Source organism: Danio rerio, chromosome 16 (assembly GCF_049306965.1).
Source record: "Danio rerio strain Tuebingen ecotype United States chromosome 16, GRCz12tu, whole genome shotgun sequence".
NCBI classification, from domain to species: domain Eukaryota; kingdom Metazoa; phylum Chordata; class Actinopteri; order Cypriniformes; family Danionidae; genus Danio; species Danio rerio.
Window position 1 is genome coordinate 4388461 of NC_133191.1, and position 72089 is coordinate 4460549.

At 37.5% G+C, this 72089-nt stretch overlaps 2 protein-coding genes and 2 long non-coding RNA genes across 34 annotated transcripts; 1 reads left to right on the forward strand and 3 right to left on the reverse strand.

Annotated features, from left to right (window-relative positions):
- Positions 1-8901: 8901 nt before the first annotated feature.
- LOC100535213 (uncharacterized) lies at positions 8902-9452 on the reverse strand. Of its 2 annotated transcripts, NR_170099.1 has the most exons (4): positions 9400-9452; positions 9295-9329; positions 9105-9221; positions 8902-9013 (listed from the first exon to the last, which is right to left on the reverse strand). It is a non-coding gene; the product is annotated as an uncharacterized lncRNA (long non-coding RNA). The 2 variants fall into 2 exon arrangements; NR_170100.1 differs by lacking the exon at positions 9295-9329.
- Positions 9453-9629: 177 nt separating this feature from the next.
- yrdc (yrdC N(6)-threonylcarbamoyltransferase domain containing) lies at positions 9630-22056 on the forward strand. Of its 30 annotated transcripts, none has more exons than XR_012391589.1 (11): positions 9630-10063; positions 11663-11746; positions 12013-12111; positions 12187-12392; positions 12806-12954; positions 15272-15467; positions 16240-16354; positions 17628-17747; positions 17841-17971; positions 19648-20794; positions 21111-22056. XR_012391589.1 is itself a non-coding variant. In XM_073925378.1 (11 exons), exons 6-11 carry the CDS (start codon positions 12879-12881, stop codon positions 19715-19717), a joined length of 708 nt encoding a protein of 235 aa, XP_073781479.1. In that variant the 5' UTR covers positions 9630-9720; positions 11460-11486; positions 11663-11746; positions 12013-12111; positions 12187-12392; positions 12806-12878; the 3' UTR covers positions 19718-22056. The 30 variants fall into 30 exon arrangements, 17 of the variants coding, with proteins under 17 accessions (XP_073781479.1, XP_073781473.1, XP_073781477.1 ...); XR_012391590.1 differs by adding an exon at positions 11460-11486 and having other exon boundaries at positions 9630-9720; positions 12013-12392; XR_012391591.1 differs by having other exon boundaries at positions 9630-9720.
- Positions 22057-26797: 4741 nt separating this feature from the next.
- On the reverse strand, positions 26798-32887 carry rrp15 (ribosomal RNA processing 15 homolog). The gene is given in 5 exon segments (NM_199762.1): positions 26798-27181; positions 30318-30492; positions 30577-30674; positions 31728-31999; positions 32810-32887. Coding segments are annotated over 5 exon segments (750 nt in total). The 5' UTR covers positions 32859-32887; the 3' UTR covers positions 26798-27025.
- Positions 32888-63992: 31105 nt separating this feature from the next.
- On the reverse strand, positions 63993-71898 carry LOC101886145 (uncharacterized). Its single transcript, XR_222330.6, has 3 exons — positions 71782-71898; positions 67722-67921; positions 63993-65593 (listed from the first exon to the last, which is right to left on the reverse strand). It is a non-coding gene; the product is annotated as an uncharacterized lncRNA (long non-coding RNA).
- Positions 71899-72089: the final 191 nt, after the last annotated feature.

Consider the following 72089-nt stretch of genomic DNA (forward strand, 5'->3'; position numbering starts at 1 on the left):
TTCCATTCTCCATCAGTTTTGGTACACAATGTACCTACAAATGAATCACAGCTGATCTCTGGGTTTGGTGCTTTTAGCTTAGCTTAGCATAGATCATTGAATCGGATTAGATCATTAGCATCTCACTCAAAGATAAGCAAAGAGTTTGGAAGATTTTTGTTTTAAAGCTTGACCTCTTATACAAAGACTGATGGAAAATGAAAGTATTGAAGGAGCTTTGCTGCCATACCTTGATTCGGCAGTGAAATTCAAAATTATTATGCCAGAATGAGTATAGTTAGCCATATCGGCCTAGAAAATATCATCTATACATTTTCCACCTACAAAAAAGTTGAGCTTTTAAAAAAGAAAATTGTCAATTTTGGTAATTTTTGAGTGAGATGCTAACGGTCTAATCCGATTTAATGGTTTATGCTAAGCTAAAAGTGCCAGACACAGAGATCAACTGAATGGATTTCTCAGTTGATTCGGCAGTGAAGTTTTTAATTACTACGCCAGTTAAAGTATAGTTAGCCATATATTAGCCTAGAAAATAGAAACTTTCTATTCTCCATCAGTCTTAGTACACAATGTACCTACAAAAGAGTCACAGCTGATTTTTTTGGTCTGGCACTTTTAGCTTAGCTCAGCATAGATCATTGAGTCGGATTAGACCAATAGCATCTCACTCAAAGATGAGCAAAGAGTAATAATCTTATATCTTATTTTTTAAAGCTGGACTCTTCTGTAGTTCCATTGTGTACGAAGACTGAAAATGAAAGTAATTAAGGAACTTTGCTGCTATAGCTTGAGTTCTTAATTATTACTCCAGAATTAAAGTATAGTTAGCCATATTAGCTGAGAAAGTAGCAACTTTTCATTTTCCATCACTCTTAATACACAATGTAACAACAGAAGAGTCAAGCTTTAAAAAGGAAAATTGTCAAAGTTTTGGTCATTTTGCTAATGGTCTAATCCGATTCAATTATCTATGCTAAGCTAAGCTAAAAGTGCGAGACGCAGAGATCAGCTGAATAGATTCAAAACAGCTTCATAACTCTAGAGGAGCTGTAAAATGAGCCTATTTCCAAAAATATTGCGTTTTATTTAAACTAATGAAACCTTATTATAAAGTATGACTGAAATTGCTGAACTGACCAAACAACATTCATGTCAATTCTCACAATAGCAAAGTCAAATACGTTTAGCATTAAGATTTACGGATGACACATGAACAAACACTGTCATCTTTCCCCTAGTTTGGACATCTTTTCTCTTCTCAGATCTGTGTATGCGTGTTTCCACATCCCTGCATTTATTATTATTATTATTATTCTTTTATTTTTGGGTGAAACCCCGCATTAGTGACTGTGGTGACCCGCTCAGGGATACAGAAAAACAAGCAGCGGTTTTATTCTAAGATGATGTGTGTGTTGTGTGTGTGTGTGTGTGTGTAGATTACCATACAGCCCGTCTGACCCGTGGTTGTTGCTATTTTTTGTTTAAACCTGCTTGTTAGTGCACTACCCAGCCACGGTTCAGCCGAGCCGGCGTTCAATTGCCCCTCATTTATACACCACTGCTGTATAGAGGATTTAAAGAGCTGACCGTACTGTAAATATATAAATATAGTACATTTGAAAAAGATAAATGTTTAAGCCTTTAGATTGTATTTGTATTTTTGTATAGAACTATGAGAAATCAGACTTTTGGGTGCGAGACGAGAGAGAAAGAGAAAGAGAGAGAGAGAGAGAGAGACGTGACGCTGCACTGCCTTTACTGTCACCTGTGCTTCTCTTATGCAGTTTATCCTTCATCGCAGATTCCCTCTCGTAGGACAACAATTGCCTTACAGCTCCTGATATTTCATTTCACACATATCAGCCATAGACCCGAGGTGGATGGATATTACTTACTGAGCCTTTTCCTGTGCAGTGCCAAATTAAACTGACAGTGAAGCCCTCGGTTATGCTATATTACACTATGTTTTGTTGTTTGTCGAAGTTATTTATTCACTATATTTTCCTTTTAGAGCTCCATTAATGGGACCTGTGCAAATGTAGTACTGGATCATAAGAGTGCGATCTGTTTAAGATTGTTTCTTCAATCAAATGAAAATGGTTTGTACACTGTAGAAAAAGTGAGTAAACCTGTTGCTTTTAAAGTGATTAGTTGACCTAAAGTGAGTAAACTGGATGCTTTTAAAGCAATTAGTTGACTTAAAATGAATAAACCGGTTTCGTTTAAAGCGATTAGTTGACTTAAAGTGAGTAAACTGGATGCTTTTAAAGCGATTAGTTGACTTAAAGTGAGTAAACTGGATGCTTTTAAAGCGATTAGTTGACTTAAAGTGAGTAAACTGGATGCTTTCAAAGCGATTAGTTGACTGAAAATGAATAAACCTGTTGTGTTTAAAGCGATTAGTTGACTTTACTTAAGAACATTAGTAAACTTGTTGCTGTTAAAACGATTAGTTGACTTAAAGTGAGTAAACTGGATGCTTTTAAAGTGATTAGTTGACTTAAAATGATTAAAACTGTTGTGTTTAAAGCGATTAGTTGACTTAAAGTGAGTAAACTGGTTGCTTTTAAAGTGATTAGTTGACTTAAATTGAGTAAACTGGATGCTTTTAAAGCGATTAGTTGACTTAAAATGAATAAACCTGTTGTGTTTAAAGCGATTAGTTGACCTAAAGTGAGTAAACTGGATGCTTTTAAAGCTATTAGTTGACTTAAAATGAATAAACCGGTTTCGTTTAAAGCGATTAGTTGACTTAAAGTGAGTAAACTGAATGCTTTTAAAGCGATTAGTTGACTGAAATGAATAAACCTGTTGTGTTTAAAGCGATTAGTTGACTTAAAGTGAGTTAACTGGATGCTTTTAAAGCGATTAGTTGACTTAAAGTGAGTTAACTGGATGCTTTTAAAGCGATTAGTTGACTTAAAGTGAGTAAACTGGTTGCTTTTAAAGCGATTACTTGACTTAAAATGAATAAACCTGTTGTGTTTAAAGCGATTAGTTGACTTAAAGTGAGTAAACATGTTGCTTTTAAAGTGATTAGTTGACTTTAACAGCAACAAGTTTACTAATGTTCTTAAGTAAAGTCAACTAATCACTTTAAAAGCAACATGTTTACTCACTTTAAGTCAACTAATCGCTTTAAACACAACAGGTTTATTCATTTTAAGTCAAGTAATCGCTTTAAAAGCATCCAGTTTACTCACTTTAAGTCAACTAATCTACTAAATGTTCTTAAGTAAAGCGATTAGTTGACTTAAAGTGAGTAAACTGGATACTTTTAAAGCGATTACTTGACTTAAAATGAATAAACCTGTTGTGTTTAAAGCGATTAGTTGACCTAAAGTGAGTAAACTGGGTGCTTTTAAAGCAATTAGTTGACTTAAAGTGAGTAAACTGGATGCTTTTAAAGCGATTAGTTGACTTAAATTGAATAAACTGGTTGCATTTAAAGTGATAAGTTGACTTAAAATTAGTAAACCTGTTGCTTTTAAAGTGGTTAGTTGACTTAAAATGAGCAAACTGGTTGCGTTTAAAATGATTAGTTGACTTAAATTGAATAAATTGGTTGTGTTTAAAGTGATTAGTTGACTTAAAATGAATAAACCGGGCCTTTTTAAGCAATAACTTGACTTAAAGCAAGTAAAAAGGTTGTTTTTAAAGTGATTAGTTGACAAAGTAAGTAAACTTGTTGCTTTTAAAGCGATTAGTTGTCTTTACATTTACAAGTGAGTAATCCTGTTACTGTTGCTGGGATTTGCTCACTTAAATAGTCAACTAATTGCTTTAAAAACAATGGTTTTACTTATGGTTTAAATGAAGTCAACTACTCGCCTTTAAAGGCAACTAATTACTTTAAAAGCAATGGTTTTAATCAGCTTTTTAAAGTAAACGAATCCCTTTTTTACAGTGTACCTGTAATAATAATAATAATAACAATATTATTAATAATAATAATAATGCTTTTTTCACAAGTTACCTTCTCATGATGAACATTTCATTTTTGATTGCAGCCCGTTTTCACCACCTAACAAAAAACTATGCAATGTGTTGTCGAGAATCTAGAAATGATCAATCGCACCACTCCATCTGTACATGTCCATGCAAAGCATCTCGCGTCTTGTCATTTTCAGCATACGCCGCTCATTATATACAGTCGTGTTCTGTTGCGATGTTTAAAAGCCTTCCTTGAGTCTCGTTTGTGTTGTGTACAGTTATGTTTGATGTGACTTAAACCTGTTGTATTGTTTTGTATCTGGGCATTGCAATGTTTATATATATATTATATATATTTTTTTCCTGTTGAAAATGATTGCTGCTTCAATGTAACTTCTTTTTTCCTTTAAATAATGAATCAATCAACCCCCATATGAAATGAAAAGCTGACATCTGTTTTAATGTTTAGCAAAATGCTGATGTAAGAAGGCTGTTGGCTCACGATCGTTTTTTTTTTCTCCCCTCCCATGTTCTAGTAATGCTATCATTCCTCCTTTTGTCCGGTGCCATCTTCACGATTACATTTTCATTCACACCTGGGTGTTTTTCGGAGGCATTAACTCACGATTTGGTCTTTGCAACTAGCTTGCTAATCAACAAAACATTTGCTTTTCATAGACGTTCATTCAGAAACTCTGATTTTCTGGTTCAAAGGCGAGTAGAAATGTTCATCGGGCGTGTTAGCGCAGTCTCAAAAGCTAAAAAGAGGAAACAAATGCTTCCATAAGGACTGCTTTTGATACCCAAAGTGTGAGGAAACTGTAAAGATGTGTATTTTTTAAGAATGTACAATGTGAAATTTTTCTCATATGCTTGTTTTGTATAAAGTATTATGTATTATGGCAAGGTAATAACTTTTTGAATCAAAAAGCAATACAATACCAGTTTAAAACAAACAGAGAAACACGTCTCGTTGCATTTTTTCACAATGCTCAGCTAGTGCTTTTCAACAAATGCTGGAAGATTAATGTGGCTATTTTCAATTTCACGAGGTTGCTTTTACATTATTGATGTTGTAATGTCATTACAATACATTTAGTTAAATAGATTTAAGCATTCATTTAGCTGTTAAGTGTAAAACCATAGATGTTTACATTAGATGTCGCCTATGCTATTGTTGTCTATTGGAAGGAATGAGTCAATGGAGCCGCCATTTTGGTACAGGGTAGCGCTTCTTTGAAAATAATGTGAGAGTAAGGTGCAGTGGAGGACTGTGGCCATCTAGAGCCAGAGATATATACACATATATCTATGATCAGGAGTTTTCCCGATGGTCAGTTTGCAAATATGTTTCTTAATCACTTTTCTACATCGGTGAATAAGTGACCGCACGTAGAGCTAATGTTTACGTGCATTCCCTCTCTGTTAAATTTGGTCTAATTTGTGTCCTGAAACACCCCCCTCTCCTGCTTTCACTTCTCATTGTAACGGAGGGAGCGATTAATTTATAAATGCATCTCCATTATGAACGACTCGGGTGAAGCATCGATATCCCTGCGTCTCAATGTGTACATCCACCTTTATGTTCTATATCAGGGGTGGCCAACCCTGTTCCTGGAGAGCCACCTTCCTGCAGATCTCAGTTGCTACCCATATCAAACACACCTGCCTGTAATTATCACGTAGTGTTCAGGTCCTAATTAATTGATTCAGGTGTGTTTGATATGGGTAGCAACTGAAATCTGCAGGAATGGGGCTCTCCAGTAACAGGGTTGGCCACCCCTGTTCTATATGGTATATAACAGAGGTCGCCAATCTTATTCCTGGAGGTCTGGTGCCCTGCAGGGTTTAGCTCCAACTTGCCTCAACACACCTGCCTGAGTGTTTCAAGTATACCTAGTAAGACCTTGATTAGCTCACTCAGGTGTGTTTGATTAGGATTGGAGCTAAAATCTGCAGGACACCAGACCTCCGGGAACAAGTTTGGTGACCCCTGGTATACAACATTTGTAATATTCTATCATTTTTGGTGGACGGTATGAACACTGAGGCGCAGGCACTGTTATGGTATCAGGCACCCTTATAAGTTACTTCAAGAACTAGCCATTACTTCTCTTAGCTCACAATAATACCAGTTTTTAGCACCGCAGCATCTTGTCGTATTTAGTTAGCATTGTTTGCTTATTTTATTCAACAAAACTAGCGTAAGCCTAGAATTTAGAGCGAGTTGGTGCTGTTTTGCCTTATATTCAGTGCGGTAAGAGACTGTATTATCATCATTAACGTTACTTGTTGTGCACAAAAGTTTGTAACATACAAAATCATCAAAAACGAAATCTCACCCATGAAATGTTCTGCTTTTGTACTCTGTTTGCTCGTCACTACACCTGTACGCAGCGCAAAAGCTCATCCTCTTCACATTGGCTATTGATTAAGTGCGGTTGAATGATTTTTGTCCTGGCAGCACTGTACAAATATGGAGAAGGTATTGATGCATGTTAATGGCCTGTATGCCATATCTAGTGTATATATATCTATGGTGTAAAAAAAAAAAGATGAAAGTACCAGCAATGCCAGCAGGCTAGTGCCGAAACTCAGTTGAAAATACTGAGGAAAAATATATTGTATATCTGTCAGGCAGTGATAGGGTGGAAAGTACACACATTGAGTCGCAGGCACTGTGTTTTCAGGCACCCTTATAAGTTACTTCAAAACCTAGCCGTTACTTCACTTAGCTGACAATAATACTAATATTTCTGGCATCGGTGTCTTGTTGTCATATTTAATTTGCATTGTTTGCTTATTTTATTCAACAAAACTAGCATACGCCTATATAGAATTGAATGCGAGTTGGTGCTGTTTTGCCTTATGGTCAGTGCAGTAAGAGACTGTATTATCATCATTAACGTTACTTGTTGAGCACAAAAGTTTGTAAATCATCTAAAACTAAATCTCACCCATGAAATGTTCTGCCTTTGTGCTCTGTTTGCTCGTTACTACACCTGTACGCAGCGCAAAAGCCCATCATCTTCACATTGGCTTTTGATTAAGTGCGGTTGAATGATTTTTCAGCACTGTACAAATATGGCGGCGGTATTGATGCATGTTGATGGACCGTATGCCATATCTAGTGTATATATATCTATGGTGTAAAAAAAAGATGAAAGTACCAGCAATACCAACAGGCTAGTGCCGAAACTCAGTTGAAAATACTGAGGAAATATATCGTACATCTGTCAGGCAGTGAAAGGGTGGAAAGTACACACATTGAGTCGCAGGCACTGTGTTTTCAGGCACCCTTATAAGTTACTTCAAAACCTAGCCGTTACTTCACTTAGCTGACAATAATACTAATATTTCTGGCATCAGTGTCTTGTTGTCATATTTAATTTGCATTGTTTGCTTATTTTATTCAACAAAACTAGCATACGCCTATATAGAATTGAATGCGAGTTGGTGCTGTTTTGCCTTATGGTCAGTGCAGTAAGAGACTGTATTATCATCATTAACGTTACTTGTTGAGCACAAAAGTTTGTAAATCATCAAAAACTAAATCTCACCTATGAAATGTTCTGCCTTTGTGCTCTGTTTCCTCGTTACTACACCTGTACGCAGCGCAAAAGCCCATCATCTTCACATTGGCTATTGATTAAGTGCGGTTGAATGATTTTTGAGCACTGTACAAATATGGCGGCGGTATTGATGCATGTTCATGGACTGTATGCCATATCTAGTGTATATATATCTATGGTGTAAAAAAAAGATGAAAGTACCAGCAATACCAACAGGCTAGTGCCGAAACTCAGTTGAAAATACTGAGGAAATATATCGTACATCTGTCAGGCAGTGATAGGGTGGAAAGTACACACATTGAGTCGCAGGCACTGTGTTTTCAGGCACCCTTATAAGTTACTTCAAAACCTAGCCGTTACTTCACTTAGCTGACAATAATGCTAATATTTCTGGCATCGGTGTCTTGTTGTCATAATTAATTTGCATAGTTTGCTTATGTTATTAAACAAAACTAGCATAAGCCTAGAAGTGAGTGCGAGTTGGTGCTGTTTTGCCTTATGGTCAGTGCAGTAAGAGACTGTATTATCATCATTAACGTTACCTGTTTAGCACAAAGGTTTGTAACATATAAAATCATCAAAAACGAAATCTCACCTATGAAATGTTCTGCCTTTGTGCTTTGTTTGCTTGTTACTACACATGTACGCAGCGCAAAAGTCTGACTAAGTGCAGTTGAATTACTTTTGAGCACTGTACAAATATGGCGGCGGTGTTGCTGCATGTTCATGGTCCATGTGCCATATATATATATATATATATATATATATATATATAGAGAGAGAGAGAGAGAGAGAGAGAGAGAGAGAGAGAGAGAGAGAGAAGGAGAGAGAGAGAGAGAGAGAGACACATGGCGGCGGAAATTTAATTTAATGCAATGGGTGGAAAGTACATTGAGTCGCAGGAACTGTTATCAGGCACCATTATAAGTTACTTAAAAAGCTAGCCGTTTCTTCACTTAGCCGACAATAATAAACATTTCCGGCCTCAGCGTCTTATCATATTGAATTTACATAGTTTGCTTATTTTGTTACACAAAAATAGCATAAGCCTAGTATTTAGTGCGAGTTGGTGCTGTTTTGCCTTATGATCAGTGCAGTAAGAGACTGTATTATCATCACTAACCGTTGAGCACAAAAGTTTGTAACATACAAAACTATTTGCATACTGACCACCGTGGGAAAACTCGGTGATATAAATCTGTATATATCTCTGGTACTAGATGACCAGTCCTCCACTGCACCTTGGTCACACATTCATTCAAATGAGCACTACCCTGTACTAAAATGGCGGCTGCCAGCAGGCTAGCATAGAAACTTAATTGAAACTAAGAAGGTGAAATAGTCATATTTTAAAAGACATGGGGGTTTCAAAAAGAAACGATTCAATACAAACACATTAATATCAAGAATTCATTTCAAGACTTTATTCATACGCAGAAGTTTCAGATCATAATTTAACAAGCAGCTCAGTTATCTGGTTTAAATGTTGTATTTTCAAGTCCTCTTTTCTACAAGAATGAATATTTAAATTAGTCACGTTGCAAACACCAAATATACATTTTAAAATCATCAAATAAATGTATAAAATGAACAACATACAGCAACTATTTTCTGAATTTCCAGCAGGTCGTTCAGGATCATAGTGCAGAGCTCCATCTGCTCTTCTCTTTCGGAGATCCGCCCATCAAGATCCTCCAGATGACTCACAGAAGGACTCTGTTAAAAGTTACATTTATTATTGCATTTAATAAACTATTTTAATAGTCAAGACAAAAAAAATACGGTTTACTTGAGTTGAAGACTCCGTTGTACCACCAGTGTTTTCTGAGTGCGAACATTTATGAGAAATATTAACGTTATTCATTAACCACACACACAAATACACAAATCTTACCTCCAGCTGACGCCATTTTAGTTTTACTTGTAAAGAAGAACGGTCTAAAATATATCGGTTATCATTAGTCCTAATTGCGTGATTAATAGGTGTTAACATGATACACCTGGATGATTCACTCTTAATTTTGTTGATCCTGCGAGACTAAAATATCTCCGTGAATTTTAGTTTATTTGTTTAAGCTGCAGTTTTGAAGGAGCTTTTATTTTGAAGTGCTGTCAACATGCTTTGATAGCGAGAGCGCGTCGAGAGAAGACGACGGGTAGACAGCATAGACAACGCTTTCAGCCTTGCGATAAAAAATAAAGTCTCGGATAACAAGTTAAGTTTTAATACTAAAAATTCAAACAATTAATCTCATTTAAGCGCATTTAATATGGGAAATAGCTTCGGTTAAAGCGAGTCAAACCTGTTTGATCTCGCCGGCGTCACAGCCCATACGGTCACGTGATCCTCGAAGCGCTACATATTAAATCTTGTTTTTTTTTATTTTATTTTTTTTATTATTGTAAGTATTTGAATATTACACATAACATGAAGATAAATTTACACACAAAAATTATCCATTGAGCTTTACAACGTTAAATACAGCATGCTTTGGTTATTGCGTCAATTTAGTGGCAGAGGCGACATTAATGTGGTTTTCTTATATTTAAGCATAGAGGTAAAGTTGGTTTTATATTCGCACATTCGTTTATTTAGCAGTCTCTATATTGTTTATCATGTTTCTTAGAATAGTCGATCGGATTAGCATGCAAGTATGACTTTAAAGCAACATTAACACTATCTAATTCACTGTGAACACTGTTGTACTTTAATAGTCATTTCCCGCTAATATGATTTCCCTATTTACAATTTGCACAGAAGACTTTTCTAAAATGATATTATTAAGGAGAATGTCTGAATATCCAAATATAAAACCAATTTTATATTATTATACAATTTTAATATTTACCTCTATTATTTAAGCCTCGGGTTTTGCTTGCTTACACTGTGATCATGCAGCTTTTTCAACTAATTTACAATTAAATTACTATATACTTTAGTTGCATTTAATATTGTTAGAGGATCTTTTTGGTGCTAAATATTTGTCATGCAATAATTCTAGTTTATTAATATTCTTTCAAATATTTACATTGCTTATTAAAATGTGTGTAGTATTTAAGGTTAAAACAGAAAAAATACAATTTTTGTATTTTAGAAAAGCAGCATTTATTTGATGGAAAATACAGTAACAATTGCTGAAATATTATTAAAATTGTACACAATTGTTTTCTTATTGGATGCAGTTTCAAATGTAATTTATTCCTGTGATTTAAAGCTGAATTGTCCTCATCATTACATCAGTGTCAAATGATCCTTCGGTAATCTTTATAATATGATGATTTGCTGTTCTATTATGATCAGTTATAATTAGTGCAACATCATTAACTATTTCCTACAACTATCTGCTGAATTTTTGTCTTCCAGCATAGTATCATGGAAACTGTGATACATTTGCTTTTAGAATTATTTGATCATTCATTCATTCATTTTCTTTTCTGCTTAGTCCCTTAATAATCTGATAGAGGAAAAGTTGGTTTTATATTGGGATATTCAGATATTCTCTTTAATAATATAATTTCAAAAAAGTATTTGCAAATTCTAAATTGGGAAATCATATTAGCAGCAAATGACGATCAAAGTACAACAGTGTTCACAGTGAATTAGATAGTGTTAATGTTGTTTAGAAGTCATACCTGCATGCTAATTCCGATCGAATATTCAAAGTAGCATGATAAACAAACAATATAGAGACTGCTAAATGAACAAATGTGCGAATATAAAACCAACTTTACCCCTATATTAATCTGGGGTCGCCACAGCAGAATAAAACCGCCTATTTGATAATAAGCCAGTTCAAAATAATAGCTTTTATTTGCAATCTTTTTCACATTATAAATGTATTGCAATGTGTTTTAAATGTTCCTTATTTCTAATGGAAAAAAAGACAGCAAATCACATTTTAAATTAGTTAAAATTGTAAAAAGTATTTCACAATTTAATTATTTTTGCTGCAGATTTTTCATCAAATGAATGCAGTCTTGGTGAGCAGAATTGGCTTTACTGTTTCCAAACTTTCAAGTGTGTATGTAAAATCTCACATCCTTTTTTTAATGAAAGACCACACAATGAATGCAAGCAAATACTGAATTTAAGATTAAAGTTTAAAAATTGTGCTCAAATGTACATATTAAGTAACATGTACAATATATATCCACAGAGACGAATTAACCAATTGGCATTATGGGCACAGGGGACCGTGCACACTTGGAGTCCCTACGCAGATTTATAGATATTAGGCAAGGCAAGTTTATTTATATAGCACATTTCATACACAGTGGCAATTCAAAGTGTTTTACATAAACAAGAATAAAAAAGACAAGTTTAAGAACATAAAAAACAGACAATAAAAATGATTAAAAACAGATTAAAATGAGTTAAAACAGGCTATAAAAGAATGAAAAAGAAAAACATACTAATGCAATCTGTCCGACCTATAGTGCAATATTATTTTTATAGATTTTATCCATGTGAATTGAATCTGAACTGAAAGTTTCTTCCTCCATACAGCATAGTCAGAAGAGGAAAACAATCAAGGGGACTCTGGAATATATGAAATCAAGATATAATATGCGCATTTTCACAAATGCTGCTTCTTAAAGAAGACACGTATGTTCAGCATTTATCATTTTTACAAAGTAAAAATGGATATCAGGCCATCTTTCAGATTGTAAATTGTGTCAGTAAGGTTTATTGGTGAAGATAGATGGCAGTAGTGCATCTAGAACTCTGCGTAAAACAAGAAGTAGATTTAGAAGAAGAAGAGGAGGAGCTGTCAGATAGGAGCGTTCGATTCCTGTTTTTAAGGAGTCGACTCTGATTCACTACTGTTACCGTTGGAAGTGATTCTTCCACATTATTTGCACCAAAACACAGGATCTGGAAAATAGGTGATGTCTCTAAACATATACTGTAATATGATAAAACAGTGTTAAAGATGAAAAATAACATAAAAAGACATAATAACAAACATAACCTATCTACATGTATTGATGTTCATATGAACATATCTAGTCTAATGAAAAATAAAGCGCTAATACATTTACATTAATATCAACCTTTATAGTTTTACTTGCAGGTAAAAAGTTATGTATGATAAAAAAGTCTAAAATATGCATCCTGAAAGAGAAAAGTGTGAGACATAGGGAAAGAGTCGATTCCTGTACCGGAATCGACTCTGATTCTAGAACTATTAGAATCGACTCTTTGGAATCGACTCCCATTTCTGCCAAACGTGGCTTCCGGCAGCTGTCTGAAAGCATGTTGTGTACCGCTCTTGAGCCGAGCTGTTTATGTTTTTCAGGTGTTTTCGTGCTGCCAGCCTTCGTTTAGGAGTTTGTTCGAGCACCAGATACAAGTCGTTTAAACGCGATATAATGTGTAAAGAGCTGAAGACGAGAGTCCTGCGGATTTCATCTAATTTCTCTGATGACCTGACGTTACATCAGCCGGGTAAGACACATCCAGTGATGCTTGTTAAATAAGACTTACAACATGAAGATAAAGTTTTACATATAAGACTTTCCCCTGGCTTTTTTTTCGAAAACTTAACGACGTCTTAAGAAATCTACTGAAAAACCATGTCACGTAAATACGCGCCAGACCAGTATGTGGCGCTGTGTGCTCATTAAAAAAGATGCGTTAGAAAAATGTCGATATTAATGTGTTTTATTAACGTTTTTAATGTAACTATAGAAATTACGAGAAGTACAGTACGTTGCAAAAGATGAAAATTGAATTGTATTGAGGTAAAGGTGGTTTATATTCGCACATTTGTTCATTTTTGAACAGTGAACACCCGTTACACCGTATTGTTTACCATGGTACTTTGAGCATTTGGTCAGAAATCACATTGAGGTAAAGTTGCTTTTATTATTATTCATTATTTTTCTGACTTTATCCTAAATAATATAATTTAAAAAAATAATTATTTGCAAATTTAAAATAGGGGAATCATATTAGCAGCCGATGACTAAAAAAAAAGTACACTGTAAATTAACGTTAAGTCAATTAAATAGTGGTAATGTTGTTTTGCGAATTTCAGAGCCAATAGTCAAATTAGCAAGATAAACAATATTGAAAATGTTAAAAGTAATGAATGTTCAAATATTAAACCAACTTTGCCTCAATAGAAATCAACTGTAAATTTGACTTTAATAGACATACAACGTTAGGAGTAAAGTTGGTTTTACATTCGCACATTCGTTCATTGAGCAGTCTCTATATTGTTTGTTTATCATGTTATTTTGAATATTCTAACGGAATTAGCATGCAAGTATGACTTCTAAACAACATTAACTCTATGTATTACACTATGTTGTAGTTTGATAGTCATTTGCTGCTAATATGATTTTTCTATTTAGAATTCGCACAGAAGACTTTTCTGAAATTATATTTTTAAGGAGAATGTCTGAATACCCCTATATAAAACCAACTTTACCAATATAATAGATGTTGGCTGCCATAGAGGTAAAGTTGGTTTTTAATTCGGATATTTTAACTGAAATTAAACACACATTGCCTAAAATGCGCTTTGCAACAGGGTTGTTTGTTTGAATATTTTATTATATATTATGGTTTCCGCTACATGCATTCTTTCATGGCGAGGCGCCACACCAAAATGCATCCCTCCACAGCTACATTACAGCTTCCCATTCAAAACATTCAGTCATTGTTGTTGTTGCTGTTATTAGCGGATTATAATCGCACCAAAACTTATTAAAAGGTAAGTGAATTATAACAACGCAAACTTTTCTGTAACTGCAGTAGTGATGTGCGCTATTTGTTAAACCCCTTGAGGTTGACTGACTGACTGGTGCGTGATGCTTGAGGCCCGCACAGTTTCCATAATTATACTTTATTTATATATAAAGGTCTATGGCTCTGCATATAATCACTCTTTTATTGCCGTTTCACTTTACTTCAGGACGCATTAATGCCGCTCTGTAGGTCTATTGGAGACATTCATAAATATTCCTAGCAAATCTAATAAATGTTGGAGACATGCTTGTTACATAAACGCACTAAAATCGCACTTCATCAGCGTTTATTTGAGAGCGCACAAGAAGATCTGCGCTTGAGCAGCGAATATTTGAGGGGTGTGCAAGAGGTTTTATGCACAAGCAGAGGAAATCGGCGTGCAAGCAAAAAGTATTGCACGTAAATACGATCTCGACTTGTAATATTGCGCTAACCACATTTCTCCATTTGTCATTGAAATAACGGCATAGGTAATTAAAGTAATCAACCTGGAAAAATTAGATTGATTATTGTTTCTGAATGTCGATTTCGATTAATTGCCCAGCCCTAGTTGGGAAGATCAAGTCTTTTTTTATGCAGTGCATTTGCATAAATTATAAGAAATTACAAGCATATATAAATACGACAGAGCAAAGATAAAAGTGAAATAAACCTTCTCAAACGATCCGGGAAACGGGCCTGGGCACGGTACGGATGGCATAGTGTGAGTAGGCCCTTACTTTATGATTTTCTGAAGAGTCTGACAGTATCCAGGAACAGAAATCGAAAAAAGCTTAACATGATAATCATTGTCTAGATTATTTAATAACATCTTGTATATATTTATTAATCTTTTAATCTTTAATAGACAATCTAATTCTACGATTTGACTTCTGCGAATTCACATTGTAATATCGATGCGCAAATGATATATTGTGCAGCCCTATTAATAAGTAACTAATTTGCCACATTTCAGCCTCAAGGCGTGAAAAGGCCCGTAGTTTCACAGCTGTGCTTGCTGTGTTCACAGAGTGGACGGAGATCCTGAGCTGTACAGTGAATGCTCTGAAGGCGGGTCAGGTGGTGGCAGTGCCCACCGACACCATCTACGGCCTGGCCTGTGTGGCGCAAAACTCTGAGGCCATTAGAAGAGTCTACGACATCAAGGGCAGGAATGGAGACAAACCCCTGGCCATCTGTGTCGGAGAAATCCACGACATATACAAGTGTGTGTTCATTCACAGCTTTTTCATTGACTCTTACTAAAGTGTCTGTTCGGTAGTCTGTAACATTAAAAAAGTGCACTCTAGTCTGTTGAATCATTAGAAATAATGATGATGTATAAATTTTGCAAGATGCTAGTATTCAGCTTAAAGTGTGATTTAAAGGTTAATTAGGTTAACTGGGCAAGTCATTGGATGACAGTGGTTTATTCTGTAGCCAGTCGGGGAAAAAATAACTTCTTAAAGAGAGAGTTCACTCCAAAATGAACATTTACTATTTATTTACTCAACCTCAAGAGGTTCCAAACCTTTATGAGTTTCTTTCTACTGTTGAACACACAAGAAGATATTTTGAAGAATGCTGAAAACCTGTAACCATCGACTTCCATAGTAGGAAAAACAAATACTATGGAAGTCAATAGTTACAGGTTTCCAGCTTTCTTTAAAATATCTTTGTGTTCAAGAGGACAAAACTCCCAACTGGTGAAGTTTTTGGGTGAACTATCTCTTTAAGGGAGATGATATTGTTTTATTAATATGATAATATTACATTATTTATTTAAAAAAAAAATACATTTTGGTCACTTAAATATATTTAAAAAAATATTCCAGCAAATACTGTAATAAAAAAGTATTCTATTGCTATTTTTACCCTTATTTGGGAAGTATCTGAAAAATAATCACGAGTAGGATAATAAGTTTGTCTTTAACTGTATGTAAGTTTCTTTATTTTTATAATGCTGTGACATTAAGGGTGCGTTCTGAATGTTTTCAGGTACTGTAAAGTGTCTGTGAAGGACAGGCTGCTCAGAGATCTGCTTCCCGGACCTGTTACACTCGTTCTAGAAAGATCCGCCACGCTAAACGGAGATCTCAATCCTTTTACCAAGGTTAGTTTCAATCATTGTCTGTTTATTTAAATGACGAGCAATTATGGTAAACTTGAAAACTGTCTATTAAAATGTGCATGTCATAGTTAAAAAAATATCGATTGATGATAGTTTTGTACATTTTCGCATTTTAAATTTGTCATCAACACCTGAAGTCATTTAGTATGTGGGTCAGCACATTGAAAATAAGTCTGCTTTAAAACTATGGCTGCACGATCCTGGGAGAAATCTGTGATAATGATAATTCTTATGATACAGTGGATACGGAAAGTATTCAGACCCACTTTAATCTTTCCCTCGTTGTTTTATTACAGCCTTTTGCTAAAGCCATTTAAGTTCATTTGTTTCCCTTGTTAATGTACACACAGCAACCCATATTGACAGGAAAAACAGAATTGTTGACATTTTTACAGATTTATTAAAAATAAAAAACTTAAATGTCACATAGTCCTAAATATTTAGACTCTTTGCTCAGTATTTAGTAGAAGCCCCCTTTTAACCTAATGCAGCCATCAGTCTTTTTGGGAAAGATGCAACACATTTTTCATACAAAAACAACAACTTAAAAACATTTTTAGCTATTTTATCAGCTATAAGAAAACATTTGTGATTTGTAAAAGTCATTCATTTAGATTTGTCTACATTTAGATCCTGATGCCGAGCAACAATATTAAAAGCAGACTGTAAAAATTTGAAGAGCAACAATAAATCACTCGATCATCGGCGTACAGATGATAAGAGGCATTTGGAAGGTTGTTACACAAGTTATCAATGTAAATGGAAAATATTTCTAATACTGATCTCTGCGGCACTCCTTTGGGCACCTCTAAAGATAAAGAAGTCAGGCCGGCCATATGGACGCACTGAGTTCTGTTGGACATAATTAGCAAACCAAGTGGTAGCTTGGTTTGACATACCAATCTATGTTAAGTAGTTCATTAAAAGTGTGATCAACCATATCAAATGCCTTTTGAAGATCAAGAAAAAGAGCAGTGCAATAATTCTAAAAATGGCTAATTTGATAGTAAGTTATGTGTGTCAAGTAACGGGTTAAGTTGATTGCTGATTAGTTTTTCAAAAATATTTGCAAAGATGCATAATTTGGAAATTGGATAAAAATACTATAATTAAAATTAGAGACCAAGTAGTATTTTATTGCATCAAAGTAACTGTTCAGTATGAGGTGATCTAATGCTTTTTTTATTGTGCTCATGGTAATTGTCCTCAGTTGCTGTTTGTTAGCATGTATCATTTATTAATGTGTGTGTTGTAGCTCATAGGGGTCCGTATTCCAGACCACCCGTTCATGAGGCGTCTCTGTCAGATGTGCGACACACCGCTAGCTCTCACCAGCGCTAACGTCAGCACTCAATCCAGCACTGTCGCCGCTAACGTGAGTAACACACACCATACCGCACAATAGCCATGTTTGCATCCAGCTATTTTTATGTGTATTCTGTTTGACGTGGTCATTTGTTTTCTGCAGGAGTTTGAGGATTTGTGGCCCCGTCTGGCCGTTGTTGTGGACGGGGGCCCGATTGAAGATAAGAGCCGCTTGGGATCAACAGTTGTGGATCTGTCTGTGTGTGGCAGATACCGAATCATCAGACCGGGATGGTGAGTAACTGCTCATGGATTAGTTTATTTCCAGAAGTTTAGGGAAATATTGCAGGACTTTTCTCCATTTCAGTGGTGCTTTCCAACTTTTATAAATGCAGTTTAAAGGGACAGTTCACCCAAAACAAAAACAGTTGAACACAAAGGAAGATAGTTTGAAGAAAGCTGAAAACCTGTAACTATAGTACAGCGCTCCCTCACTATAACGCGGTTCACTTTTCGCCTCGCAGTTTAGCGGATTTTTTTCTGTGCAATTTCAGATGCTCATTTCTACAACGCCCACTGTGTTCTGCATCATGATTAGCATATTGAATTCTGAGTCCTGATTGGCTGAAGGTTGTTGTCAATCAAAGTCCTCCGTGATTCCTGGGGTCCGTTCTTCGTACGTGGATTACTCAGTTAGCTGGATTTGGATATTGACGATTTGACACGATCCAGGATCGTTTCGTTCTTCAAAGCTGATCCGAGAGTTGTTGTCATAGCAACAGTTCTGTTAGCTCAAACCTGATCGGGAGCAGGTTCAATTCATATAAACAGGATTAGATCGGGTCAGTTCAAGCAAAGATATACAGAAAGTGTTCCGAATTCTGATATTTTCTTACAGTAGTAGTTATATACACTTGGGAAAAGAGTAAATATTTTTTAAACTATATATATATATATATATATATATATATATATATATATATATATATATATATATATATATACACACAAGTTATAGTTATTAATAAAATAAATAAAGTTATACATATTAATAAAACGAATGCAATCTGCACCCTCGAAATGAAAGTACAAAGACTGCCACCTGGTGGTGCAAAGAGAAAACTTATTGATATGAACTTTTTAGATCGCTTAGTACAAATTGTGTATTATAGAAATGCAGAATATGTGACTTTTTTTAAAGCAATAATACATTTATGCAGTCATGAACATGTTTTGATAGTTAATATGCCAGTGATTTGATGCTTCACAATAGTTGCAGACGCCTTTACCAATATGAAAATGCTTTTGTAAACATCCAGTTATTCTTTACACCGATTAAAAAAAACGGCTACAATAATAAAGAAAATCTTTTCTAAATGTAGAACTAAATACATTGATTCGCATTTGAAATACATGATGAATACTCTTGACACATGAAAGTGTAAAGCCTGCAGCTCACAACAAATGTGGAAGGTTATTGCGTGTCATATTTAACAAACAGTTTACTGCTAATTTGATGTAATTTTGCTCACATGGATAATTGAATATTAATCAGATGATGTCATTACGCTGCTGTGCCGTCAGCCAATCGTTGCATTGCTGATCATGATTTCGAGGATTGATAGATCTGTCCTTCAATACACACGCAGCGATCTCAGATCAGTTTATCCAGACATTCTAATCTGATTCGCGAACTTGTTTGAAGAACCAAATTAGCGAGAGATCAGTTATCAAGATTAAAAGATCCTTGATCTGCCAAATCATCTTAGATCATTTAAGCGAGGTACGAAGAACGGACCCCTGTACAGTACAGAATGTGTCCAGCTTGCCAAACTTGCATAATCTTCAATCGCTAGCAGTGTGACTGAGTGCTGAACTGTATGTTTAAGTTAAATATCATGCGGCCCTACTTATAATCTAGCTGTTGGTCAGCCATCTTGGTTAATCTATTGTGTTTCTCTCTCCTGCAGCGCTCTCTCTGCTACAGTTCAAATACTTGAAGGCAGATATGGACTGCTGGAGGATCCTGACCATCGCTGAGCTCAACACACACACGCTGCACCAAAGAGACACTCGTATAGAGTGTGTGTGTGAGAGAGATTCTCAGTAGTGGGAAATTGGGAGTTTGACAGTTTCTGAATATTTTCCACACATTTTTTTTCCTTTGAGAGGACATGTTGGGTTTGCTGGTTCTGATGTGATCAGTCTTTTGGATACACATTTGTATTCTCAACCGTATAAGACGCACATTTCCAATCAGTTACAGGTTTTGTTGTCGTTTACGGTGAGATATTTCTCAATGAGCGTGACCTCACACCATGCAGATGCCTTTGAGAGTTACACTGCATATTACAGGGAAAGTTGACTCAGGATTTTTTACTCGTCCCCCATTTATTCTAAACCTGCAGTTTCTACTGTTAAACACAAAGGAATTCTGGGAGAAAAGATCAGCTTTTGACTTCCATAGTATTTTTGTTTCTGTTATGCATGCCATTGGCTGCTTTTCCCCAACATTCTTCAGAATATCTTCCTTTTGTCCTCAACGGAAGAAGGAATTTCATGAAGGTTTTAGAAAATGTTCAATTTTGGCTGAACTATCCCCTTAGATTGAGTCGATTGCTTTATTTTCAGAACTCTTACAGCTTTGACTGATTTTATTTTTTGTTCATTGTGTTTTATTTAGATCAGTGATGTCCAAACTCGGTCCTGGAGGGCCGGTGTCCTGCATAGTTAAGCTTCAACCACTCAACACACTTGCCTGGAAGTTTCAGTATACCTTTAATCTGGGTTGGAACTAAAACATGCAGCTCTCCAGGACTGAGTTTGGACACTTCTGGTCAAGAGTATATTTATTTAGTATAATGTGTCGAGGGGTCAGTTGCTCTCTGGCAGGGCAACGTTCATCTTTTCTTTATAAATATATATAAAAAATGAATCTGAAGTGAAGAACTTTTATTTATTATTGTGCTGTTTTGCATTGTGGGCCAAAGCAAAGTGATCTCAATATTATTGGTGCCACTGCAGTCCTTGTCGACTATTTAGTTGTATCTTCTACAATGCTGATGGATGGTGGAGGTTTTAGTGTCTTGTGAAGCAATTGTGAATGTGAAGCCTTATGTATTGGCCTTATTCTCCGCCGACGAGTGGGCGCTGCCATTTGAATCTTTTTGGCACGAGACTTCCGGTCTCATTCACTTCCATTCATTTTTAGACATTAAAAACTGCTCGTTTCGCTGTTTGATGTTGCAAACTGATATTTCCTTGTTGTATTATTCTACTTGGTCTGTATGGTCATGCAAACATTTGTTTGTAGAGCAAATAGTTTGACCGTTATTTGCCGTTTATTATTCCTAGTCATTTCTCCCATATGCGACTGAAACGGAAGTTCTAAGACAATCGCGAAAACAGGTGCACTTCCGCATTTTACAATAAGGTCAATACCTTTGATACTGGTCTGAGCAGAGGGGGTGTGTGTGTGAGTGTGTGAGTGTGTGTGTGTGTGTGTGTGTGTGTGTGTGTGTGTGTGTGTGTTCCAGTCATCTGTGGCTGTAGTTAAAAGAGATGGAGAACATCATAAGGTTCTATTATGCGAGAAATGAATCTCCAGCTTTTAAAGGGGACCTATTATGCACACACACTTTTATAAGCGGATTTAATACAGTTTTGTGGCAACAGTGTGAATGTAGTCAGCCTCTAATGTGGAAAATGTGTTTCATTTTTTATAAGGACACTTGATAAACAGTGTGCAGAAACACTCTTGATTGACATTCTCCCTTGTGAAAAAGCCCCGCCCATTAGTGACGATTTCTCCCTCAATAGCAGAAACAGCCCTGAGTGAGAAGCAGCCGTCCCCATTGGAGTTTAGTCAATGACTAAAAGGATAATAAACAGTTTTAGGACGCACAAATGATCACTGTAGACTGTCGCCCTTAGAGATAATAGTAGTCCCATTTTGAATCTGCCACTATGCTGACACACAGGCATTTGTAGCTCCACCCTCTTTTGTAAAGAGCACAGTCTCATTTGCATTTAAAGTAAGTCACCAAAATTACACAATACGGATCAAAGCCTAAAATGGGGCAGTTTTAGAGTTTTATAACATTTGTGTGGTATTTTGGGCTGAAACTTGTATAAAGAAGCATAATAGGTCCTCAATGTTGGAATATCTGGATCAATTTACCAACTCATGATCACTGATCCCAATCCGGTGGTCAATTATCAAGGATTTTTTTTACATTTCTATCGAGGGAAATGATATTCTTTCCTGCATCAATTATGGAATATTAGTTTTATAATGGGATAAGTCATTTTGTAATAATATTCAGTGTACTGAATGCATCTTTTCAGACTGTGCAATAAATGCTCCTTTATTTCCTGAACACATTTGCTTTTAAATTATTATTTACATCTTAAAATAAAAACTCATTACAGCAATTAGTCAAAATTATTAGCCCTCCTGTGACAATTTTACTTCCGCTAGAATAAAAGTTAGTGGTGTAACGGATCACACTATGGTTTGAGTCATCGAACGGACCATTTTTCGGATCAGCAAAAAAAAAAAAGACACATGTTTGCTTTTTCATTTATGCAGACATATTACAGCAAAACGCATCAGTTTAACAAACAGAACTGAGAACCTGTAATTTTATTAAAAATCAAGAACCTGGAAAAAAAAAAAAAAAAGGAAAATAGTCAATATGAAAAAAAATTTTAGCAACTGTTGCTGATAATGCTAAACAGAGAAATCCTACAGCAATTATTTTCAATTATTAATTCAACAATTCACACAAAACTTCATGTTTTATTATTGGTGGATTATTGAAAACCTATTCAGTGACATCTTTTTGTTGGTGGTTTGTCGCCACACACTGTTTACACAATATAATTGCTACAACATTAACCAAGTTCCATTAAACGCTGATTTTAATCTTTACCGTGCATTCACACAGGGCTTCAGCATCAACGCTTGACAGAGGGCGTGTCTGAAGTTCATAGCAGCGTCAGCCAATAAAACTAGTCTGCAATCAGCTACTGTCTGAGCTAGGGTATTTGCATAAAACCATCTTATTGGCTGACGCATCCGTTGGCGCTTGAAAAATTGAGAAATCCCAACTTCTGCAGTTCGGCAAAGCCTGACGTCACGTCACCCATTCAAAGTGAACAGGAAGAGTTGACGCTGACACCCTGTGTGAATAGGGCGTTACTGTTAACATCAGTGTTTATATCAGAACTATAAACGGTTCTCCAAATACTTCTGTGTTATTTGATTATTCGTAACTAAATGGAAAAAGTCTCAAAACAATCTCTCGATCAAACGCAGATTTGAATGCAGCACTTTGACGGATTAATAATCATGCAAATCACCATCATTCATGTTGCGCAGGTTTGATTTGAGATCACGATCCTTTAATGTTTAATTGTGCAGCTTTACACTGAATGCATTAATGCAGGCGAAACAATCAGTCACAGAAAACACTACCTAACGCAATAATCTAAATGAGCATTTAGGTCCCGCCACAACTTTTTCTGTCATCACTGTATTTTACAGCGAAGCCAAAATGCTTTCATATGTGATTTGAATGACGCGGGAGGCGATCTCTCTCTGCAATGGTTATAAATGTTAGATTAACCTACAAGTTCAAAAAAAGTTATTAAAGGGTCATAACACCCCCACTTTTGGTTCAGGTCTACCACAGAATAATAAAAAAATTAAAAATTAAAAAAGCATCCTAATGGACGTGGAGCTCCACGATCAGGCAGGAGTGGCCGTGGCCAGCAGAGCAGGGGAGAAGGAGGGGAGAGGACAACTGTTGTCAGTTAGCGCACAAAATGAGACACAAACCGTGAGACGACGCATTAGTTTATAGTTTACAAAGTTCAAAAGCAAAGAAATGCAGTAATTTAATGCCCTGCTACATTTGTTATTCCTTATTTCATACACAGATAACCACAATTTATATCATTATAAAGATAATCGTGTTCATATAAACACTTTAAACTAGGACTTCCTCAATCCCCGGGTCTGAATCATAGGTCTGAATGCAGACTCAGTGCAGCAGGTCTCTTGCCCTGTCTGTTTTAACTATCAGCCCTGCTGGTAATCTGGAGGATTTAGGCGAACACAGCAGCACGGCGATGTGTCTGAATGTGAACGAACTCCTGATAAAAGACAGCGTCCGCCATTCTCCAATTCTCATACTGCTCTCCCGACAAAAATGCTTGCTGGACACAAACAGCTTTGCTGTACCGGCCCTGACAGCATCTCGGAGAAGAACATGCAACAAACCCCGTGGATCATGGAACACATACGAGCCTTCATGAACAGCTAAATACTGCATGCTGTGGGTCCATGGACACGGTTTCACCCAGTGATCAAGGTAGGATCTCACAGCTTGGCACTGGCAGGTCTGCCTTGCCTTCGGAAAGCACGTGCAGTCGTGAATAATTAAGAAGCCGGCTCTTCTCATTGGATAAGAAAACTCCACTATGAATAATAATGAGAAACTGAAGCGTCATCACTCCACCAATAGTTTTGCGCTCCCGACGCTGATTTTGATCCCGCCCCAAAAATCATTTTAAACCCGGAAGATGAAATTAGCTGACAAAAGCTCAAAATTATCCAGTTTACCTAACAGTTAAAGCTAATAGCTGCTAATGTTGTCTTCAGTGATGCTCAACACACACAAATCTGTTAAAACCTCAAAAATAGTACTCGCGGGTCACATGCTTTCCGAACTGTGTTGTGATCTGTACAAAACACAGATCAACCGTGATTCGTTATACCTCTAATAATGCAGTTAAAAATATAATAATAAAATAATTTAAGGCCATAACTATAAGGCACTTTAGGCTATATTTTCTTCAATTATCTACAGAACAAACTCTTCTGTTGAGAAATGCATTAATCTCTTCGTTAAACAGAAATTGGGGGAAAAATCTACAGGGGGGCTGATAATTCTGATGCGTTTTCTAGATAAATAGACACACAGACAAATACTTTTTTCATATACCCACCCTTAAACAGATCTTAAAGGGACAGTTCAGCCAAAAATATAAATTCCATCACCTTCACTTGATCCAAACCTAAATTTTTTTCTTCTGTTGAACAAAAGGAGTGTTAAAAGACTGAAGAGCGTTAAGCCTGGTTTATACTTCTGCGTCAAGTGATCGGCGTAACCCAAGGTGCATGCAACGCGCCTGGCTGTGCATTTATACTTCTGTGCGCTGTCTCTGTCGGTCTGCATTAACACTTCTGAAACGCTAGTGGGCAGTGAGGTGTAAATGTTCCTCTGTGTCGAGTTTCTCCGCAGCCGTTTTGCTTTTCCTGAACACTTCCGGGATGTACAAGTGGCTCAAACTCGCTCATTTTGAGGCAGGAACCGGCGGACGTGCAACAACTTTAACTATGAGGTAAACACAAAACAAAACTTTCCATCCGGAGCTCCTTCACGGGACTCCACACTTGTAAACAATCTCTCCATTGGGCTACCGCTGCTCGCGCGGCTCTCGGTCCCGCCCAGACTCATCAGCGCTACCAAACAGACCAATCACAGAGCTTGCGCTACGTGTTGCTGCAACGTGTAGTTACATTTTTTGATGCCGACGGCCACGGCAAAGGGCTATGCATCAGCGCCGTAGCACACACCAGCGTTTGACGCAGAAGTATAAATCAGCCTTTAGAAAGCAACTTGAGTAAACTAATGTAAAACAACTGTAAAACAAAGCAAAACAACTAAAAAAACTAATCCAGAACTCAAATAAAGAATTAAATGAGTGACTGGTGAATGATTGGTGACAAGTTTGGTGACCAGTGGTCACCAAACTTGTTCCTGGAGGGCCGTTGTCCAGCAGATTTTAGCTCCAACCCTAACCAAATGCACCTGAACAAGCTAATCAAGCTCTTACTAGGTATACTTGAAACACCCAGGCAGGTGTGTTGAGGCAATTTGGAGCTAAACCCTGCAGGGACACCGGCCCTCCAGGAACAAGATTGGTGACCTCAGCTGTGGACCATTTCAATGTGGTAATATCATTGGCCCATGAACATTTCCTGCTTATCAAACTATTTCATAACAGTAAAAAGAGGCAATTCAATCACAACTTAATGTTAAAACAGCTCTCATAAATTTATTTATCAATATGCGTCTCTGTTTGGATTCTCGGATGCTATAGACCAGGGGTTTTCAAAGTGTGAGGCGCGCCTCCCCTGGGGGGCGCCAGAGCATGTCAAGGGAGGCGCGGGGAAAAATATTATATAATAAAAATATAATTATTAAGTTTAATTATTATATGTATTTTTATTATATTTAAACGTTTTAATTAAACAAAGCTAAAAAAAATAATATGTCAATAATAAGAAAACCTTTTTTACCCAGAAGGCCATAGCTGTGAATTCGCTTCTGTTTGGCAAGCCTGCCAATACAGGTATATGCCTGCTAATACAATGGGTCGGTTTCTGAGACCCCCGATTCAAAGCCTTCAAGTTCAGGGCTTAAACCCAAAAGACGACGATATGATGATCAGTATTTGAGTTTAGGATTTACGTGGACAGGACCAGCTGATGATCCACGACCTTTATGTGTGGTTTGTCAAGATATTTTGGCTAATGACAGCATGAGACCCGCTAAACTTCAACTGTTTTGACTGGGATGGACAGTTCTTGGATCTGTTCTATTCATATTGAACCATCATCCTAGTTTTAAAAACGTTATATTAAAATACTTGTTATTACTCTGTAAATAATTCATGCAAATGATGATAAAAGTGAGTTAACAGTCTGACATCTGTCTGTGTCTTTATATATAATGTATATATATATATATATATATATATATATATATATATATATATATATATATATATATATATGTGTGTGTGTGTGTGTGTGTGTGTGTTTGTGTTTGGGAGGAGGGGGGCGCCAATGGATAAGTTGTGTCAAAAGGGAGGCCCACTGTCTTAGACTTTGAAAAACCGTGCTATAGACATTGAAAATGTGAAACAGGAAATACGTCAGGAAATAATTGTATTTGTTTACATCCCTCAAAATGGTGTATAACAGAATATCTGGATCTTTCCCATAACATTGCTCACTTCATCTTGAACATCAAGAATCAATAAAAATCAGGACATGGACATCATTTATTTAGCAAAAGACAGACAGAAATGACTATATACAGAAATAAAGAACAGATCTGCACACAAATGGACCCATGATCCGACCAACACCACAGTCTCTCCCTGCTGCAGTGCCACATGACTCACCCTCAGAGCATTCTGGGTAATGGAGTCCTCTCTCTCTCTCTGAGGGCCTGAATGTATTCAGTCACTCCATGTTGAACATGAGACGCATCAGTCTGACTCGCTGCTGTACTCTTGTGCAGGCTCTCTCTCGTCCTCTTCTCCTCCTCCTCCATCTTCATCACTCTCTTTATCCCAGTCCTTCATGGACGCGCCCATCATGAAATCATCCTTCAGCACGCTCCAGGACGACTTCTCCGCTTTGATCTGGATCAAGCAGAAAAACCAGTTAGAGGAATCAGACCTGGCACACTGCTTCATCAGGTTTACAGCAGGGATCTCAAACTCCACAACAGGCATAAAACTGATCATAATCAAATGACCGTTGATTATTTACTAAAACAGTTTTAGTAAAATCAGAGCACTCATGGATATAGTTAGAAGTTTAAATTAGGCCTGTCGCGATAGTCGATATATTGACTTATTGCGCGATAAATGAAAATGAGGGCCGTTAATAATGGAGTCGCAATATGTTGTCTATTTCTTAAGGGTGTCTAAATTAATTTTTTCTTCAGTGCACCGTGATGCTGATAGGGACAATTCGATATCGGTTCAGTAATAGATCATAACCGGTTATTACGTACTGACGTCATTCATCTCCTTTGCGCGATGTTGCAGTAGAATACTATGGTGAAGGAGGCAAGGGCGAGTAAATAATACACTCATAATACCTAAAAGGTAGATAATTATGTACAACTCAACTGCTTGAGTTGTCTTTCGTTGACACTGAAGGCAGCACAGCACACGAGCCGCTATTTGACTACTGGGAGAAATGCTGTAAAACTCCATCATTACCTCGCTCTCTCTCTCTCTCTCACTTTGGACATTTGACCTGCTGGCGTGTTCATGAGGTAACTTTTCCTCTCCTCTTGGCTGTTAAAGTGATACTTGTGGATCCAGACACGAGCGTGTCTATTATGGATTACCTGTGATAACCGTGTATCATGAGCATACAGACTGTATCCGCGGCTGTTCGTCTCGCCATCGGTTGAACAGCGCTTTCATTTCTAAAGCCAATCGCAGCCCTTTCTGTTGAGCAGGTGAAGACAATGACCAATAATAGCGGTGTTAGACCTCGCCTGTCAGCACGCAAAAAGCGGGATAATATTGACATTAGTTTATTTGCTATAAATGCTCCTGCTGTCTTCTGTGCACGTGTTGGAGTTTTGTTTGATTCATTCAGAAAGAGTGTTTTCTTTGAGCAGGTCAAATTAAGGATACAGTTCATATGTCTTACTGCTGTGATAAGGAACAAAATTGTATCACAAAAAAAAATATATAAATAAATTTAAAGATTTTAATAAAAAAATATATTGTGTTGTGAAGAAAAAATCTAATTATGTATGGAAAGCATCGTAAATGCACCAAGATATCGAATTGAACCGAATCGATGGCATGATAAGCATAACTGAACCAAACCGTGAGACCAGTGTAGGTTCACACCCCTATTTCATATAAAGACATTTAAGATGATGATTAGACCTCGGCATGGGATGATAACTAGTTTCAAGGTTTAACGCGGTTTGAAAAAATTCTAAGCATTAAAACCGTAAAAATGTAGTTATACCGTTCCTAAAGAGTTTTAATGGGTTTTTTTTTCATGTATTTATGCTTTAAGCTATATTTTTTTCAGATTATTAACAGAACAAACCATCATGATACAATGACTTGCCTAATTAATACCTGCCTAGTTAACATAATTAACCCAGTTAAGCCTTTAAATGTCACTTTAAGCTGTATAGAAGTGTCTTGAAAAATATCTGGTCAATTATTATTTACTGTCATCATGACAAAGATAAAATAATTCAGTTATTAGAAATGAGTTATTAAAACTGTTATGCTTAGAAATGTGTTGAAAATCTTCTCTCGGTTAAACAGAAATTATTGAAAAAAAAGAAACAGGGGCGCTAATAATACAGGAGGGCTAATCATTTGACTTCAACTGTATACCGTTCTTCCACATTTGGGAAATATACACAACAATAACTTTAGATTTTTAATACTGACACTGAAAAATGTGCTCTCCTCAGAACTGAGGAACTTTTGCTGTCGTCTGTCTTCAAATAAAATAAAAATATATAATATTCCCAATCCAAATGTAAAAACTCTTTAATACTCAAAATGTGAAAATATGGACTCATGGTTCTTCGTCTCGAAGCCTCAATTGAAAACAAAGAGAGAAAATGGTATTAGTTTGTGCTAGGGCTGGGCGATACGGCAAAAAAAAAAAAAAACTTTTTTTTTTTAATACAGTTTGACCGATTCATGATTTTGACTTTGATTATTTTAATTGTGTAACTAGTCAACTCAAACCATTACAAAAACATGACTGAAGTAACATTCTCTTTATAAATAACTTGAAAAACCATCTGGTTAAGGAACATTGCATTTTTTATGGCCATATATAAATTGGTCAACAAGGTGTAAATAAATGTAAAACAAATTTACGAGTTAAATATCGCTGCAGAAGATTTGAATAAAATAAATATCGTGCAATTTGAATTAAACAATAAATACTTCTGTTCTGAATAAATTAGGGGTGTCAAAATTAATAGTTTTTTCGGTGCACCGCGATGCAGACGCGGACAATTCGGTATCGGTTCAGTAATATTCATAACCGGTTATTGTGTACTGACGTCATTATTTCATATGCGCTCTGACGTGAGGAAGGCGAGCGCAAGTATTAACAACACTCCAACTACTTAAAACTCAGAAACTGTGGACAATTTCACTGCCTCTGTGTTTGCTGGATCAGTTTTTCACTGACTCTTACAGCAGAAGCCCCTATTTCACTGCGATTGAGAGAATGAAAGTACTCCGTTTCTCTCTCTCTCAGCTGGCGTGACTTTTCCTCTCCTCTTGACTGTTTTACAGCAACACTTCTGGGCACGTGCCAGCAGAGTTTTCTCCACCGCGTCTATTATGTCTTGACAATCCACACATACGTGACCCACTAAAGCGCGAAGTCATGTAGGATTTTACTTGTTGCATTTGTCTGAATGTAAATCCCCTCGTCAGGCAGCTAGAGCTGCATGGGAGAGCGGATCACAGCGTATCAAACCAAAAGTATTAAAAGTGTGTGTGTTAAGTCCATTACTACCATGAGTGAAACCCAGACATCAGCGAGATACAGAGAGAGGACCAAAGCGCATTTGTGCAATTATAATGCATCTAACATTACTATAAAATTTTTTGCTATACCTTGATTCAATAAAAAATGAAATCGTCTTAAAACGTAAATTTGAATTAATCGGAAAAAAAAAAAAAAAAAAAAAAAAAAAAAAAAAATCGAAAGAATCGCCCAGCCCCTAGTATGTGCACAAGCAAAGACAAGAAATCTCACCTCTTTCTCTTTCTTAACAGCCACGTCTGTTCCTCTGAGCACATCGATGAAGTCCTTCTTGGAGACGGAGGACAGAATCTTAGATTTCTTTCTCTCCGAGCCGCCGACCTCCTTTATTCGTTCATTCACGTTCTTCTGATGGTTCTTGAGCGCGTTGAACAGCTGCACCACACCTCTAAAATCAACCATCACACAACATCACAAGCTGAAAATAACACACCAGCTCATCAAATGCTCATCACTGCGGGACGTTTCAGACCTGGTGGCGACTCTCTGCAGGTTCCTCTCATGTTCTCGGTCTTGAACAACATCGGGTTTCTCTCGGCAAATATTCTCCCAAGCTCGCTTCTTATCCAGCTGTCAGTTACACAGGAAATGAATGAATGAATGAATATAGTAGATACGGAAAGTATTCAGACCCCCTTTCATTTTTCACAAGGTTTACCTTCCTACAAGACAACGACCCTAAGCACACAGCTAAAATAATGAAGGAGTGGCTTCACAACAACTGTTGTTGAATGGCCCAGCCAGAGCCCTGACTTAAACCAAATTAAGCATTTCTGGAAAGACCTAAATATAGCTGTCCACCAATTTTTACCATCTAACCTGACAGAACTGGAGAGGATCTGCAAGGAGGAATGGCAGAGAATCCCCAAATCCAGGTGTAAAAAACTGGCTGCATCTTTCCCAGAAAGACTGATGGATGTATTAGATCGAAAGGGGGTTTATACTAAATACTGAGCAAAGGGTCTGAATACTTAGGACCATGTGATGTTTCAGCATTTCTTTAATAAATCAAAATGTCAACAATTCAGTTTTTCTGTCAATATGGGGTGCTGTGTGTACATTTATGAGGAAAACAAATGAACTTTTTAGCAAATGGCGAAGTTCAGAGATTAAAAATTCAACAATTATGACAAACTATATATAATTTGAAAGCTCAAAATGTCTCATTTCCATATCTGGTGACTGATTTCTGATAGAGGTTACTGAGCAATAGTAATAATTACTGAGGATCCTCATCAAGAGTTGTTTAGCATTACTTTGCTACAGCAATCCACACGTAAACATTTTTAAAATGTTTTTTTTAGTGGCTAAACTCAAACCAAACACCAAAAAACTACTCAAAGTACTTTTAAAGTTTATGTGTGCTTTACAAATAATGTCTAAAATAGGAAAAGGTAATATTCATATTCCTCAAAACATACACAGAAATAGGGGGCGCTTTTGTATGGACAACAATGTAAACTGGATGTCATCTGGTGGTCATGTTTGGTACTGCGGCCCAACAAAATTTCTTGTTTTTTTGCGATATCAACTTCAAATTTGGATTATAATTAGTTTGTTATTAACATTATTGGATTATAATGTTTAGTTTTTATAAAAATATATATAATGCTAAAACTGTACCTGTTTCTTCTTCTCAAGACGCTCTTTCTTCTCCTTCTCCTTGATCTTGTCCAGCTGTTTGTTCTTCAGGAGGATGCTGGGTTTGCTGTCCGGCGTTTTCTTCCCCAGGACTTTGGCCATGGCCTCTGCCCATCCGGCGTTTGGGTTTTCCTCATTCTGTTCTTCATCACTCTTTCCATCCTCATCGCCGCTGTTTTCAGCATCTGCTCCCTCATGATTACTATCTGCTCCGCTCTCTTCATCGTTACTGATGCTTACTTCAGAAACATCGTCTGAACATCACACAAAAAATAAAAAACAATGTCTCTCAAGTCTTTTTAAGGGGCTGCTGCTTAATTCAAAACTACCATGTCTAAATAGAGGTAAAGTTGGTTTTATATTGGCATAGTCAGGCATTCTCCTTAATAATATAATGTCAGAAAAGTATTCTGTGCAAATTGTAAATAGGAAAATCATTTTAGCAGCAAATGACTATCAAAGTACAACACTGTTCACAGTGAGTTAGATAGTGTTCATGTTGTTTAGAAGTCAGACTTGCATGCTAATTCCGATCGAATATTCAAAATAACATGGTAAACAATATAGAGACTGCTCAATGAACAAATGTGCGAATATAAAACCAACTTTACCTCTATTTAGAATATCTATAAACATGTATAGGGGTAAAGTTGGTTTAATATTCGCACGTTTGTTCATTGAGCAGTCTCTATATTGTTTATGATGCTACTTTGAATATTTGATCGGAATTAGCATGCAAGTGTGGCTTGAAAACAACATTAACACTGTTTGACTGTAAACAGTGTTGTACTTTGATAATCATTTGCTGCTAATATGATGTCGCTAATTAGAGTTTGCAAATAATAGTTTTATATAGATGATAATATTAAGGGGAAATCCGAATGTGTGAATATAAAACCAACTTTACAAACAAGATTACACTATATTTTCTGCCCTTTCCCTCTGCGTTGTGTGTCAGCTGAAGCTGCTGGGAATAACTGTTTCCATTAAGGGTCAATGCTAAATATTTCGGTCACGCTGTATATTGTATATCACACGGTCAATAAAAATATACGATTCCTCACCATTTCCATCTTCAACAACGACATGTGGCTTCACCGCGAGCGCCGCCATCTTTCTGATATTTACAAGTACTCCCTAAAAAGTCCGTGTGAAACAACAGGCGCCCAAGAAAGGTTCCGCAGACGAGTACGAATCTTAATTTCAAATCCGGGTATAAATAATAACAAATCATCCAGAAAACATATTTAAAGCTTTGAAATAACGTACAATGTTTTAGAGGGGATAAACGTATTTTCTGAAAAAAAAATGAGTAAATTTATTTTTCCTCACACTGCCAATTTCAGTCATTCATTATTTTTTTTTTCAGCTCAGTCCCTTTATTCATCAGGGGTCGCCACAGCAGAATGGACCGCTAACTATTCCAGCATAGGTTTTACACAGTGGATCTTCCAGCTGCAATCCAGTACTGGGAACATCCATACACACTCAGACACTACTGCCAATTTAGTTTACCCAGGGTTGATTTTTTATTCATTTTACAAAATAATTAATTTTTCTGAATGCATAATTATTTTTTTGAATTGTAAAACTGGCTATGATACACTCGATAATGCTTTGAAGTTGATAACTTTTCTTGGGAAGTTTCACATACACAAGGCAAAAGTAATGTCTATTATTCCCTTTATTTATTTCTGTAAAGATTTGAAAATATTTTATAATTCTTTGACCTCAATTACAAGAAAGAAGAAAGCTGTAAAACCTCTCTAATAATGAAAAAAATGTCTGTACAGTCTAATAATTTAAATATGATGGATCCCCTCATATATATGTTACACTTTTTTGTTTAATGTATGTTCTGCATCACTAAGCTTTCTGTGACTGTTACATATATTATCATATATTCATGTATGCTTGTCAGATATGCTTCAATAACAAAAATAAAAATAAATAAAAAAGCTCAGGTGTCTCCGGTAAACTGTCATGCCGTTACAAAATTGACACGTACAAGATCTGATTTCTTTTTTAAAAAAAATCCTGGATCCTCACTGCCTGACTGAAATAAATTATAAAGTGGGTATTAGACCAGACAAGAAGCACTGGATTTAATACCTTTGTTACGTGACATGTCTTTAAAATATGGACATTTATTTTACCTAACCCTTAGTATTTTCAATGGAGTTTCTCTGGTCGTCTGCTGCTCCTGATGCCATCTTTCATCTCGTTTTACACTTGAACAACTTGAAGAATAGGTTATTAAGTCTATTTAACTGATTATATTTTAATTACATTAACACATAAATGCTACTGAAAAAAACAAAAAACAGCTTAAACCAGCCTAGGCTGGTTGGCTGGTTTTAGCTGGTCGACCAGGCTGGTTTTAGAGGGGTTTTGTGGCCATTTCCAGGCTGGTTTTCAGCCATTTCCAGCCTGGTTTTATCTGGTCAGGCTGGAAGATGACCAGCTTGACCAGCCTAGCCAGGCTGGGTGCCCAGCCAAAACCAGCTATCTCCAGCTTAAACCAGGCTGGTCAAGCTGGTAATTTCCCAGCCTGACCAGCTAAGACCAGGCTGGAAATGGCTGGAAACCAGCCTGGAAATGGCCAAAGCCCCTCTAAAACCAGCCTCGTCGACCAGACTAGGCTGGTTTAAGCTGGATTTTTCAGCAGACAAAATTAAAAATACATAAACCTTTTACCGGAAGTTTATCGGTGAAATTAAATCATATAAAATCATCATATGACAAAGCACTAAATGACCACTAGAGTGTAGTAAACACCATGGGTAGTCCATTTAATCCATTGTGAATTTTCTACAATAGTTTAACAATTAGTATTAATCCAGATGGTTTTCCGGATGGTCATGTCCAAATCATAATCGATGCCAGGACAGCTTTACACTGTACTTCACTGATAAAAAGCAGTTGATGCTGGTGAGGTATGTCTTGATGACGGTTTGCTGTTGCTGGATCAGTTCCAGTTGGTCCCCTGCTTATCCTGACTTGAATAAATACTGGTAGGCCTATATAGTTTTGATGTGAGCAGTTTACAGCTGTGTAAACGATTCTAAACGATGTAAACGGGAGTGATAATGATCACATTTTGAAAACAACTTGAGTTGACTCTGTAAAATTAAGATTTGTAGCAATGACACTGTTCAGCCAGTATGTGGCGACAAGAAACCATTAAACGCGTATTCCTGGTTAATTCTGCACTGTCTAACTCATCCAGACATTATCAATCTATAAGTAAGTTATTGAATAATTAATTTAATATTAAATACTGAAGGTTTAGTAATACAATAGGCAAACATAATATGCAATTAATTGCTGCAAAATCCAGCTTAAACGAGCTTAGGATGGTTGGCTGGTTTTAGCTGGTGAGCCAGCCAGGTTTTATAGGGGTTTTGGCCACTACCAGGCTGGTTTCCAGCCATTTGAAGCCTGCTCTTAGCTGGTCAGGCTGGAAAGTGACCAGGTAAAACCATCTACCAGCTTGACCATCCTGGTTTAAGCTGGCTTGGCTGGTCAAGCTGGTTTTAGCTGGTCATTCCCAGTGTAATTTAGCAAATTGTAATCTGGCTTATTTGTTAATTATATATATATATATATATATATATATATATATATATATATATATATATATATATATATATATATATATATATATATATATGACTTTTTCTTCTGTTGAACATGAAAGAAGACACTTTGAAGAATGTTGAGAATAAGCCATTGACTTCTATTTTCCCTATTGTACTGCACAGTTCCACACAATTCACTCCTGATGTCTCAACACAAATCGATTACGTTAACTTAACAATTTAAGTAGACTGAACATAAAACAATTAAGTTTTCCCCCCCAAAAAATCTCAGGAATTGTGTTGTTTCAGCTCAATTTAAATAAGTTGTTTAAACAATATTTTTTTGTGCTCCCCTACTATGGATGTGAATGGTTACCAGTTCTCAACATTCTTCAGATTATCTTCATTTGTGTTCAACAGAAGAAAGAAACTCATAAAGGTCTGGAATTGCTTGAGGAAGAGTAAATGTTGAGTACACTTTCATTTTTTTGGGTGAACTATCCCTTTAAGTTGTCTTTTCAGAAATGCAGGAGAATCGTGATGTCTATTCTGAACAGAATGCAATGGGGATTCTCAGATTATGAAGAAGCGTGCAGCTCTAACAGTGGGGTCCTTCTCTGGTGGTCCTGCCGGGAAGGTAAACGGGGGTGTCTGGCATGCATGAGCACTTCGCTTTCACTGCTGAGAGTTCAGACTGAAGGATAAACTGTGAGAAGATGCTGTTAAATAAGATCTGCATGTGTACGTGTGAGACGGGCGCACACTGACCGCTGCCCATCTGAGCATGCTCACAACACGCACACAACAGCATCACTGTTCACATAGCAACAATGCCTGTCTGTCTGAATCAGAACCATACGCTTGTTCTGCGGCCTGCTGTATTTTTCCATGTTGTCTATTAATGATGGGTCTGATGCATATTTCTAAATAAATAAAATGCTAAATTGAGGATAATGCAAAAAAAAATTAAATAATAATAAAACTTTTAAATGAAGAAAAATAAAACTTATAATGCAAAAAATAAAGAAATAAAACTTTTAAATGAAGAAAAATAAAACTTATAATGCAAAAAAGAATTTAAAAAAAACTTTTTTTGCATAAAATAAAACTTATCAATAAAAATTAAACGTATAAATGCAAAACAAATAAATATTATAAATTAAAATAAAACTTATAATGCAAAAAATAAACTTAAAAGCAAAACAAATAAAAAATTGTATAAATGCAAAAATAGAAATAAAAATAAAAAATACTTTTAAATAAATAAAAAAATTATAACACAAAAAGAATAAAAAAAAATTTTTGTATAAAATGCAACTTTCACATCATGTCACAACTTTTTTTAAGCTAACATTTGATTCAGTTACAAGGATTTTATTTATTTTTGTTATTTTATAACTATAAACTATCTACCTCACAGCCCACACTGCAAAAAAAAAAAAAGATTAATTAAATGTATAAAATATTGTTGTGAAAAGGAATATAAATGCATATATTTTTTTGTCTCTTTTTCTTTTCATTAGACAATTGTATTCATATTGCTTAAGGTGATATATTAACCAAACCATCTCTTGAATGTGATATGCCTGGCGTATTAATGAAGCATTTATGCACAAGTAGATGAAGCTGATAGAAATGCAAAGGCCTGATTGTTTAAAATGAACTAGATTTCTGCAGCTAAACTTCCAGTGAGCAGAGATGGGTTGAAACTGAACACAGAATATAATTGTGCAGAGAATTTATAGAAAAAGAGGAAGTATGTATGGGTGCGGCCAACGGAGGACTGGAGAATTATGTACAAGTGATGAATTCCACTACACTCCACCTGTTAATTTCAGCTGTGTGTAAAAGCTGGAGTCAGGAAATGTGAGTTGTTGCGCACCTCCTGAATGTAACTTTTGCATTGCATTGGGGATTCCAGAATTCTGTGAATCGAATTATTCATTCGTATCCAGTAAATTAGTAATATTTTTCACATTGAACAAAACCCTCTCCTGAATTTTTTTATTGTGAACAAGCATGGAATTGAATAAATATTCCAACAATATATATATATATATATATATATATATATATATATATATATATATATATATATATATATATATATATATATATATATATATATAAAGGTAAGTGGTTGCGAGCAATTGATATGGCCTGAATTTAAGCAAATTAAATGTAGTGGTGTTCAATTTAATTTTTGTTAAAATTCAGCCCATATCAATTGTTTGCAACCACTTACCTTGAAAAAAATGTAATAAATCCAATGAATACTTTTTTGCAGTGTAATTATCAAAAATGTAGATGTAAATAAAGAAGTATATGAATACGCACATACATGCAGCAAATACCAGAAAATGCTGTATATGCAGTCGGAGCGCAGGTTTCGTGTACATCCGTATCATTCAATCTGACCTCTTTGCAACATGAAAACATATTTTCCCAGCAGATGCTTCACTGCAGGACCTTTCCTGTGCTGCTTTTCCACACTTGAAGCAAAGAGAAAAGACATGTGTTATTGATGTTATTGGCTCGTATAACCCAGCTGAGAGGAAAGAGCCTTTAGTTACATTGTTGGTGATTTGACAGGAAAGTATGTGTGTTGGCCGCAGTACAAACGCACAACATGACTAAAGCCTTATGTTAATAATACGTAATGTATTACAACATTGGTATTGGACATTATTTTACGGCACTAACAACATATTTGACCCTGTTAACACAAGTGAAGAGCTGAAGCGTGTCATAAAATAAAAAAACAGAGCCACTCCCCAGTTCAGGTCCAAAGGCTCAATGACAGCACGCATCTGCATGTTCTCACTAATGCTAACTACCATGAGAAATCAGCACAGAGGAAATTAGCAACACAATCTCACGGCAATTCGTAACTTTTTAATTTAGCAGCTAATTTGTATGAATTCCTACGATCTGATTTGTACAATTTAGTATGATTTACTCATCCCCCAAGGATGGTTGAGTTTAGGGGTGGGGCAGAAATCGTACAATTTCGTCCGACTGAATTCATACGAATTAGCTACTAAACTGACAAAATGTAAAATGCTTACGTTTTCTCGCGAGATCAGGCTGGAAATTACCATTATTGTTATTATCAAAAAAGTCAACGACAACCAACAGTTTTCTAAAAATCTGCAACCCAACTTTTTGATTTAGTAGCTAAATCGTATGAATTACTACAACTAATTCGTACAATTTAGTTTGATTTGCTCATCCTCCAATGACTGTTGAGTTTAGCGGTGGGGCAGAAATCAAACAATTTTGTCCGACTGAATTCATACAAATTAGCTACTAAACTGACAAAATGTAAAATGCTTACGTTTTCTCGCGAGATCAGGCTGGAAATTACCATTATTGCAATTATCGACAAAGTCACTGACAACCAACAGTTTCCTAAGAATCTGCAACCCAACTTTTTGATTTAGTAGCTAATTTGTATGAATTCGTACAATCTAATTCGTACAATTTAGTACGATTTGCTCATCCCCCTATGACAGTTGGGTTTAGGGCTGGGGTTTGGTGCCACGCCTCCTTTTTAAAATCGTACCATTTTGTACGACTAAAGCCTGGTTTATACTTCTCCGTCAAGTGACCGGCGTAACCAACGGCGCATGTAACGCGCGTAGCTCTGCATTTATACTTCTGCGCGCTGTCTCTGTTGGTCTGCATTAACACTTCCAAAACCCTAGTTGGCAGTGAGGTGTTAATGTGTCTCTGTGTCGAGTTTCTTCGCTGGTGTTTTGTTCTTTCTGAACACTTCCGGGATGTACAAGTGGCTCAAACTCGCTCATTTTGAGGCAGGAACCGGCGGACGTGCAACAACTTTAACTATGAGGTAAACACAAAACAAAACTTTCCATCAGGAGCTCCTTCGCGGGACTCCACACTTGTAAAAAAAAATTGCTCCATTGGGCTCGCGCGGCTCTCGGTCCCGCCCAGACTCGTCAGCGCTACCAAGCCGACCAATCACAGAGCTTGCGCTACGCGTTGTTGCGACGTGTAGTTACATTTTTTGAGAGGTGCACGTCAGCGACGCCGACAGCCACAGCGTAGGGCTATGCGTCAGCGCTGTAGCATACGCGTGCACTTGACGCAGAAGTATAAATCAGCCTTAAATTCATACGAATTAGCTACTAAACTGACAAAACGTAAAATGCTTATGTTTTCTCGTAAATCGACAAAATCAACGACAACCAACGGTTTCCTAAAAATCTGCAACCCAGGCTCATTGGAAATATGTTTTTGAGCTAGATTTCTGCAAAACATACTATACAGCAGTTACATTTTGTTGATGCTTTACATGACAAATCCACTAGAGGGCGCTGTCTACATTTGTGTCAATCTGAAATATGTTACTTGGGGCCAATCCCAATTCTATTTTTGTACCCTTCCACCTTCCCCGTGGCCCTTGAGTGTGAAGGCTTCAAAAGTTACCCCTAAGAAATGGGACAGTACTACAACACCAGCACACGTCTTCATATGTAATCGCGGTCTCTTACTTCATATGTGATAAGACGATCGCAACTGCTGTGGTTATTCCAGTTGTGTTATTTGTTGGTATTTATCTTCAGGAAATCACTATATCATGTTATCATAACAATATCATGTGGCAATCAGATTGTAACTGTACTGTGTATTTAACACTGTGGCCAAATTCATCTTTGTAAGCACACGAAAAACTGCATTAACGTTATAGCAGACACTGTAAAACGCAAGTTCCCAGCCACTAGACTTTTCTGACAGGGTATTGCAGTGTCAGAATGTTGTTGGACTGCTATACAGGAGTTATTATTAGGGATTACAGATCACCAAAAAAGCCTTTTATATAAAGTATTAAAGACATTTCAGTAGTCCAGTGCTTTCTCCTTGTGTCGTTTCATAATTAATATACAAACCTTTTCAGATTTGTTTTGTTTTATTTTATTAATATGTTTGTATTGTTTGCGTTTTTGCCAAAATCTCCATGTCAACAGCTCCTTTGGAAATATTATTGCCAGGAAAAAACATGATGGATTCAGTACTTATTTTCCCCCACTGCATGTAATGGAAACAACATTTTGTTATTCTGTGATGACTAGGGATGTAACAATATTGTAAATACCGTCATACCACAATAATAATTTTTTTCAATATTACCGTAGTCGCATGACTCAATAAAACTATATTTCTGAGAAAAGTTTGCTCAGGCGAATGAAGCGAATGGGAGGTAACGGGAACTACAATTCCCATCAGTCTAGGCGTGGCCATCATCCTTTGCGGTCTGTTGTCACTACATATCCAGTAATGTGGAAATGGAGTGTGTTGCTAGTAGCGGGGAAGAAAAAGAGCTGGAAATGATCTAAACTAAAGCGGGTTTTAAATCGGATGTGTGGAAGCATTCCGGTTTCTTTCTAAAAAGATACGAAAAAGTAGAAAAGGTGACAGACAAAGAAAAAAACAGTATGCAGGCACTGCCAGACTGTGGTGAAATATAAGTCGGGGAATACGACTAAAAACAGTCATGGGGGCTGCAGAACACAGCACACTTGTTAGATTAATGCAGACATTAGCCCCTTTCACACATACAGACCTTTCCGGAAAATTGCCGGCAATTTTCCGGAAAGGTTGTATGTGTGAACAGGACCTTTTTGAAAATACCGGTAAATTCGTTCTGGCTATTTTCCGGAAAGAGAAGTTGTAACATTACCGGCAATTTGCCGGAATGCTGCGCTGTGTGAACGCAGAAGGAAGATTGACGGAATAAGCGCGTGCACGTCTAGAACGTGCTGACGTGAGACGTCCGCTTAAGCCAATCACAACAGTCAGACGCATTTACGTCCGTGCGGTTTGTGAGAATAAAAGCCTTTGAATATTTTTCCAGACAAATTTAGCTGCTAGAAGTTAGTCAGATCACGTTTATATGTTCTTCTCAATGCCAACTGTGTAAATAATCATCGATGAGATGCTTATGATAAGCCGTTGTTTGTTTACCTTCAAGCTTTGCGTGTGCCTGTGAAACAGCCTGTGAGTGCCAGCACACGCAAATATTATGAACATCTCGACATGCGAAAGTGATCCTGCGAAAGTTGTTCACAATATTGATCATCCACAGAGTTTGTAATTTAGTCAAATGTTTACAAATACAAGCGCAGCCGTTTAAAGCTCATTTGTGGTGAATGATGTCAGAATTTACCGGTATTTTGGAATGGATGTGTGAATGTTCTTTTCCGGAAAATTTCCGTAACGTCCTCGCCTGTGTGAACAGCGCTTTTTTGAATATACCGGTAAAGTCCTTCCGGAAATTTTCCGGATATTTACCAGTATCACTGTGTGAAAGGGGCTATTGACTTGTACCGCAAAGAGACCTCTATCTTACTCATGGCTTGTCCTCTCAAGTGGGGGAAAGACAATGCACAATGTTACCCACTGCTGTCAACCTTGACTAAATCATATCTCTCTGTCCCAGAAACCTCAGTCCCAAATGAGAGGGGGTTTTTTCTGTTGCAGGGGACATGCCCAGAGATCCCAGCTTTTACCAGATTATAGTTATATGATAATTTTCCTTAAAAAACCCATCTCTATGTAAGTGAGTGAGTGATTAAATGTTGAATGTGATGAGTTTTCAACAATACTAAATTGAAACTTTTTTTTATATGGTTTAATAGTTTTTTGTTATTAAAATTAAAAAATTGAAGTTCCTGTTTCAAAACTTACAGATATATGGCTAATTTGTTTGTCATTGATATGTTCAGTGCTAAGGTAAACAAACACTTTTGGCACTTTTTTCTAGTCTTTTCATTAGTTTTGTTTTTCCTGTAAATTATTTAATAAATACCGTACCGTGCCATTCATACCGAGGTTTTATTGTACCGTGAAATTCTTATACCGTTACATCCCTAGTGATGACGTTATTGTTCTTTAACATCAAGCTGTATGATTTATAAACGGTTATCACGATGAAAATCCCTGAAAATGAATCCTGATGTAAACGTCCTGCAATGTGAACCTGTGGAGGGCCGCTCTGTTGTTAATGACTCAGTGTGTTGAGCAGCGTGATCTGGCCGTGTGATGGGCTTTGTCTTTGTCAATGGGAACTGACATTAGTGGCATAAAGGACCCGATTGTCATTGTGCAAAGCCCACTAGAACTTGGCAATGAATATCTGGCTTGGCGAACTCATTGAGGGCATCTGACTTTGATGATCCATTGAACGCTAAAGCCCTTTCAGTTGCATAAATTATTCATTATCTGACTGACTAATATATCTGGATTAAAGCACGAAGTTGCATTACAAATACACTCACCGGCCACTTTATTAGGTACACCTTACAAGCAGCGGGTTAGACCCGCTTTAGCCTTTAAAATTACCTCAATCCTTCGTGGCATAGATTTATCAAGGTACTGGAAATATTCCTCAGAGATTTTGGTTCATATTGACATGATAGCATTTAACGTTTTTCCAATTTTTTATTGTTCAATTTTGGGGAGCCTGTGGGAATTGTAGCTGACAGGAGCGGCATTCGGTGTGGTCTTCTGCTGCTGTAGCCCATCTGCCTCAAGGTTGGATGTGTTGTGCATTCAGAGATGCTCTTCTGCAGACCTCCGTTGTAACGAGTGCTTATTTGTTGGCTTTCTATCAGCTAGAACCAGTCTGGCCATTCTCCTCTGACATCAACAAGGCATTTGCGCCCACAGAACTGCCACTCACTGGATATTTCCTCTTTTTCGGATCATTCTGTAAACCCTAGAGATGGTTGTGCGTGAAAATCCCAGTAGATCAGCAGTTTCTAAAATACTCAGACCAGCCTGTTTGGCACCAACAATCATGCCACGTTCAAAGTAACTTAAATCCCCTTTCTTCCCCACTCTGATGCTCAGTTTAAACTGCAGCAGATCGTCTTGACCATGTCAAGCATGTCTACATGCCTAAATCATATACTATAAAAGATATGGACGTAGTATCAGTGACGTCACCAATAGGTTTCTGAACACTGCAAAAGAAGCTACAATTAGGCACGGCCAACCATTGCCATTTTGTTCACGCGTCATCGTGTAACGTGAGTGCTGTGCAGGTAAACCTCACTCCTATGACCTCTAAAGGTGCTCTAGCGACAGACGCTAGAAGCCATGGTCTTTAGCCTCCTTGGTAGAGCACCCAACTCCCATGCGGAAGGTCGCCGGTTCGATACCAGCTCGAAGCGGGTTTGGTGGCGTAGGACCGACGGGGTTACATTGGTGCTGTGATCTGGTTTAAGGGGGTGAGTGTAACGGAGGCCAGCTAGTAGGTGCTGTGCAGGTAAACCTCACTCCTCTGACCTCTAAAGGTGCTCTAGTGACAGATGTTAGAGACCATGGTCTTTACCCTCCTTGTTAGAGCAACCGACTCCCATGTGGAAGGTCGCCGGTTCGATACCAGCTCGGAGCGGGTTGGCTGGTTGTAGGACCGGCAGGGTTACAATCGCACCCACGGCAGGATACCAAACAAGGGCAAAGAGGTGGAGAAACGTTTTGGGAGAAATGCTTAATATTTTATTACCTGCGACTTGTTTGTGATCTGACCACATGTACTTGGTTGTACACTATATCAATAAAGTGTCGTCTTTTAAAAACACTAGTGTAACACATTGAGCCACTAAGCATTGTTCTTATGACGTTTTTAAACAGGAGGAAAACGCGAATTACTTCCAAACACTTCAAATATAGTCTGTGTTAGTTAATACGAGGCTATTGATGAAATCAAGGCAGAACAATTTTTTTTTAAATTAAAAACTTATTTTATTCTAGCCGAAATAAACCAAATAAGACTTTGAATATTAAAGGAAAAAAATATAACAGGAAATACTATAAAGCTGATGGAATATAATGGAGACACTGTTACTATGGTTTCCTAACTAGATAGTTCATTTCCACATCAATGCATCATACATTTTGCTCATTAAGCAGTGGGTTGTTATATGGAAAAGCATGCTAGGCAATTATCCCACAGTTTTTTATGTAAATGTGAAGAACACATTTTTTTAGAGACCATTTCAATCACCAAGTGAATCTAAGTGTGTCAAATGCGATATTTATTCCACCTCTTTTGATACACAGGGTTAAAAACTACCCAAATTGGGTTGTTATTAACACTACTGCTGGGTAAATATGGGACAGAACACATCAGGGGTTAAATTAAACTAAGTAATTGGGTTATTATTTTTAACCCTATAAAATGGGGGTTTTCTACCCAATAATTGTTTGTTTTCACTTAAATAATAGGTTTTGATCCAAAAATTGCCTGCGAAAGATGACCCAGCAATTGTTCTGTTTTGACTCGGCATCACTAAAGTATGGTAGGGATGTGCAGCTTTGATTACAGGTGTACAAAAAGTGGTAAGAAATTATTTATTTCAGAAAGGGCTGACTAAGCTGGCTATGGGCATGAATCTCATTTTAATCATCTGAAAACGCAAGGAATCTTTATGTTTACACTATTTTCAATGCATTTAAACAAATGAGTATATAATATGTGGTATCCCAGTCAGCCTCTGCTGTGAGTTGATTTGACCCAAAGAGCTGGGTTGAAACTACCCAAGACTCTGAAAATAACCCCCAAAAATTACCCAAATGCTTCAACCCAATATTTGGGTAGAAAAAATAACCCCATATTTTTTAGAGTGTATCTACAGCCTATAGTTTGCATGACATCTTTAGTTTTCTTCTTGCAGAATGAATGAACTGTGTCTGAGTCCAGCACCTACATGAGCAGCCGCACGTTTGCCATGGCTTAATTCTGTGCTGGCTGAGATCCAGCCTGTCAGCTGCCAGTGACGCCTGGGTGAAAGTTAATGCCAGCAAGGCTTCACCGGGGGCGCTGCTGAATAGCACACAGAGACGAATACACGCATGATAACACACACCGAACAGGCCTGGGGTTTTACGCAGGTTTACTCACAGCACAAAGGTCGTTTCTTGATAAGGGAAGTCATTGCCATGTTTATTGTGAGACTGTATATTCATCATTGAATCATCTGTGTTGATTATGGGCAGATGTAAGTGAGCAATGGTTTCATTTAAAGCTTGGGTTCTCTGATGATCGGTCTGGTGATTTGCTAGGTTGATGATGATTGGTACAAGCATCGCTCGCAAGGTGTCTGATTAGTCAGGCAGAGGTTGTTTTAACACATCATCTGATTTGGCTGGGAGGAAAATATGTAAGGTTGCATTCACAACCGAATGACTCAAAAGTTCCATGTAGCTATACGTTTTCACTGATTTTACAGATTAAACTGCTGCTATTTGGGGATTTCCGCCTGGATTTTGCCTACCCAAATTTAAAAGCTTCCCAAATCCACATGAAGAGGTGTAAATGCAAAAATTTGGTAGCATTTTAAAAGAAAACTCTTTGAATTTTCATAAAACACTATTGAAAGTGTTTAAAATATCTGTATATGTCGTCTGTGTTCTAATAAACACCTAAAAAAAGAGGCGCTTTTTGTATTTTTTTTATAAACTCAAATTTGAAAGTGGACCTTTTAGGTTCTTTGTGGTCTAGTGTGCTGTAATTAATTTTGGTGGTTCCTGTATGTCTGTAATCATAGGAAAAAAGAAAAATGTCTCTACCATAATCTATGCAAAAGTTATTGTATTCCAACTGATGAGAGGTGCTGTACAAGCCACAGAGATCGATCCTTGTTTACATATTTCACTATTCTTTTGTTTGATCAAACATAATTCACTGTGTTTAGACCATATCAGACATATAAAAGGATGACTTATGCACATCACCTCAAAAACAGAGGAGAATGGCCATGAAGGGCACAGCATAAGGTAAGAGATGACAGCTGTCTGTGCTATCTGGGGCTGCTTATTGATCATGAATGTATTGTTTACATTTCTGAGCCATGGAAACACCACAATTCCTTCAACAACTGTTTGGAATATGAATATAATTCAGTAAAAAGAATGCTAGAACCGTATGAGCACCTGCAAGAGCTTTCATTTGAGCTATAACTTGTACCTGTGTCATATAAAAAAATATGAAAAGAACCAATGTAAAATACCTAGCTCGGGTATCAAAAATACTGTGTATTTAAGTGTAAATAACTTTTATGCAGTAGAATAAAAACCAAAGTGATGCATATGTGCATAAAATATAGATTCTACACTTTCAAACGACACCACCTACGGGGGTCTGGTGCAACGCTAGCCCTTTAAATCGGAAAGCAAAAGTCGATGACGTCACAGTTTAAGTGGTTAAGAAATATTAGATTATAATTTTAGATTAGATTATATTATTTGATGTTCCTAAAACTTGGATAGATGACAAGACTTTTGTCAGGAAGTGTATTTCCCAGAAGGGTTATCAGACCACAGTTCCAATCAGGATTTAGACTTTCAGCCAACAGCTGATGGAGAGATTATAATAAACGCAACAGCACATCATTAGTGTTGTAAAGTTCCTGATAGGGTGGAAGATTACAACAAAAAGCACAATGGGCATCAAACCAACTGTGTTACTTCTCATTTGGGGAAATACTGTCAATGCTAAAGATCATATTAAGCGAATCCTTTTGTTTTTCTTCAAGCACTGCTTCTTTCTCCTGCCGGGCTACTTAGATAACAGCCGTGGCACAAGGTTAATGTTTAAAGCCATAGGATATCAGTCTGTTATGAATATTGTGACTAACTGATTTTGTCCTCCATGACCTCTACAAGTTGTTAAGCCAAGAACTCAAAACAAGCATGAAGCTGCTCACAACTGCAAGCTATTAAAGAGATTAGGTAATGCTTTAGATTACACCGGTAACTTACATTGTACGTAAACTGAATTTACAGCATTTTTTGTTTTCTAGTGTACTATTACAGTAAGTACGGGAACAATATAAAAGCCTCTTTGAACCTTCCACAAATGTTGTATTAACCTTGTTACCAGTGTTGTGCTGGTTACTGAAAAATAGTAACTAGTAACCAGTGTTGGGGAGTAACTAGTTACATGTAATGACATTACGTAAATCAATTACAAAATAAAAGTAACAGTAATTTGTTACAGTTACTTATGAAAATGTTAAAAATGTTAGAAATGCTAACTGACCCAGCCAAGGCTCGAACCAGCGACCTTCTTGTAATGAGGTGACAGTGCTACCCACAGCACCACCATGACGTCCAGTAGTGGAATTAGTTTATCAAAAAAAAAAAAAAAACACTTTAGCTACAGTGGTCATGGAACAGAAATTAAGATTGTTATTTTTTCCATTATCATGATGTACATCCACTTGAATTATGTATGTAAATTTTGTTTTGAATTGTTTAAAGACGGGCGTTGCTAACAAAATGAAGGAAGATTGATGAATGGATGAATTCAGAGCAAAATCGAGATGAGCACGGATAGCCCCGCCCTGAATTACTGATAGCCCCGCCCTAAATGACTGATAGTCATGCACTAAAGGACTGATAGTCCCACCCTAAAGGACTGACAGCTCCTCCCCAAATGAGTAATAGCCCCACCCTAAATGACTGATAGCTCCGCCCTAAAGGACTGATAGCTCTGCTCTAAATGACTAATAGCCCCACCCTAAACGACTGATAGCTCCGCCCTAAAGGACTTATAGCTCTGCCCTAAATGACTAATAGCCCCACCCTAAACGACTGATAGCTCCACCCTAAAGGACTGATAGCTCTGCTCTAAATGACTAATAGCCCCACCCTAAATGACTGATAGCTCCGCCCTAAAGGACTGATAGCTCTGCTCTAAATGACTAATAGCCCCACCCTAAACGACTGATAGCTCCGCCCTAAAGGACTGACAGCTCCTCCCCAAATGAGTAATAGCCCTACCCTAAATGACTGATAGCTCCGCCCTAAAGGACTGATATCTCTGCTCTAAATGACTAAAAGCCCCAACCTAAACGACTGATAGCTCCGCCCTAAAGGACTTATAGCTCCGCCCTAAATGACTAATAGCCCCACCCTAAACGACTGATAGCTCCGCCCTAAATGACTTATAGCTCCGCCCTAAATGACTAATAGCCCCACCCTAAACGACTGATAGCTCCGCCCTAAAGGACTGATAGCTCCGCCCTAAATGACTAATAGCCCCACCCTAAACGACTGATAGCTCCGCCCCAAAGGACTGATAGCTCCGCCCTAAATGACTAATAGCCCCACCCTAAATCACTGATAGCTCCGCCCTAAAGGACTGATAGCTCTGCTCTAAATGACTAATAGCCCCACCCTAAACGACTGATAGCTCCGCCCTAAAGGACTGATAGCTCTGCTCTAAATGACTAATAGCCCCACCCTAAAGGACTAAAAGCTCCGCCCTAAATGACTGATAATCCTGCCCTATTCATCAGTCGAATAGAGAAACAGTTATAAGCTAATTTTGGGTAGCTGACATTGATGTTTTCAATATGTGCTGAGCACTTTGAGTTGTATCTTATGTGGGAAAAGTGCTATACAAACAAAAATGTATTATTAAAAATGTATTAAAAGCCCAAGGATGGAGCTATTCTGCTCTGCCTGCTCTCACACTGTCGTCGGAGAGAGAGAGAGAGAGATCAGCTGTGCATGAGAATGAGAATGTGCAAGACTTCAGGCAGAAATAGTCGGCCCTGACAAACACCTTTATAAATAAATGTAGCAGCGGCTGACATTCACACTGGAGAGATACGCTCTGCCAAAAGCTGGAGCCTTGTGCTTTGTCATGCCCATCAGAGAATGTGGGCAGCGGCGCTGGTCAGGCCTTCTGCTAGACACAGTATACTTTCCTGGGAACTAAATCACGCCATAACAGGCACAATATGTTAAATCATTGTATCAAAATACACCAAAAACCACTAAAATACTGAGTGTGTTTACATGGAGACCAATACTCTGATTTTAATATGATTAAGACAATACTCTGATTAAGAGTCGACCATGTAAACTTCGATTTTTGATGATCTTAATCCGACTAAAGTCATAATTGAACTAAACAGATGGAATTAAGACATGTGGAGTATTCCTACTTTAGTTTGTGAAGTAAAGACATGTAAACACCGCAATCAAACTATTACCGCACTGAAGTACTTTTCTCTGCATTTTGTGACAGGACACACACAGCAGTTGTCAGCCGTTTGACAACAAGCAAATGACCATGGCTTTAAGCAAGAGACCACATTTTTGATGAAAGCGGGAAACGATGATTTTGTTAAGAATTCTGGAAGAAATCGGACATTATGAAGTGCCTTGACTTTGATGTGAGTTTGTTGCGGGGGCATAGAATGTCAGAGGTGGCTTGTTGTTTGAGAATTTGTATTCGTCGTCATCTGTTTGCACTCGATGGGCTCTATTTTAACAATCTAAGCTAGGGTTATCAAACTCAAATTGGTCCAAAATTGGACAAAAGAAGATTGGAGAAACATTGCCTGGTCTGATGAGTCTCGATATCTGCTGCAACATTCAGATGGTCGGGTCAGAATTTGGTGTCAACAACATAAAGGCATGGATCTATCCTGCCTTGAATCTACGGTTCAGGCTGGTGCTGGTGGTGTAATGGCGTGGGGGATTTAGTCTTGGCACACTTTGGGCCCATTAGTACCGCTTGAGCATCGTGTCAATGAATCTCCCGTCACACCAGATCCCAAAGGTGCTCTATTGGATTGAGTTCTGGTGATTGTGAAGGCCTACCTGAGTATTGTTGCTGACCATGTCCATCCCTTGATGACCACAGTGTGCCATCTTCTGATGGCTACTTCCAGCAGGATAACACACCATGTCATAAATCACAAATCATCTCAGACTGGTTTCTTAAACATGACATTGAGTTCACTGTACTCAAATGGCCTCCACAATCACCAGAGCTCAATCCAATAGAGCACCTCTGGGATATGGTGTAACAGGAGATTCACATCATGCATGTGCAGCCGACAAATGGACTAAAATCACTGAGTAATATTCCCAGTACCTTGTTGAATCTATGCCATGAAGGATTAAGGCAGAAGGAGGTCCAACATGGTATGAGTAAGGTGTACCTAATAAAGTGGCCGGATAGTGATATAAACAGTTAAAGTCAGAATTATTAGCCCCCCTGAATTATTAGCGCCAGTTTATTTTTTCCCCAATTTCTGTTTAATGGAGGGAAGATTGTTTCAGCACATTTCTAAGCATAATAGTTTTAAAAACTTCTTTCTAAAAACTGATTTATTTTACTCATGATGACAGTAAATAATATTTTACTTGATATTTTTCAAGACACTTCTATACAGCTTAAAGTGACATTTAAAGGCTTAACTAGGTTAATTAGGTTAACTAGGCAGGTTAGGGTAATTAGGCAAGTTATTGTATAATGATGGTTTGCTCTGTAGATTATCGATAAAAAAATTAGCTTAAAGGGGCTAATAATTTTGTCCCAAAAATGGTTTTTGAAAAATTAATACCTGCTTTTATTCTAGCCGAAATAAAACAAATAAGACTTTCTCCAGAAGAAAAAATATTATCCGACATACTGTGAAAATTTCCTTGCTCTGTTAAAAATCATTTGGGAAATATTAAAAAAAAAAGAAAAGTAAAATCAAAAGGGGGCGAATAATTCTGACTTTAGCTGTATATAGAAAAATAAACAAACATTGACAAAATAGATGGTGTATTTTTATGTGAATGTGAAGTCAAGGAAAACTCTTTTGCCTTTGAATTCTTCCAGTTTCCAAATGTAGCTAATGTTGGAAGTTTCCATCTGTGCTTTTTTTTCTTCCTGTGAGCTCTTGATAACATGTTGATAAAAAGATTTGCAGTCTAACTTTAGAGGATATTACTGGAAGAATAAGCACCGAAGGAGGACCGTTTCAAGGTTATGACGCAATACTTTACACAGGACCTTGACCATGCGTGACCTTTTTTTTTCTCCCTTAACATTTATATCTACATCTCTGTATCTGCATGTCTGTCTATTTGTCCAGACGAATAAGGCATCAGTTAATAGAGTTATTAACTTGTTTAATATTTTATTTGATTAAAAAGACGACTTGTAAATTCTTCTGTTGTTATTCTTTTTTAAATAAATACTGTTCAATTGACTGTTTAACCGAATACATCACCAGAGTATTAAACACCTGAAATACAGTCAAAATATCAGGGATTTCCAACAATATCACTAAGATTTGTTCAGTTGTGAGCAAAATTTTTTTACCTTCATATTTATTTCTTATTTTTATCGATGTATTATTTTTATCCCTTAATGCAGTTTAAAAGTGTAAATAAACAGAATACACCTATGAATCTGGAGTTACAGTATGGTCAACTTTAAATGACCTTTTATTCTTTTAAACCTGGTATGATTTCTGGATGATCATGCAAACAACATATGGCTGCAAAATTAACAGATTTTCTTTTGCGCGTGCTTTACTCCTTAGCCTGTCTATATCTTGTTTTCCTCCAAAGAGCACGTGTGTGTGTACGCTTTAATACATTTTTATTTTGGCTGAACGATGCATAAATCATATCATCCGCAGACCTAGCCATAATCATCCACAGCTTAGCGATTTCTTTCTTATGGCAGAACAAGGATGAACGTCTTGTTTAGTCTCATTGAAGATAACCGTCAAACGTGCTGCAGCTAATCTGTGTTCCTTCAGTTTAATGATGCACTAAAACATTCATTCAAATCTCTCTCTGCCACTTTCATTGAAATGTCAAGATTTCAAGCATGAAGCGTATAGAACCACATCTTAGCATTATTACTGAAGGAAAATGAATGAATGATGTGGATTTTTTTTATTACAGTAAACAATATAGGCTATTATTATGTTATGAGCTTGAGAAAATTCATTGTGAATTGTTTATTACAACTATAATATAGTACGTGTTACATTGTGTTTCTGCATTACATGCAGTTATTACATTGCTACAAGGCATCTGTTAGCGAACAACTATGGCCATCCTCAAATCAGATTCCCCACCACAGGGGGGAGCTATGACTTCATAAAGGCATAAATACAGCTTTCATAAGAGCTTACAACAGAACTGCAAACTCTTCATTGGGCTTTTCGTAACATGGCATAAAATATTGACAATATCGATGGGAGGTGAAATGGTCGAAAGTATTGCAACATTATGTGTGATCTAATGGTATGCAAACGCTTCTGAGGCCAAGAAGAAGTCACTGGGGAAGGTGCCAACAACAGCCAGTAAGTTGTTGGGAGTAAAATTAAAGAGTATTGACAGTATATACAAAGAAAGAGTGTTAAATAAGGTTGTCATGATTGTCAATGATGAGAGATATTCCTAATAATAAACCTTCAAATTGTTACCATCAGGTCGTCGATATTGTGTTCCCAGATGTGTACGAAATAGGACAAAGTTATTATTTATACCTCAAGCCAGGGACGGTTTTAGGATTTTCATTTTAGGGGGGCTCAGCTCCTTATAGGGTAACAAAACAACAACAACAGACACACACACACACACACACACACACACACACATATATATATATATATATATATATATATATATATATATATATATAGCCCTAATTACATTTAAAGTAGTAGTTTAATAGTATTACACTTAAGAAATGTTTGTTTAATATGGTATGGTTGCATACTAGTATTCCACTGATGTCAACAGGTCAACACCCTGTTTACTGTAGTAAAAACTTTCTATATTCAAGTGTATTTTTTGTTTCCATATTTTGAATAAATAAACCAACCCAAGCTCATTCTGGAAACGTAGCCCCGCGGACGTTTCTGGAGACCGCGATTTACGTACGTAAAGGCCGCGTTTGGTTTTTTTCGAGCGAACGCTGCAGGGCGGTGTGGCGCCGCTCCGCCCCTCCTCTTCGCGCTCGCCAGCCGACACCTCGCCTCCGAGTAGAGGGCTTTCCCGACGCAATCAGTTTGTCCGCCTAGCTCACAGCGTTGCGTCGGCGGAGCGGAGGCCCCGGAGGAGGAGGACGAGCCGGACCCGGCCGCGGTGGACGACGACCGGGGTCGAGTCTGGGGAACGGCGGGTTCCGGAAATCAGGTAAGACGAAAAACGGAATCCGGAAAATAAGGGCGAGAACGCGGCAGGATCTGAAAACGCGGTCGAAATCGAACACGGGGGCTTTTGCTTTTTTTTTGTTTTTTTTCGATCCGGCGGCTATTCGCGCGAGAACGGCGAGACGCGAAAAAGCGCGCACAGCGGCCTCTCGCGGATCCGCGAAAACAAAAAAACGCTCGAATACGTACCTCCCGGGACGTAAATCGCGGTCTGCAGAAACATCCGCGGGGCTACGTTTCCACAATGAGCCCGGGTTGCAATAAACTGGCAATTTTCTAACTAAATGGCATATATATATATATATATACACACATACATAAATACAGTTGAAGTCAGAATTATTCGCCCACCTTTGAATTTTCTTTTCTTTTTTAAATATTTCCCAAATGATCTTTAACAGAGCAAGGAAAGCTTCACAGTTTATCTGATAATATTTTTTCTTCTGGAGAAAGTCTTAATTGTTTTATTTCAGCTATAGAATAAAAGCAGTTCTTAATTTTTTAAAGACCATTTTAAGGTCGAAATTATGAGCCCCTTTAAGCCTAAAATTTCTTTGATAGTCTACAGAACAAACCATCGTTAAACAATAACTTGCCTAACTACCCTAACCTGCCTAGTTAACCTAATTAACCTAGTTAAGCCTTTAAATGTCACTATAATCTGTATGGAAGTGTCTTGAAAAATATCTAGTCTAATATTATTTACTGTCATCATGGCAAAGATAAAATAAACCAATTAGAGATGAGTTATTAAAACTATAACATTATTATTTGACTGTACAAAAGAAAATCAGGTTGCGAAAGAAAAGGTGATTGTGAACAGCGTGTGGTGTTGACATTTATCCAGGCCGGGCTCTGACTCTCACATGGCTCCGGGAGCACGCGGACACCTGTTAGGGTCACCGGGCGTATTTCAGAGCGGGTGTGTGGGCTCTTTTCTGACACGCTGTGAGGTCCTGCCAACTGATTTTAACGGCCACTCTGGAAGTGGCTAAGCTTGTGTGGGCAAGGGCTGTTGTGTGTGTGGTAAAGCAGAGAGAAACACTTGGGTCATAGGTTTAAATGAGGACATTGCAAGGTTTGACCTGTGTCATCTGTGTCCACATTTACCATGTCATGGTCTAGAGTTATTAAAGCTCATATGAAAACCATTAAGATGCTAATTCTGCAATGCACAGAAATAAACTGTTTAGTTCATGAAACTCACAGTTGAAGTCTGAATTATTAGCCCCCAGTATATTTCCCCCAATTTCTGTTTAATAGAAAGATTTTTTCAGCACATTTATAAACACAGTGAAGTTTATTTATAAACTAATTTCGAGAGGAGCACGTGCTTATGATTGATAGCACCTGGTCCACATTAGCTAATAACTTACCAATCAGACGACTCCTTAACCACTATAAATAACCAGAATATCTTACTTCATCCATCTTCGTCTTGAAGAATCCCCCCTTCCACCCTTACTCCTCCCATTTCCTTGTCAGGGCACCACGGCCGCACAGCAAGAATGTCACCGGCTCAGACACTTTATAGCCAGGTCGGCATTTCTGTGCGGAGTTTACATGTTCTCCTCATGTTTGCGTGGGTTTTCACCGGGCTCTCCGGTTTCCTCCAACAGACCAAAAACATGTAACATAAGTAAATTGACAAATCTAAATTGACAGCATAGACACTTCATAGCATTAATCAACTTTCAACGTTATCAAGCAGGGGAGTTCTCGAGACCTCCCTGAACTCGGACTCCCCTCTCGCCCTGCAATGGTGGGGGGAGCCCCGGGCTCGAGGATCTCACGAGTTCAGGGCTCTGTCCCGGGACAGCATGCCAAACAAGCTCCATAATCAATCATCAGCTAAGGGCGAACTCTTGAAATAGTTTTAATAACTCATCTCTAATAACTGATTTATTTTATCTTTGAAATGATGACAGCACATAATATTTGACTAGATGTTTTTCAAGATAGTATTCAGCTTAAAGTGACCAGGGGCGGACTGGGACTAAAAATCAGCCCTGGCACTGTAGCCACACCAGCCCACATTACCACATCGACACAGCCCCATCCAAGGACACGCACATTCATTACTTATATTGGTGTACAGATGGTAAAATTATATAAGCAGTACCTTATTTAAGAGATATTTAAACATTTAATGTATGTGACTGAAACAAAAACAACCCATTTATATATGCAATCATGTCATTCATTTTCTTTTCGGCTTAGTCCCTTTATTAATCTGGGAATCAACAACTTATCCTGCATATGTTTTATACAGTGGATCCCCTTAAAGCTGCAACCTATTACTGGGTTACCCAATTCCCAATTGGCCTACCCAATTCACCTATAGCATGTGTTTGGACTTGTGAAGGAAACCAGAAGGAAACCCACGCGAACATGCCAACTCCACACAGAAACACCAACTGACCCAGATGTATGGCGGCAAATCAATGCCAATATTAATCGAGCGCAGCGGTGATGTTTGCGCGCGAGGAGAAGTGAACCGTGAGCAGATTACAGGTCTACACGCGAGAAAACTACAGCTCGCGAGCGCACAGGGGATCTTCACGCGCGCGCTCAACTGATCCAGCGCGAGAAAACAAGTCCCGCGCGCGCACATCATCATCTGTGCGCATGATGGACGCTAACTTCCGGAAAGGCAGAGTAGCCAATAGCGTTAGAGATAACAAGTACACCAAGTCCCGCCCCAGGACTGACAAAAATCAAAACTGTTTCGCGCGAGCAGAGAGAAGAACCAGCGAGCGAGCGGAGAGAACTGATCGCGCGCGCGCGCTGTAGGCATGACCTCGCTCGCGAGAGCGTCCATCGTGCGCACAGATGATGATGTGCGCGTGCGGGACTTGTTTTCTCGCGCTGGATCAGTTGAGCGCGCGCGTGAAGATCCCCTGTGCGCTCGCGAGCTGTAGTTTTCTCGCGTGTAGACCTGTAATCTGCTCACGGTTCACTTTTCCTCGCGCGCAAACATCACCGCTGCGCTCGATTAATATTGGCATTGATTTGCCGTCATACAGATGAGGCTCAAACCAGCGACTTTCTTGCAGTGAGGCGACAGCACTACCTACTGCGCCACTGCACTGCCCCCTTTCGAGACTAGTTCTGTTAATTTTATGTAATTGGCAATGTCTGACTTGACTGACTTTCCCTTTTTATGGTCCATCTTTGACAATTAGCTTGTGTTGCACTTACTGTTTGTTTGACACTCTTGCCAAATTTTGATTACGTCTGCGTAACCTCAGATTGGGTCAGCCCATCTTGAAACCAGCCGGTTGTTGCTGATTGGGCCAATGCTTAACATTTACTGTTATTCTTACTATTATCACCATCATCATCATCATAATATTCACATCTCGCACGAGATAAAAGCTGCCTACATTTAAAAAACATTACATATGAAAAAATAAATAAAAGCTGCGTCCCAAATGGCACACTATACACTATGCACTCATGTACTTATGCACTTACATACTCAACAGGGTAGTATATGTATGTAGTGGCGTCCCAAATGGCACACTGTTTTTTTTACTAAGCGGAAATTGAAACCGTTTCCCTGATGACGTTTGACGGTCGCCAAATCAGTGAAATAAACGACCGAATTATCAAATAATACCTGCCGTGAGTGTTGCTGCATTTACCATCGGGAGGCGCTATAATCACTCTCGTAGGAGAATTTTGCTTTCACCATCCAAAATAAATAAAGTTATCCAACATGTGTGTCCGATAGCTCCGCCCCTTCCGCTACGTAAGCAAACCTGCGGTCGTTGAGTGCGTGAAGTGTCCATCATTACACACTTCATTTTAGCGGCTGAATGAGTGCATCATCCGGGTAATTAAAGTGCACTTATTATTTTGAGAGTGTGAACACACTACTTAAACTATTCATACTACAAAATGGCGTAGAATAGTGCATAAGTATGCCATTTGGGACGCAGCTAAAATTTAAAAATAGCTAACCGGCCCACATTAAAAAAAGGGTCCGGCCCTTCTGGCATTTGCCAGAATTGCCAGATGGCCAGTCCGCCCCTGAAAGAGACATTTAAAAGCTTAACTAGGTTAATTAGGCAGGTTAGGGTAGGCAAGTCATTGTATAAGAGTGGTCTGTTCTGTAGACTATCAAATAAATATTACCTTAAGGTGCAGTAGGTGATCTGCCAAAAGGCTTACTGTTACAGAGACACTTAAGGGCTCAAAATTGCTGCAGTCATGACCGATCACAAAGCGTGATCATTTATTTATTTATTTATTTATTGCAATAACAACAAAATACTTACAGTAGAAATAAAACAGAATGCAGTCTCTACAAACTATAGTTCATTTTTAAACAATCAGGCACTTATGAATTCAATTTAAGTAGCCTATATATAACAAACAAGTACAGGTGTACTTGTACTTGAAATATAATTCCAGCTTCTGTAAACCTAGCTTTGCCTGCAGATCGCTTATCAAAGATATATACACTAGATGTCGCCTGGCCTATTGTTGTCTATTGGACGGAATGCGCCAATAGCGCCGCCATCTTGCTACAGGGTAGCGCTCCTTTGAAATGAATGTGGTACCAAGGTACAGTGGAGGACTGTGGCCATCCAAAGCCAGAGATATACACATATACACATATATCTATGATCGGGAGTTTTCCTGGATGTTAGTATGTAGTTTTTTTTTCTAATTAGGAAAATTATAATTTTACATCACTTTTCTACATTGGTGGATCAGTGACCGCACGGGCATTCCTGACAAAGCTTGTGTTTGTGTGTACAGAAATGTACTATTCACCCTCCCTGTTAAATTTGATCTAATCCGTGTCCTGAAACACAGCTCTTCTCCTGCTTTCACTGCTCATACTGACGGAGGGAGCGATTCGTTTGTGAATGAATCCCCCGAACGACTCTTTCACTAACGTTAGCCGACAATAATACAAGTTTCTGGCAGCGCAGCATCTCGTTGTCATATTTATTTTGCATTGTTTGCTGATTGTATTCAACAAAACTAGCATAAGCCGAGTGTTTAGTGCGAGTTGCAGCTGCTTTGCCTTATGGTGAATGCAGTGACTGCTATCATCAATAACGTTACCTGATTAGCACAAAAGTTCAGAACATACAAAAACAGAAAAAAACTTAATATTACCTATGAAATGTTCTGCCTTTGTGCTTTGTTTTCTTTGTTTGCTCGTTACTACACCCGTAGACAGCGCTTAAGTCCCGCATCTTCACGTAATAACACTGTCTTGACTAGTGCGGTTGAATGACATTTGTCCTTGGAGCACTGTACCAATGTGGCGGCGCTATTGAAGCATGCTCAGGGTCCCTATGCGACATCTAGTGTATATATCTATGATCGCTTATAAAGAGTTTTAAGTTAATTAGCACTTATTAACGGCAGCTGTTACGATTGCTAGGTGACGAAATCTGTATTCTGTAGGCTAGATCGTCTGATGGGGTGTCACAGTGGCGCATTGGGTAGCACAATCGCCTCAGAGCAAGAAGGTCGCTGGTTCGAATCTTAAGTGGGTCAGTTGGCATGGAGTTTGCAGGTTCTCCCCGTGTTCACAAGGATTTCCTCCGGGTGCTCCGGTTTCCCCCACAAGTCCAAAGACATGTGGTATTGGTGAATTGGGTAAGCTAACTTGTCCGTAGTGTATGAACGTACATGGATGTTTCCCAGTGATGGGTTACAGCTGGAAGGGCATCCAATGCATAAAACATATGCTGGATAAGTTGGTGGTTCATTCCACTGTGGCGACCCCAAATTAATAAAGGGACTAAGCCGAAAAAAAAGAAGATAGTCTTATTTCAAAATGCTCAGTTCAGCTTGTGTGGACTTCTAAGGGCTCACCTTTGAAGTCTGCATCCTCTGAAATGAGACACAGATTTTGAGAGCCCCCATTGCATAAGAGACTGTGGGTTGCATTTGTCAAGACATACAAAGATGAAAAAAAGAAAAGGACATGTGGTCAACCACACATTCATATGGTAAATCTGAGTGAGGCTTTCGTGTAGAAAAGCTCGCCATCATCACAATGCTAGGGTGTGCACAACGGTAACAGCTCGCCTTAGCAAACTCAACTAATTAAACATTTTAGTACATAAAAGAGTGCATGTTCTGGTAATCAGTCTCGCGCTTTGGTTTTGCTCGCACGATTTTCCTCATTACACTACATTTTCTCATTCTTTATTTAAAATGGGCGGCACTATATTGGTAACCATGCAGTTATGTCTAAATGCGTCCATGCATATTTGCGTGGGCGGCTTTTGTTGATTACAAGAAATCCCAAAACATGCAATGGCCAAATTCATGCTTTTCAGAGGTTAATGAAGGGTTGAAAGCGCAGAGAAAGGCGAAGCTGTCATCTGAAATGCTCGACAACCTCAAGTGCACCAAATTTGCTCACTTTCTCTTTATGTAATGCTCCTATAAAAGCATAGTCTGTGAGAATCAGCAATTACGGAAAATCGCCGTCTGATTATGACTTTCAGCAGAATGCCTCATGGCTGCCAGTAGATTAAGGCAAACGGTACGATGTGTTTGCCAGGCTTTGCATGTCCTACATCTCCAGTTGGTCTTCTGACAAAGCCTCAATGACCTGAACTAGACGGGTTTTGTAATGCATCTTATTATAGTCCCAGAAGATGCTGAGTTGTACACACCACAATAAGTTGGTTAACCAAAGTATTTAGCAATATTGCTTGCCCCTTGGAGCACAACGGTGACTCTGCACTTTAATGGAGACCTCAGTGCTGAAACAGTTTTTCATTTTCTCCATGAGGATTTCAAGAAATTATTCAGTAAGATTGAAGGTGCAGTAGGTGATTGTCTTCAGAAACTTTTTTTTTGTTTGTTGTTGTGCTGGTTGAAAGTCTCTTCACATTCCAATAGTAATGATTAAATTAAATGATCTACATGTAGTTTTATGTTTTGGATCAGGCATAAAACTAAAAAAATTTCACCCAGTTAAGTGAAGTTTTACAAACTAATTTCGAGAGGAGCACGTGATATGATTGACTGCAGCTGGCCACCCATCTACATTCCTTAGTTAGCCAATCAGATTAATCCTAACTCACTTTAAGTAACCTAGCTAGATCTACTCCCTTATCTTCGTTTTCCGAAGAAACCCCTCATCCACCCCTTCTCCTCCTTTACCACAGGGGAGCTCTCGAGAACCACCTGATCTCGTACTCTACTCACATGCTCTATGGACCTGGCGGGAGCCCTGGGCTCAGCTATGTCCGAGCTCAGGGTTCTCTCCTGGGACAGCATGCCAAACCTGCTAACAGTTGTCAAACAATATCTGTGTGAACTCTTGAAATATTGTTGGACCGACAAATAACTCAATAACGACAGGTATCTAAACTGTTTGTAAACAAATTTAAATGTGAATTTCTTTTTTTAAATTAGAATATACAAATTGGTACACAATTTGAGATGATAGAAATACAAAAACTATGAAATAATAACAAATAACAAAAACAACAACAACAACAACTCAGTCAAATACTGGCAGGTGTGTGTGTTTCTACATGTGTGCATGTATATGTGTGTGCATGTAAGGGAAACTTGGTAAACAGTTCAGAGTACATACAAATGAACAGTAACAGTCACTTAATGAAGCAAGCAACATATATATATATATATATATATATATATATATATATATATATATATATATATATATATATATATATATATATATATATATATAGGGAAAAGAAAAAAAAGATAGAAAGAAACCAGTCTTGTTATCAGTTATGAGTGACAACAATGCTAGTGTTATAATGATAGCAATAATAACAGTAAACAAGCAAGAGAGGACAACTGGAATAATAATCATCAACAACAACCACTACAATGATAATAATAAGAATAAATCACAAGTACTACACCAACTACTACTACTACTACTACAGAAAGTTTCTAGTGTTACGACTATTACTACTGCTACTACAGCCACAACCACTTCTACAATTACTACAATGTCTACTACTACTGCCACTGATACCATTACATCCCTTTAATTTTATTTTAATTTTATATGTTAAAAAAAAAACTTCTACTGATTATGCAAACTATGGCTGATAACTATGGCTGATAAAGTGTGTGTCTATAGAGTTTTCTAACTGATGAATGACATAATCTAGTGTTATATCTGATCAGTGAACGTTCGCGTGTTCATTCATGACTTAAGGAGGCGTGGCTTTGGACGGCAGGGGAGGGTTGTAAAATTTCTAAGCTATTTTGCTAATGCTAGCATTCTGGCAGATCACCTGCTGCACCTTTAACCAGTCGGCAAACAAGCCGAAACAAAAAAAAAAAAAGCTAAATCATTTTCATACATTGCATTTTGTGTTGTTTTGGAGCAACAAATATTTTCAAATGTAGACTATCTGACAAAAGTCTTGTCGCCTATCCAAGTTTTAGGAACAACAAGTAATAACGACTTCTAGTTGATCATTTCCCTGCTGAAAAATCCAGCTTAAACCAGCCTAGGCTGGTTGCCTGGTTTTAGCTGGTTGACCAGGCTGGTTTTAGAGGGGTTTTGGCCATTTTCAGGCTGGTTTCCAGCCATTTCCAGCCTGGTCTTAGCTGGTCAGGCTGGAAAATGACCAGCCAAATCCAGCTAAAACCAGCTTGACCAGCCTGGTTTAAGCTGGATATAGCTGGTTTTGGCTGGACTCCCAGCTTGGCTAGGCAGGTCAAGCTGGTTTTAGCTGGTCATCTCCTAGCCTGACCAGCTAAGAGCAGGCTGGAAATGGCTGGAAACCAGCCTGGAAATGGCCAAAACCCCTATAAAACCAGCCTGGTCGACCAGCTAAAACCAGCCAACCAGCCTAGGCTGGTTTAAGCTGGATTTTTCAGCAGGGTTGGTATCAGAAGTGGCTTATATGGAAGGCAAAGGCCTCTAGATTACATTTATTTCACCAAAAATAAAATATGATCATGCCTTGATTCTTAATTATTTAATTAGGACAGTAAGGGTCTGACTTTGTGTGGATAAAAGTCTTGTCACTGAACAGAAATAATGTCCAGTATAGAGTATAAAGTCATGCTGCAGTGGAGACAGAATGAATATTGTGTCTGACTCCATCATGAGCTTGGAGAACTGCATCCATACATCTCTACAATGACTCAAATCACTGATTAATAAAGTCATCTGGAATGGCGAAGAAAGCGTTCTTGCATCTTTAATGCCTCCTTCATCTTACCCCAGACATACTCAATAATGTTCATGTCTGGTGACTGGGCTGGCCAATCCTTGAGCACCGTGACCTTTTCGTTTTCAGGAGCTTTGATTCAGTTACGTTGTTTTGGTCAAAAATAACCATCCTTGTCTTCCTTGTGTTTAACCATGACAATATGAGGGCGAATAGTTTTGAATTTGACTGTACTTGACAAATGTTTCTACAGCAGTTTATGCATGCTTTCTTTTAAAACGAGAAAAAAGATAAATATGCCATAATTGCACTTATTTATAATGTACATTTCAAGATTTGATGTCCATCCAGCTTCTTTTTGTTTGCCTGTAATACCACAAAAAGGATGTGACGACAATTATACAGCAGACATGTCTGATGTCCTCAGTGTTTAAAACGGCACGTGAGAAGGAATAAGAATCGTACAATAAATCTGATCATTATTCGAGGTGAACTGGGACGTATCCTAAGAAGTATCCACTGTGTTCCCGTTTAAAATTCTCCTCACAGATGGCAATGTGTACTTAAGGGAAATCTCTGTTTGCATCCATTGGTACAAAATCCTCTGTGCTGCTATTGCTTAGTGATGTGTGGCTCAAAGCAAACATTGCTAATGGAAGTAATCTGTCAATATAACATTTACTTTTGCATGTTCGTCCCCCTGAGCAACGCTGTCTGAGTCAGCAGTGTCCGGTAACCTGACGTATTTGGACAATGATTAAAGCTGAAGTTCTTTCATTTTTCTTTTTCAAATATTTCCCAAATGATGTTTAAGAAAGCAAGGAATTTTTCACAGTATTTCCAATAATGTTTTTATTTCTGAAGAAAGTCTTGTTTGTTTTATTTCGTCTTGAATAAAAGCAGTTTTTAATTTTTTTAAAACCTTTTTTTTTGGCTTTATGGCAATATTACCTACTGCTCCATTGCGTCGCCACTATTTATTAAATCTTTTGTAAATAATAGTCTGCATTTTAAAAGTAGGGATAAAAGACATATCCCCAATGTCCCTCCTGGTTGCTACGCCCCTGGGCTAAACTTTTTAATTTATTTGAAGTTTTTTATTTTATTTATTCATTCATTTTCTTGTCGGCTTAGTCCCTTTATTAATCCGGGGTCGGATTAACCATCAACTTATCCAGCATGTTTTTACGCAGTGGATTCCCTTCCAGTCGCAACCCATCTCTGGGAAACATCCACACACACTCATACACTACAGACAATTTAGCCTACCCAATTCACCTGTACCGCATGTCTTTGGACTGTGGGGGAAACCGGAGCACCCGGAGGAAACCCACGCGAATGCAGGGAGAACATGCAAACTCCACACAGAAACGCCAACTGAGCCAAGCCGGGGTTCAAACCAGCGACCCTTCTTGCTGTGAGGCGACAGCACTACCTACTGCGCCATTGCGTCGCCACTATTTATTAAATCTTTTGTAAATAATAATAATAACAATAATAATAAAACATATTACTGATCGTTTCAAATATTTATTTACAATGAAACAGCTCCAGATGAACATATTTATTAATTTGGGGATTTTTTAAAGGTTATCCCTTATTTTTACATCCCAGTGTTGACAGGTATGCCAAACACAGGTGTAGGATAGGGCCCTAAATGTCACTTTAAGCGGAGTACTAGCATCCTGAAAAAATCTAGTCAAACATTATGTACTGTCATCATGAAACAGATAAAATAAATCAGGTATTAAAACTATCATGATAACAAACGTGTTAAAAAATCACCTCATTAAACAGAAATTAAGGGAAAAATATACAGGAGAGCTAATAATTCTGAAATCAATTGTATATGTGTAATGCTCAGCTACATTCATATTTAATCATCAGTATTTTGAACTATATTTCTGTGGATTAGGAAGCAGCAGTCTGCGTAAATAAATGCATCTTCCTATTTGTTCTTTGCACCTTTTTATTATTCATAGTTGATTGATCAGTGCACCAGAGGGTTACTACTACTCTAATTACTATTGATCTCATTTCAAAAGCATGAAGGCGTATCTCCTCCAAGCCCAGAATTTTCCAGCTAATCTGATTTCCAGTATTTTATTTCAAAGCATTTGATCATACCAACCTGCACTGGCTTATACTCTTAATTCAGTCACAGCATAAATGAGTACACCCGCTATGAAAGTTATTATTTTGATCCATTTTTCAGTAAATATAGACTATGTATTTTGGTGCTTTTAAACGAAACCTGTTTTGATTAAACAGCTTTTTTCTTCTGTATTTTGTATTTTGTTGTCCATTGTGTAATGATTAATTGAAAGAGCTCTTATACTTGTTTGCAAGTTGTGTTGTTTGAAGGTAAAACTAGCTTTTGTTGCATATTTTAAATGTTTTGACTCGGTATGTGTGTTTTGCAAGCAAAATGTGTCATTTCAACCATGAGTGCTGCTAATTAGGCCTGTGTGTTAACTGTTTTGAAAATGTGGAGTTTCAGTGGACGGCTGCATCAAAGCAATTAGGAAAAACTGTAATGTAGTCCAGGGTATATATTTGTCAGTTCTCAATAATAATAGTCCAAGGCACATATTTCCAATGAGCCTGGGTTGTTATCACACATTACATTAAGTACTGAGAACTAGCTCATAATGCAGTTAAATGGGTTCGAGTCAGGCTTTTGCCAAGTTTGCTCTACTCACTTTTCCCATCTCACATCACATTTGAATTTATTCTCAATAAAAGTGCAGTTTTAGTGATGTTCTGTTCTGCATTTAATGTGCACTTTATTTGCCATGAGCGATAACACATGTAGTTCATCCCAGAGTATACTAACAACAATCATCTAATCATCTCGTAAACTTTTATCAGGCATTAGAGAAATTCAAGAGACAAGCTCTGTTGAGTATATGTTGATCAAAGCTTCAGTGGAGGGTGTTTACATGAGGCTTTGTGAAAGTCTCTGCAAGAATATTCTGGATAAATTCCATGACAAGCGAGTCCAGTCATGAGGCTCGATATGCTAAAAGTAGCATGAGCTGCCATGATACGTTCAGATGTCACGGACGCTGGATCATATACAGGAATCTCCTTGTATACAAGAGTCACCTTTACTGTCAAAGAAAGGGTAAACAATGAACATCATGAGCAGTAAATATTGTCTGTTGTTATGCAGATGTATGATGTAAGCACAAGCACACACTGAAGGCAGAAATTGATAGCGAATTTCACAATACAAAGAAACACTAACAGCCACACTGAACTACATATGAAATTTGAAAATCACACAGTATATTGTTGTTAACCTGCACTGTAAAAAATGCGGGGTTCCATACAATTCCTTCATGTTGTCCCAATAAATAATGACTTGGCTTCAAGTTGATCATTTGGTATCATAAGTGGCTTATATGAAAGGCAAAGGCCTCTAGATTGTGTTTATTTTACCAAAATAAAATATGACCATACCTAGATTTTTAATCATTTAAGTAGGACCGTAAGGTCTGACTTAGACAAAACTCTTGTCACGTAACAGAAAGTAATGTACTTAGACATTTTTGTCAGGTAGTATAAATAAATAAATATATATATATATATATATATATATATATATATATATATATATATATATATATGATTTGTGTATTTTGTATATATATAATTATTTTTTTTGTATCTGGTTTTGAATTTAGGAATTGAATTTGTGTATTTACGAATCGTGTTGTGAATTTATGAATTGGATTTTTGTAGTTATAAATCGTGTTTTGATTTTATGAATTGAATTCATGTATTTACAAATCATGTTTTGATTTTACATATTGGATTTGTGTATTTACGAATCGGGTTTTGAATTTACAAATTGGATTTGTGTATTTAACAATCGTGTCTTGAACTTACGAACTGGATTTGTACATTTTTGAATCATGTTTTAAATTTACGAATTAGATTTCTGTATTTTTGGATACATTTTTAAATTTACGAATTGGATTGTGTATTTTAACAATTTAACAATCGTGTTTTGAATTTACGAATTGTATTTGTGTATTTATGAATCGTGTTTTGAATTTACAAATTGAATTTGTGTATTTGTGAATCGGGTTTTGAGTTTACGAATTGTATTTGTGTATTTAACAATCGGGTTTTGAATTTATAAATTGGATTTGTGTATTAATAAATCGAGTTTAGAACTTACGAACTGGATTTGTGTATTTTTAAATCATGTTTTGAATATACAAATTGGATTTGTGTAAGTTTGAATACATTTTTTAATTTACGAATTGGATTGTGCATTAAACAATCATGTCTTGAACTTATGAACTGGATTTGTGTATTTTAATTCATGTTTTGAACTTACGAATTGGATTTGTGTATTTTAAAATCGGGTTTTAAATTTAGTTGGAATTTAGGTTGGAATTGTGTGTGTGTGTGTGTGTATATAAACACACACACACACACACACACACACACACACAAAACAGTTCTGTCTGGTTCTTGAATCTGATTGGCTCTTAGCTGTGTAACTTGTACAGCCTCTTCACTCTTGCGTATTACTCCACCCACATACAGTGGCAGCAGATCAATAAACTCACTGCAGTTTGACAAATATTGTGTGATTGTATACATATGTTTGATATATTTTATTAATCAAGATAATTTGTATACAAATATTTTAAAATGTTATTTGCGTTCAATAAGTACTTCTCTCTAATATAGCACGTAACACAATTTCATACATGAAATGTGTTCCTATGCAAATCATAAACAAAAATACATCAATATATGTTCAGCCATGCGTTAAACTGAAACCAATGTATTGTTTCAATAAACCTATTACATCTAAAACTGTGAAGATGTTTTCATAATTGCTATAGATTCTTTTTAAATGCATCAATATATGCATCAATACTGAACAAAATTACAAGCTCTCGTTCCCAATATATGTGAATATTTGAATGGTGAATAAAGAACATTGGTTCCCCTTCAAACACAATCTGTCATTAGGTAATTAAACCCCACTGAACTCTTAATGATTGAATGAAAAGCAGCAATCGGGAAGCCACCGTGGTGACATCTATCGAAGCCGTATTTACAGCTTTACCAGGTGCTCATTTCTTCCCTGGTTATATTTAGTTCTGGCTTAAAGTCACACGATGACGGAAAACATTCTGCACACTCATGACGTGTCAGTATATCTACACCCATTAAAGGATAATGCCACGGTAGGCTCTTGGTGCTTGACATTACCTTGGGTAAATATTGAGCGCTGAAGGCAGATGGACACAGCAGATCCTCCAGGACTCGGGCAGCGGTGCTGGAAATGCTCGTCGGTGTGGTCTGACTGCTGGCTGACCTCCAGTTGATGTTTATAGACAATGAGGGCAAGGTCACCTTCTCAGACTCCATGAAGTCAGCAGTCACTTGACCACACCGAGCATCTCTGACGTCTGCAAATAAACAGACAGGAGCCACGTTGCATGCTGGACAGCCGTACACAAACTCAGAGCTATTTGAGACGGACAATGAAAACGTGACCGCAGGAATAAGCAGGGATGTCCACTCTCTTTTTGCATTCAGAAGCATTTGCTGCTTGTATATTGGTCCACTGTGAGAAAACATCATGGGTTGGATTCCCATGGAATAAAAGAACCAATGAAATGCATCTAATGAATGCAGTGTAATCTGATATAACTCATTCGTTTCATTTCAGCTTAGTCCCTTATTTATCAGGGGGCACCACTGCGGAATGAACTGCCAACTATTCCAGCATATGCGAATGCCCTATCAGCCGCAACCCAGTATTGGGAATACACACTCGCATTCACACACACTCATACACTACAGCCAGTTTAGTTTATTCAGTTTACCTATTGCGCGTGAGTTTGGACTGTGGGGGAAATCAGAGCACCCGGAGGAAACCAACGCCATCACTCGCAGCAAGAACTTTGCTGGTTCAAGTCCTGGTTGGACTAGTTGACATTTCTGTGTGGAGTTTGCATGTTCACAATTCATTTTGGGGGGGAACTAACCCTTTAAAGGGCACCTATGGTAAAAAAAATCTATTTTTCAAGCTGTTTGGACAGACATATATCCAGGTATCCGCTTGTTAAGTGTGACGTCACGCGAAGCAGCTTCCGGGTCCAAGCGCTCTATTCAACTACCAAAATGAAATACTTTTATATTAGAAATGGAAAATTTGAAAAAGTCTCTAATACAAATTACAGTTTTTCTCAGTCGCTTTGGTGCATTTCTCACTACACTATTTACATTTGCACAACAGTCAATGCATTTCTCAAAACAATTAGTCATTTGTGCACATCCTAGTAGCAGTTTCTCATTCCTTCCAGCGAATTGCAGATGCTTTTGGACATGCATCAATTGCTTTCACACAACTCTATGCCATGTATAACATTATCGTTTGCTTCTGTCATGTCAGTCAAAATGAACTAAACTTGTGAATGCTGAATAGTCATTCCATATAAAACTAATAGTCCTCACTTCATTACTTGAGTCATTACATACAAAAATGTGGAACTAGTTGTCAAAATCTGTCTAGCAAATTTGATAAAAAAAATTAAATCTTTATTTTTCTGAAAATGTCTTCTAAATTGAACAATTTGATGAATGATTTACAGACCTGTGTATGTTGTAGGTTCAGTTCCAATATGTACTGCAATGTTGTGTACAGTTGTGCACAGCTCTACCCAAAGAAAGCTTATGCTTGTTGTAAATAAGGGTGTATTTATTCTTTTGAACAATGCTGTGAATAAATTAGAATTGCAACGAGCAAATGCAGTAAAAATGTGAAACATACATATTCAGTGTCTTGTACTCAGATACCTCACTAAATGCAGTGATGTCTAACTTTGCTGTTGTTTTCAAATGGCTGTGCAAATAGCTCTCCATTTTGAGCATGTGATGCGCTTTTGCAGGTTATCAGCTAGGTTTTGCAGTTTGTACTAATTGTTTTGTGAAATGCATTAACTGTTGTGCAGAAATGCACTAGTGTTGTGAGAAACGCACCAAAGCGACTGCGAAAAACTGTAAAAACAAAAAACATGATGTAATGTTAGATTTCATGAAGGAATTTTTATCTAGTACTGATCCCCCGCTGTAGTCAATGATTGTTTCCTAAGTTATTATTTATGTTTATATGTATAGAAGTATTTGTAAGACTAGTTTATTTATTATTATTATTTTTTTTTTAATTATGTAATTTTTTTTCTCTCTCCTGTTGTTTTTGCTTCATTATCATTTTTGGTTGTTGTTGTTGTAGCTATAGTAATGTTTTTGGATATAGTATATATACACGAATTGTTGTATTATTACTTTATGTAATGCTTCAAAGACATTATAATAAAAAAAAAACTGGAAAAAAAAACACTCTTCAACTGAATGGGGAGCCTTGTGAAATGATAATAATAAACATCTACAAAGCGATTTAATACTTTCGAAAGTCACGATCGCAATTTATACGTCCATGCCTATTATCCAATAGCCAGAAAGTCATTCATTTTTTTATAAATTGTTGAAATTTTGGTATCTGTGATGTAGCAAGCCCAGAGATTATGTACACTATGACTTTATCTAAAATTAACTTTAATGTGTGATATGAGTAAAAAGTGATCATGAACGAATGATTTCTCAACTCAAAAGAGTGGCGGCTTGGACCCAGTAACCGTATTACATACGTCACCAACACGTCACCACTTAACAAGCGGATAGTGTATATTCCGTCTTATTGGCCTGATATAAACACACCCAGTCAGTGTTGTCAACTATTTCCAATGAAAAGTAGCTAAATGTTGCCAGATGACGTCACGCACTAATTTACATATCAGTGACGTCATCACGTAGTATCTGAAAAGCGCTAGCCTGTTATGTCTCTACTCTCACAGGGCCGTGTAATATATTATATTAAAACATTACATTACATCCAGATGCACTATAAATAGGTTCTTATTAACATATTAGTTTGCGTGATGACGTCATTGCGTAATCGCAACTCAAAACTACATGTTTATGTAGTACAAAAAAATAATAAAGATTTCTCAAATTGACTGGCCATCTCAGCAAAAACATTATTTGAAATATGTCCATTTAGATTTGTATAAAAACATAGTCGACTATTTGTAAAAGTAGGCTAATCCAAACACTTCTTGATAAGATCTTTTTATTTTTAAATATAACACTGATAACGAACAGTTACTTTCTTTTAAACAATCACAGCTTGTGTACTTACTTTTTTTTAACTTGTGAAATTAACACATTTGTGAAAGTGACAACAATTATAGCACTATTGGGATTGATTTCTACCTAAATTACCAACAATTACACATGTTAATATAAATGAGTACATTAACAGTTATGAAAAACAATCTGAGCTAGCAATTTAGGCCGTACTCACACTATGAACAGTTGCCTGGAACCGGGCCAAATCAAGCTTGTCCCGTCTCCCCCGACGGCCCGCACTCAAATACAATCGGGCCTGGCCATGCTTACGTCATCGATGCTGTGCTGTTCAGGGAGCGCTCTCGCTCAGCACAGTGGAGATTTCTCTAGTTATATCGTTTAAGTCGTATGATATGCAGTGACATGCAGTCAAGTATTTCGCCAAACAGTCCTTAGGGATGCGGTGACACGCAGTCAGATATTTCGCCAAACAGAACAACCTAGGGCACGGTTTATATTTCTGCCAGGCCACAGAGCGCCATGTGAATAGTTTTATTCTAAATCTGGTGTGTCGTGTCGTGGCTCTGAGCGTCCGGTGTGTGACACCCTATAGTTATAGTCTCAGTCAAAGTTAAATTCAGTGTGCGTGGTTATTAGTCTCGGTGTACACGCTCAGAACTTTAAACTAGCACATAGTTGGGTGTAAATTTATTCAAAGACACATTTTGTCGTCTCTGCTTGGTCTGTGTCCGAGTCGTACATGTACGGCTAAATGCTGATCCTCTCACTCATGTTGCTTCTCTCTGTCTGCCTGCCTGTTGCAATACACAAAGCGGGGAAGCTCTTGGCTCCGCCCCCTTGTTAAGTTGGGCGGGAAGTCTAAACTAATTTTCACGTGAAGCAACACACCCCTAAAAACAAGCTGTGTACACAAACCCAACATGACACTGTTTAACACATTACAATAAACAAATCTGAACTGTGTTTAGAACTGAACCTAATCTGGCACACTCAGAACAAACATAATATTAAAGCATTAAAAAGGGGTAAACTAGGTGCCCTTTAACAGAATAAATAAGTAAAACACCTACAAATGCAGCACAAAACAAAAGCACTCTTAGAGAGATCTTGTTACCTTACAGCCCACGCTAAATAGCACAGTTACAACCGTCCCAGAAAGCAGCAATCAGTCAAATCTGTTGTGGGTTTGACTCAGATTTACCCCTGTGCTTTTGATAGGGCCTGCCTGCCTGCGCTCGGAGAGGTCAGCCAAAAGAAGATCTGCCATTTACGGATAGCTGGAAAACTGATAACTCAGAGAGATACATCATGAGAATCTAATATGCCGGAGATATTTTTCACTTGACAGAGGTGGAATAACATGCTGAGGGAATGACCTGCTTTAGCGTAATGGTTAGTTTATAGTTACTAGATTGAAGCAAT

Coding starts and splice junctions, on each gene's coding strand:
- yrdc (XM_073925369.1), top strand. CDS start 11,686: ATGGGCACAGGGGACCGTGCACACTTGGAGTCCCTACGCAGATTTATA. Junction 15,468..16,239: donor GAAATCCACGACATATACAA/GTGTGTGTTCAT, acceptor GAATGTTTTCAG/GTACTGTAAAGTGTCTGTGA. Junction 17,972..19,647: donor CGAATCATCAGACCGGGATG/GTGAGTAACTGC, acceptor TCTCTCCTGCAG/CGCTCTCTCTGCTACAGTTC.